This window comes from Olea europaea, chromosome 19 (genome assembly GCF_002742605.1).
Source record: "Olea europaea var. sylvestris chromosome 19, O_europaea_v1, whole genome shotgun sequence".
In the NCBI taxonomy this organism is placed as follows: domain Eukaryota; kingdom Viridiplantae; phylum Streptophyta; class Magnoliopsida; order Lamiales; family Oleaceae; genus Olea; species Olea europaea.
Genome location: NC_036255.1, coordinates 2,903,109 through 2,975,197, shown reverse-complemented (window position 1 = coordinate 2,975,197; position 72,089 = coordinate 2,903,109). Strand labels below are relative to the sequence as shown.

Below are 72,089 nucleotides of genomic sequence, written 5' to 3'. Positions count from 1 at the left end.
CGTTCCTCCACGTGTAAATACATAACCTGTTTGTGATTTAGCCTTATGTGGGTCAGATAAATAATCTACATTTGCATGTCCCATTAAAACAGGTCTCGACTTTTGAGAATAAAATAATCTCAAATCAATAGTACCTTTTAGGTAACGAAAAATATATTTAACATCATTTCAATGTCTTTGAGTTGGTTTAGAGTTATATTTTGTAAGGAGATTTATAGAAAAAGCTATTTCTGGTCGAGTGTAATTTGCAAAATAAGTTAATGCTCCAATTGTACTAAGATATGGTATTTCAGGATCAATAACTTTTTCTCCATTTTCAAGTGGACGAAATGGATCTTTTTTCACATCAAGTGATCGAACAACCATATGTGATGCTAATGGATGTGCATTATTCATATAAAAACGTTTTAAAACTATTTTTGTATACGTAGATTGGTGAACAAATAATTTATCTACGAAATGTTCAATCTGCAATCCAAGACAAAATTTGATTTTTTCCAAATCTTTCACTCAAATTTATTTTTCAAATAATCAACAATTTTGTTGAGTTCTTTAGGAGTTCCAATTAAATTTAAATCATCAACATAAATTGTCATAATTGTAAATTTACTATTTGTTTTCTTTATGAAAATACATAGGCAAACATCGTCATTTTTATATTCCACATTCAACAAATATTCACTAAGACGATTATACGGCATACGTCCGGATTGTTTTAATCCATATAATGATCATTGCAATTTAATTGAGAACATAATTTTCGGGCATGCATCGTTTGTTCCTAGTATCTTAAGTCCTTTCGGGACTTTCATATATATGTCACTATCAAGTGAACCATACAAATATGCAGTTATTACATCCATAAGGCGTATATCAAGTTTTTGTAATACGGTCAAACTAATTAAGAATCTAAAAGTGATGGTGTCCATTACAGGAGAATATGTTTTCTCGTAATCAATTCCTGGTCTTTGTGAAAAACCTTGAGCTACTAGTTGGGCTTTGTACCTTGTAATTTAATTATTTTTATTCCTCTTTCATACAAAAAATTCATTTATATCCAATAGGGATTACATTTTCAGATGTTCGAATTACAGGCCCAAACACTTTTCGTTTCTTCAAAGAATTCAATTCCTCCTGTATAACTTCTTTCTATTTTGACCAATCATTTCTATTTTGACAATCTTTAATCGACTGTGGTTTAGAATCCTCATTCTGTATAATATCAAGAACCACGTTAAAAGTGAAAATATTGTCTATAACAACATTATTTCGTTTTCATAATTTATGAGATAACATATAATTTATTGAAATATCATTATTTTTGGGCAATTGTGGTTCTTGTGGAACCGTATTTTCAATATCTGATTGATCAATCTTTTCTAATGTAACTTCTTCTGAAATTTTTGGTTGGTTTGCTTCATGTATTTTTCTTTTTCAAGGTACAGAGTCTTTTGAATTAATTGGTCGACCACGCTTTTGACGTATTTGAGATTCATTTGCTACAGCAGATTGTTCTATAAGGAGATCAATTTTTACTGGAATATTTTCTGCTGGAACATATGACTTTGTCACTTTTCTTGTGTTAACAAATACATAAGATAATTGATTTGCAACTCTTAGCAAATGAATGATTTTTTCAACCTCTTGCTCACATTGATTGCTACGGGAATCAAAATGAGATAGAGCTATTTCATTCCAAGAAATTTTACCTTAGTTTTCAGAATGTAGTTTTTCCCCTCTCAAAGTTGGGAAAGTCATTTTATTAAAATGACAATCTGCAAAACGTGCAATAAATAAATCACATGTTAAAGGTTCAAGATACCTAATAATTGATGGCGAATCAAAACCCACATAAATTCAAAGTTTTCGTTGGAGACCCATTTTAGTACGTTGTGGGGGTGAAATTGGGACTTGGACTGCGCAACCAAAAACCTGTAGGTGAAAAATATCAGATTCGTGATCAAATGCTAGTTGCAAAGGTAAATATTGATAATAGGCAGTTGGTCTTGACGAAATAATGATGCAGCATGTAATATGGCATGACCCAAAATAGAAGTTGGGAGTTTTGTTTTCATAAGTAATGGTCTAGCAATAAATTGTAGAAGCTTAATAAACGACTCTGCCAAACCATTTTGTGTGTTGACATTCGCTACTGAATGTTCAATTACTATCCCGATTGACATACAATAATCATTGAATGCTTGCGATCTAAATTTACCAGTATTGTCAAGACGAATAGTTTTAATTGAATAATCGGAAAATTGTGCTCATAATTTTATAATTTGAGCAAGCAATCTAGCAAATGCTACATTCCTAGTGGAAAGTATGCAAACATGTGACCATCCAGTGGAAGAATCAATTAATACTATAAAATAACTAAATAATCCACATGGTGGGTGTATTGGCCCACATATATTTCCATGAATTCTTTCCAAGAAAGTTGGAGATTCAATATTGATCTTTATAGTTGAATATCTAATGACTAACTTGCCTTGCGAACAAGCTACGCGTGGATAATCATTAGGTAAAAGAATCTTCTGGTTCTTTAAAGGATGTCCATGTAAGTTTTTTATTATTCGACGTATCATTATAGCTCTTGGATGTTCAAATCGATCATGCCAAAGTATAAAACTTTATGGGTCAACGAACTTCTGGTTCGTGATATTATTTTATTCAACCATTTTTATAAATATACAATACATGTCAGATGAGAGTGCATGAAAATTTTCTTTTATCTGCTTCTCACCAGATACAAAAGAAATTATACAAAGATATTCGATATTATTTTCTTGTGTCGTCTCAATATGATATCGATTGTAACGGATATCTTTAAAACTAAGCAAATTTCTTTTGAATTTGTTAGAATAAAGTGTATCGTTAATATATAATTTTGTATTATTTGATAAAATAATACAAGTTTTTTCGGAGCTTTCAACGATATTCGATGCACCTGATATTGTATTGACATTATTTTCTTTTAATGTTAAGTCCAAAAAATATTTTTTTTGTCTTGAAAAATAGTATGTGTAGTTGCACTATCAATCAAGCAAGTGTCTTGACAATTCGTCATGAATCTTTTGAAACAAGATGAATATTAGTATCAAATACACATGATAAATAATTTTTGCCAGAGATGTCAAGTGTAGCAAACTTAAATTTTGTGATGTTTGCCATTTGAGTAACTACATAATAAAGCAAGAGAAAATATAATTTTCGAAGAATATGATTAAACATCATACAATAATTAATCAAGTAGTCAACATGACATAAGTTACGTATTTTCTTTCAGGGATAAACACTAAAATAATATGTTTTTCGAAATATGTGCTACTTCAGAAGCATATTGTATTTTATTATTATTTGTTCAAGATCAATATGTCAATATTCTTTTGGAATATTGAAAAATATAATTTATGCTCTTCAGGAGCAAGATGTATTCTCCAAAAATATTAATTATAATATTGTGCTACTTCAGAAGCAACTCCAATTAATAATGAATATAATAATTGATGTTTTATTACTAAACAAAAAAAAAATTCAATTAAACACCATGTTGATAATATTAATTAGTCTGCAAAAACTCGTAAAATATTGGCATGAATTCATTAATGTGAATTGAGTGGAGATGAAGAAAAATATCAATGATTATGACATGTAGAAATCAATTAACAGATTACATGGTTATGTAAATTTGCTTTTCATCAAACTGAGTAGAAAGGAGCCATCAATTAATTCATGAATTAATTAGTTACGGATTGCATAATTATGCAGTAGGTATCATGATGGATTAATTAATTAGAAACATGAATTAATTTAAAGACATGTTTATGCAAACGGGGTTATGATAAAGTGGAAACTCATGCATTCGGCATCATATGATTAATTCAATGACATGATTTTATGTACAGATATGAATCATAAATATTGTATAGACATGAATTCAAAGACATAATTCATGCACATGTCCATACACGAATTGACTAAATATAAGTGAACTAAATTCTATATGGACATGCAAACAGACGTATGTATATATAGATGTGAATTGAAAAAAAAAAAAAGTTACAATTTGACTGTAAGTTTGCATCGTTATGATGTATTTGTATACATATAAAAAAATTCACCTATCACCAAATTAATTTTGGTACACGTGATAAAAAAAATTACTACATTCACTACTTCCAGAGCATCAACAACTATTTATAATAAATAGATATTCGATTCATATTCTTCAAAAATATTAATTATAATGTTGTGCTACTTCAGGAGCAACAACAAGATAAATTATCAATTTATAATATACAATAGAACATCTAAAATTATTTAATTAAAATAAAATATTAAAAACGGGACATGAAAAGAAAATAAAAGAAAGTAATTATATGGAATACTATTTTCGACCATAGTATATCTTAGAAAATTGTCAAAGTTCATGCAATAAAAAAACAAAAAAGGGAGTTTGAACAATAATAAGTACTAAAATCTAAAAAAGTTTTGTCAAAAAGTAGGATCCCACTTTATCTCTAAATTCAAGGAAGATAATCATTAATTACATGTCACCTCCTAGAAAGTTATGGATCTACTAAAAGATAAATATTTTATATAGGCAGAAACGAGTGGCAGCCTCTAATCTTTTTAGAGAAAGGAATTTATGGTCAAAAAAAGAGGTATGTTTATGGAGATGCAGAAAAACTGACAGTTATATAAATTCTTTAACCGTGAGAAGAAGTTATTGAATCTATATTGAGCTAAATATATATTACCTTTTTGGAAAAAAAAATCGTGTTGATAACGTGTTATAAAAATGAAGAAAAGAGAAGAGAATGGAGAGAAGTCAATAGACTTGTGTATTTTATTAAGAATCAAAACTCCGTATTTATAGGGTAGAATTATAGATATAATAGTAATTATTTCTAGAGCTGCAGGGATATAATTGTCATTCACTTTTAAACCCTAATAATCTTTCCTTTTACAACAGGTTGAAAATTGTGGTTTCAATGAAATATTTGATTAAAATTAATTGTTGATTTTAACTTATATTAAAATTTGAGTTTTAATTCTACCAAATGGGGACTATGTAGAAGAATATTATTAATCCAAATAAAACCCTACATATATTTGGTTAAAATTAATTTTGATTTTTAATTTATATTAAAATTTGAATTTTAATTATACCCAACTGGGGCTGTCAAGAAGAATATTATTAATCCAAATAAAACCCTGCATATATGGGTGGCTGTTGCAAAGAAACATACACTAAATTTTTACTATAATAATTTTCTTTTATTAAAACCATATATATATATATATATATATATATATATATATATAGAGAGAGAGAGAGAGAGAGAGAGAGAGATCATTGTTATTAAAAAAACTTACACATAAATTTTAACTTTATAAATTTATTTATTTTCCCTTTTCCTCATAAGTTTAACATTGAATTCCTCTTTTCCTTTTGAAAAGAATGATTCGACCTTGACAAACTAAGCCACCCTCCGTTAAAAATGGATACCCAATCAACAAGGAAATGGCCTGTTAATTGAACCTTATTTCCACATTAGCCCTTGATCAGTTTTAAAAAAAAAAAAAAGTGAAAAAGTATTTTAAATAAATAAAAGAAGAACTTCCACTTTGCCCTTTTTCTTCAACAAACAATAGTGGGAGAGAAAAATGAGGAAAAGAAAAAAAAATTGTTTGAGCTCCACAGTCAACTATTAAGTTCATCTCCCGTCGAGCTCCAACATTTTCACGGCCTACCTAACATTACCACCACCATATGTCTTAGAACAAGATTATGATTTTTTTTAGATTTTAAGATTTCATTTTTAATTTGAAATGTTTTGTGGATTTGTAGATTATTACGTTATTATTGATGTGAGTTTTTTTTAATGGTGAATACGGGTATTTTTTGATGTGAAGCTCGTCAGAAATGGCTGCGAGAAATCTGTGGAAATCGAGTGACAGTGATAGTTGACTAAGCCGACTTAGCAGACTTCGGACCTTTTTTTTCTCTTCTTTTTCCCTTTTTTTCTTTCTCTCTAATTTTTTCCATTTTTTTATTTAATTTGTTTTGTTTTTATTATAATTTTTTAAAATTGTTTTGAAATTTATTTTTTAATTTTTTTTAATTACTTTTTTTGAAATTATTTTTAAATTTCTATTGTAATATTGGTTTAAAATTATTTTTAATTCATTTCGTTTTATTATAAAACGTAATTATTTCAATTTTAACTATACATTATTTATTTTTAATTCTAATTATTTCAATTTTAATTTTAAATACTTTATAGTAGCTTTTTTTCCTTTCATTTATATTTTTCCTTTCTCTCTAATTTTTTTCCATTTTTTTATTTAATTTGTTTTGTTTTTATTATAATTTTTTTTTAAATTGTTTTAACCAAATAAGAAATTTTATTTTTTTCTTTTATGTTTTAACTAGTAGTAAACATGTGCGTTGCATGTCTTATGTGTGGAATGAATGATACACGTAATATTAAAATTATGTACATAAAGTGAAAATGTTAAAAAAATTGAAACGTAATGGTTTGTTTATGTTAGACTTTAGTTGGACCCCTATTTTCAACTATTACGGCAATATTCACCAATTCTATAGTATAGACATACATGAAGAAAAATCAAATTAAAAGATATACGTTTGATTAAATTTAAAAATGTTTACGTATAAGTAAGCCAAATGGACGTAAATAATTTTCAAAGTGAAAAATTACTCATTTTGTCTATACCGTAAATTTTTTTACCTGAAAAATGAAAACCAAAAAGTATCTTATCTAAACATATTTAGAAACAAAAAAATTACATATTAATCATGCTCGTCATATTAATCCATAGCATTTATTTTAAATTAGAAACCAAAGTTACATTCAAAATAGATATCAAAGTGAAAAATCTTAAACAAAAGTTTTCCTTTTCTTTTGAATGGGATTAATACAAATAGAGGGATAAAAGTTCTCCATTTAAATGTACCAAGATAAAAATCTTTTTACTTTCTTTTCTTTTCTTTATATATTTATATCTAATAAGTAACAGGATTACCATCATTTTTATGCTTATACAAAAATGAAGACGCAATAATATATACCCAATATTGTAATAATTATTTTTAGAACATTTAATATTAATTTTTATTAATGTTTGAAAAATTGGATTTAGTGAAATGTGTATTTGAGATGGAAAGTTTGTATTTAGTTTGTGGATATAAATATGGGAAGTGTAAGTAACTCCTAATTATCAAAAGTAATTAGTAAGGTTTTTAAGATTGATGGATTATTTCTCCCATCATCGATTCTTTCCCTCCTAATTGTTGGTCTCATTTAAGCAAACTCAATTAAATAATAACATAATGGATGGATTATAATGTAAATTATGAAGATTAATAAGGGTTTTGTTGATGAAAAATAAAAACTGCTTTGTTAATGAAAAATAAAAACTCAATGGATGAATTATAATGTAAATCGTGAAGATTAATAAGGGTTTTGTTGATGAAAATAAAAAAATTGCTTTGTTGATGGAAAATGAAAATTATAAGAATAAATATTCAATTGAATGATAAGTCACTAAATTTTCGTTGATTTTTTTTTTAATAATTGAATGTCAGTTTCACTGCTTATATCAACTCCAACCAAAATGATAAATATCAATTAAATATTTCACCACATGTATTAATTCTAAATCAAATGATAAATATTAAGTAAATTGGTAAAAGAGCTTTGTTGATGAAAATTAAAAATTGTAACGAAAAAAAAAATCAATTGAATTGAATTTCCGTGTGTAATTTTTTTTTATTCATTGAATGTCCTCATTAATATATTAATGCAACTTTTAAAATATTTGTAATCTCAATTAAATAATAACTTAATAGATGAATTATAATGTAAAACATGAAGATTAAAAATTGATCTGTTGATGAAAAATAAAAAACGCATTGCATGAATTATAATGTAAATCATAAAGATTAATAGAGGTTTTGTTGATGAAAAATTAAAATGGATTCGTTGGTGCAAAATAAAAATTGTAAAAACAAAATGGTAAGTCACTGATTTCTCCTCTTCTTCTTCATTTTTTTTGTGGGATATAATTGAATGTTAGTTTCACTCATTAATTTCAATCCAAAATGATAAATATCAATTAAATATTTCACTCCTTATATTATTATATTATATTAATTCTAAACCAAATGGTAAATACTAATTAAATCGGTATTCCAATTATGTGGATATAGTGGGCATATAATTAAATATGTAGGGGTAAATTTGGTATTTAAAAGTTTCTCCACCATCCCCACTTTTAATATATAGTAGATTTAAAATTTTTTAATTAAATATTCTTTGCAAACAAATCTTTAATTTTTTAAATTTTAATTAAATAATATTATATTTTTTATTTAATTTTAATATATATATTTTTTAAAATTTGTATTTATAATATTTATGTTGTAGAATAATATTTATTATAGAATAATCTTTATAATGAATTTTCGTCTTGTGTATAGTAGTTACGATTGAGTTCACTTAATTTTCTGCTATTATGCTTTATTTCATTATCTCTTGTACAATATTCTAACATTTTGAATTTTTGCAGGATGGATTATCATCTTGACACAGAGTTGAGACGGATACCACACAAAGTTACGTGGAACAGTAGCTTTGACAGTTTCACCACTCTGTTGGAGATGCTTGATGATCAGTATGCTGGTATGTTGCGCTAGTCCTTTTTGTGGCCCCTGTACCAGTTGAAAGATGTGCAGCATTCATGTCAGATTATTGATGCACTTCTATGTTGATTGCTGAGTCCAATCGACGATGATGCCTTCCACTTCGACCTGGGGGATAAAGTCATCAATTTCTCCATGTTCGAGTTTGCCCTGATCATTGGGCTAAATATTACAAGCGATGATGCAGCTGATGACGGGACTCAAAGAAGAAATAGGCTGTAGGACGGTTACTTTCAGGGATAGGGAACGGTGATCTGCCTCAGCTAATTGACACAATCAGGAGGTGTAACCAGATGTTAGACAGATTGAAGTTAGGTTTGGTTTACATCCTTGAGAGCGTGGTGTAGTGTCACCACAAGAAGACTGCAATTGGCTTCTTCCACCTCGAGATCGTCGACGACATCGATCCCTTCAACAACTATTCGTGGGGTAGGAGATATTTCGAGGACACTGTACACGTCTTCACAAGATCACACTCAATGCCCAAGGGGCCGTGCGTAAATTCGATACCTATGGATTGCCTCTGATGTTAAAATATATTTTTTGAATTTGTATTAATAATCTATCTGTTAGATCTGGGAGTGTGAGACCATCCTCCTATTGGGTACCCACTTTGCGAGACAAGGGAGACGCGTTGCCCACGGATGCACCATTAGCGAGCATCTCGAGCGGAAGGATGTCCCACTCAAAAACAATTATCGGCTCTCCTCGACGACCCTCATGTGATATTATACATTTGCGATTTATATTGTACGTAGTTTAAAATATCATTACATGATTGTTAATGATTTGAAATGTCAAAATGTCAGTTTGAAGTAATAACTGAGTTGACATCATCGATGGAAGAGGAGACTCAGGGTCTTGTGCGTGAATTAGCAGTTTCGCACACCCAAGACAACTAGATGTCTGATTCAATCCACGATCGAGACTAGGTAAGTGAATCAAATATAATTTATTGATTACTGTTTTGTATGAGTTAGCAATTATTGTTTAAATTAATAATTCGTAATGTTGTTTGTGGAGGATCGCGGTCCAGTTGATTGAGCATCATTTCCGTCGGGAGCATCACATAGTCCGAGTCATTATTTTGATGATGTATGCCTGCCTGATTGGATTTATAGAGCAGGAGATCAGCGTACTACATCGAGAGCTGATAAGAGTTATAGCAAAGGAGATCGGCATGCTGCGTCGAGAGATGATGAAGAAGGTCAACGATCTGGGACGACGGTTAGTAGGGAGGGTCGAAGATGTATCCAATGATGTTAGAGTGCTGCGTAGCCATTATGTGGACCTTCGGGATGAGATTGCAGCACTCCAAGGTAATATAGCTAGCGGACAATGGGGTAATGGAGATGGCGACCGAGAGGGTGATCGAGAGGGGGTCATCGATAGTCGTGGTCGGAGGATTCATTGGGATCATTTTTCTTATTCATAGAGCAGGAGCGGGTGACCCCGTCGGGGACGGGAGCAATGGCAGAGGAGGGGAGAACGATGGGGACGGAGGAGAAGAGGACGATCGCCTTGACTGAGGCTAAAAAGCGTGCTATTGACGTGCAGAAGCGGTGGTCAGCAAGAGGCCGAGAGTGCCATCACAGTACGTCATTTCTCCCTTCACGGCTAAGACGAAAAGGATGAGGTTCGTCGACGAGATGTACCCCAATCTATTTCGAGAGGTCGACCATGCCAAATAAAAAGCATTGAGACTAGGTGGCGAAAAATATTGCCCGGATAAGTATTGTATGATTTTAGTATACTACAATAACTCGTATATGCTTCGTTTAACATTTTCTCTGTTTTTTAGAGTCAATCACGAGATAGCCCAAAAGATGATATCTGACGCGTATAAGTGGTTCCATTATATTACCACTCAAGGGGCTTGACTCGCCGACGATGTAAGTGGAGTAGTAATATTGTTAACTTTTTTATATATTATGTTTGGTTTGGTTTATTAAATGAAATAACTCATTCTTTTTTGTTTTTCTTAATGTAGCACATTGATCTGGCCATGAACTTGTTGCGCGATCGAGCTGAGAGATATCTACGATCGTTCCACATTCCTAGGCGAATAATACTGAACACGAAATTCTTCCGTGTAGTTACCATTGAGTCGCTCCAACTTATGGGTAACGAGTACACGGTGCCCGAGTTTATACTTGAATGGGTCATCGGGCTGTCGTCGAGTGTCGGGAAAAAGTCATAGAGGGTTGTACGCATATGTATATTCCAGTGATCGTGAATCATCATTGCATTACTCTAGATATTGTATTCGCTAACTCGACGATATATGTGTACGATCGCGATCATTCATATCTGACACAAAGGCAATTCGAGTTGAACTTGGAGCCGGTGGCTGTGATCATTTTTCTGATGGCTAGATAGGCTTGCTTGACTGTGCAGGATACACTAGCCATCGTGCTGGATACGATGACGGCAAAACAATCCATATCATAAGTGTTTGTAAATTTATTTTTAAATTACTTTTTTCGTAATTGAAAATCGAACAAACACAATATTGTTCACTTATAGGGGCGATTATGCCATTTTCGCAATCAAGTACATTGAATTTTTTAGTATAGCATATAAGGTTGATGAAATCAACCAATTATGGGTACAGAATTGACGGAATAAATTAGTGTGCGACTTATACGAATTTAATGGTGATCCATAAATTAAAATAAATGCTACAATACCAGGGATAAAATTTAAAGAGGTTTTACAGGCTTCTCAGAATGAGGTGGGCCAGCATTTTTTTTGCATTTTTTATTACATGAGGGTCCCACGTGGTACCCATTCCATTGTAAATATCCCGTGTAAAGTCTGGTAAATTGTTCCTGGCAAACCAGTTTTTTTCATAAATTTAATATAATTATTTTTTGTTTGTAATTATTTTTTTGAATTTTTTATAATTTAAATTTTTTCTAATTATATTCTTTATAATGTATGTACAATTCTTTGTACATTGAATTTTGTTTATCATATAAATCAATTGCTTATTAAATTACGACGTAGTTTTAAATATCGTAAAATAAATGTAAATACTATTTATTTCAGATCGACAACATTACAAAATGGTCTAACTGTCATTTAGTCCCACCTGACTTGTAAAATATTGGTGGATATGCCTTACTGATTTGCACTTACGTGATCGAGAAAATTCTCCAATAGGTAGTATTCTAGACGTACTTGAATGTTTAGGACCATGCAGTTCAATGAGAGGTGGTGACAACGTATTGAGTGGGCGAATATGGTTGGAAACTTTCCAATCGGCTTCGTTTGGCAGGGAAAATATTGTCTCAGCATACGTGACTTTCCAATATTCAGTCATGTAACAATGAGAGTACAATGTTTTCGCTGCAAATCCTCAATATATAGCATCGCGACTGCATGCTCACATGGAAAGCTCTCTAACTGGAATTTTTTACAAGTGCATGTGTCATCAATCAAGTTCACCATGTATACCGTATTACATGTACATTCTCAATCAGAGCGATGATGAGTAATTCTTGATCCTTTTTGAATAATGCATTGAGAGATTCCGCGTTATTTGACGTCATCATGTTTTATCGACATCCTGAAAAATACGAGCATGCCCAATGTTCAATCCCTATTTTCGTTAGATAATTCCATGCATGGAATGATTTACTTCTTATTTCAATCATGAACTTATTACACTCTTCAACACTATAAGCTTCAGCCGCTTTCTAGAATAATGAAAAGATACCTCACCTCAATACTTGGTCTTCAGGTTGTCTTGTGTATGGTACATGCAATACCCATGATTGTGCATCGGGAAAAATTTCAGTGATACCATTTATTAAAGTACAAATGCTAGGTTCTTGGTTTCCCCTATTACTTCCCTCAACTTTGTGAAGAACCACTGAATCGAGAGATCAATCTCATTATCGACTATGCCGAATGCAAGAGGGTAGATTTAGATGTTGACATCTTGACATGTACCAATAATCAACTTGCCTCGATATTTAGATTTTAGTGTTGTACCATCAACTATAATTATGGGGCGTATAGCATTTTGAAGTCCCAAAATGCACTGTCCAAGAGTCATGAAAAAGAATTTGAAGCAATTATTGCTCTCCATCTCAATAAAAAATGTCGAGCCAGGATTAGTTTTCCTAAGTTATTGCAATACCTGACCAATTTAATATAACTTTCCTCGGCCGAGCCCATTAAATCCTCAAACGTGTATTCTTTGGCCTTTTAGGCCTTCTGGTAGCTCAACACTACTTTGTACTCTCGACGAATGTCTCCAATGATGTCCGATGGTCTGTAAATCGTCCATGGATCCTAATACTTTTGCATTATCTGTCGACCAATAAACCAAACTCGGGTTTGCCTGTGATCATTTCGACGTATTCCCACTTCATAAGTATGTTCCCGTGTATACTTGCGAACTACACAGCACTCATTCCTGTTCATCTTCGTAGCTCGCAAACGCTAACATCAACTGTCATCTACGTAGGCGATCGTCAACAACGACTTGTTCGATTTTTTCATTTTTGAACTCAAAGTTATATTTCAATGCAATTAGGTGCACAATTCCCTGCAAATCTTTTTTCGTTTCAAACAGTTGCTCGACATACAAATCATTACTATCGGAAACCACAGGCGAAAAGTTAGAGGACGGTTCACTTGATCCAGCTCCTAAGGTCTTACCCTGCTCATATCTCTGCCAGGATAAAACGATCAAATTCTCATTTGTAAAAGTGTTTGCATTTTCACACTCGTTGTCATGAACTATGGAGGGAATTCAGTGGGCAACTGTCTTTGGAATAATCACATCATCTTCACGAGCTATCTAGACCGTATTCCAAAAATCATTAGCATTGTAATCCCCTCCATTCGAGTCTACTAATTCACCTCTAACGACATCTTTCCTCTTAATGTCACGCAAAGAAAAGTCTTGTGCATATTATTCAATTCAAACAGATAATTCACTTCAGTATCAGAAGAAATCGTCATAGGTGTAATCAGAATCTCATGCTTGCTGAATTTAAATTTCAGTTCCATGTTATACTGAGAGTGATCAACATTCAGCTTGTTTTGTAAATCATTATAGAATTCTGCATATGATGTACTTGATGTTATGAAAATTGGGATACCACTACGTCTATCGCTTGTCCATTCCATACCCATCGATCTCTTTTGTAACGCCCCGAACTCTTTTCCATTATTATTGTTATTTTTAAATAAAAATGAGCTCGATGTGCTACCAGAACTTTTTTTTTTATCTAATTTAAGCGGAAATATAACTTTTTATTTTAGTGATCAAAATGTGTTCGACAATTCAATAATGACAAAATAATGATTTGAAATAAAATCTTGAAATATCCCATCTCAAACTGTAAATTAAAATTCAACATAAAATGTCGAATGCTCGTACTCTAAGAAAAATATTAAATACCATGCATAAAAGTTAAAATAATGATATTCTTTTAAATAGAATTTGACGATTATTTTTCTAGAAACTTTACTTAATGACCCCATAAGTATCGTCGGTCAATCTTCCACTCATCCACACGACCCGTTCTAATCTGAAAAGTATTGTAAGAGTGAGTATTTTGAAAATACTCAGTAAAAATACGTGCATATTTTTATAACATGATATAAATATAATATGGCATAACATACCGACATGTCTTAAATTTAGAGCAAACTAGTCGCGATTCCAATAGTTCAAGGAATTTCTTAAGAATCCCCATATCTAACAGGATTTAATCATATTGACCCAAAAGTCCATCCTGGAGGATTTGACTTCTTTTCTTTGACCTGACGGTCAATCCTGAAGGATTTAACATATAATTTGACCCGAAGGCCTTATAGTATTTCATGCCAAATTTACATAAATATCAAATATAAGAATTTATCACTTGCACCATGTATTCTTACCTCAAAAGAAATTTCTGAAATATGGCTTTGCAAAATAAAATGATAGTCTTTTTTCAGAATACGTGTGTTAGTGTGTATAAACGTGAGATTAGTAGTTTCTGTGAGGTAATATGAAATTTTTTTCTTTCATATGATATATAAAGGTATCCACTTGTATTCTTATCTATCACTGAAACATTAAAAGTCAAGTTTGAATATTCAACTTGTAAGTTGATATAATATTTATTTTCATCAGCCACGTCTCATCACTCTGACGGTTGGTCGTCAAACTCAAAACAAAATTTATTAATTATTCATTATCTAAATTAAATGAATGATTTATGTTTAATGTATATATATTAAATTATAAAACCATTTCAAATTCCTAAGTGCAAGTACTGAAGTGAGGATATTTAGGTTTAGTTAAACATACACGTTTCCGTCACAATCATATATCACATATTTCTAGAAAAATCATTATATCTATATTGAAATATAACACTTTTCTTTTTAATGGAATTAATCGGATATACCTAGTTTAAAATAAATTTTTCTTGATCCCAATTTATTCTATTTAGCACCAACTACATAACAAGTATAATATTAATATATTTTATAAATTTTCTATAATCTTTAAATAATCGACCCTAGATAAAAGTTACGATAAATTTATATAACTAAGATAATAAATAGTTTTTTTTTGCAACTAGATGGGTTAACTTATCATATTAACCTTTATACCTTAATGTGACAACAATGCTAGACATGGGCTATCTCATTTGTAAAATGATCAATATTGATTTTTCTCCATATGAAAATATAATTAAAAGTTGGGGCGTCACATCCTTTCCCCCTAAAAATAATTTCGTCCTCGAAATTACTTTATTTAGCTGAAAAGTCCAAGATACTTGACTTTCATTTCTTCTTCGAACCTTAACCAATGCGACTTCTTTATTTCTTAATGCATGTACTTTCCTTTCGATAATCTCCAAAGGGGCCTCTTCGTAAGTTAAATCCTTCTGTACTTCCAAAGATTCACAGCTTATCACATGCTCGGGATCGTGTACATATTTCCTAAGCATTGATACATGGAATACATTATGCATTGTCGATAGTCTGGGCGGCAACGCTAGGTAGTATGCTACATTTCCAATTCTGTCTAGAATTTCAAAAGGACCTATAAATCGAGGTCTCAACTTTTCCTACTTGCCAAATCTAGGAACTCCTTTTAGTGGTGCCACTTTTAGAAAGATTTTCTCGCTGACTTCAAATTCTATTGACTTCCTTCGTTGGTCCGCATAACTTTTCTATCTATCTTGAGCAGATTTTATTCTATCTCTAATTTTGTCAATTGCTTGCACTGTCTTTGAAATAATTTATGGGCCCAAGATTCATTTTTCTCCAACTTCATCCTAATGAACTGGTGATCTACATCTTCTGTCATAGAGGGCTTCATAAGGAGCCATGCCAATAGTAGCTTGGAAACTGTTATTTTATGCAAATTCTACTAATAATAGATGAGACTCCCAACTATCTCCGAAATCTAAGACACATGCTCGGAGCATATCTTCTAAAATTTGAATTGTCCTTTCTGATTGTCCATCAGATTGGGGGTGATATGTAGTGCTGAAATTTAACTTTGTCCCCATAGCTTTTTGCATGATTTTCCAAAATTTAGAATTAAACCTTGGATCTTGATCTAAGATGATGGAGGTTGGAATTCCATGCAACCTAACAATTTCCTTAACATATAAATGAGCAAATTGATCCATACTGTATTTCATTCTTATTCGAAGAAAATGAGCTGATTTTGTCAACCGATCCACAATTACCCAGATGGCATCATGTCCTTTCATTGACTTTGGAAGACCAACGACAAAATCCATGGCTATCTGCTCTCATTTCCACTTTGGAATTTCTAATGGGTTCAATGGTCTTGATGGCTTTTGATGTTCTGCTTTAACTTGCTGACATACAATACACTTCTCAACAAAGAGACCAATCCCCCTTTTCATATTCCTCCACCAGAATATGTCACGAAGGTCCCGATACATTTTGGTACCGCTGGGATGTGCAGCATATGGGGCACAGTGTGTTTCCTCTAATATTTTCTTTTCTTATCCCTTCATCTTTTGGTATACATAACCTTCCTTCAAACATCAAAGCATTGTCTTCTGCTATTGCAAAGCCTTTTCTTTTACTCGTACCAACTTCCGATTTGATTTTTCTCAGAAAGGGATCATTGTCTTGAGCATCCGTGATTCGATCCCTAAGAGTGGGTTGAATCTTTAATGTTGCAATCTTTGTAGTAATCTGAGCTGGCGGAATGATAACCTCCATCTTCAATTTATCAAACTCCTTTATCAACTGTAGCTGAGCTGTGGGTAAAACTGGTAATTGTCCCATTGTCTTCCTACTAAGAGCATCTGCGACTACGTTAGCTTTTCCCGAATAGTAATAGATAGTGCAATCATAATTCTTAACTAACTCCAACCACCTTCGTTGCCTCATATTCGAATCCTTTTGAGTGAAGAAGTATTTCAAACTTTTATGATCCGTATAAATATCGCACATTCTCCTGTAAAGATAGTGACGCCATATATTTTAGGGCATGTACTAGCGCCGCCAATTCTAGATCATGTGTAGGGTAATTTTGCTCATGTTATTTCAATTGTCTTGAGGCATATGCGATCACCTTTCCATGCCGCATCATACACTTCCCAATCCCTATTTAGATGCATCGCTGTATATAACGAACCCATCTGAACCCTCTGGTATAGTTAAAACTGGAGCTGTAACTAATTTCTGTTTCAGTTCTTGGAAGCTCTCCTCACACTTCTCAGTCCATTGAAATTTTACACCCTTTCTAGTTAGTTGGGTCATTGGCCCGACTATTTTAGAAAATCATTTGATGAATCTTCGATAATAACCGGCTAGTCCCAAAAAACTACGAACTTCACCTACATTTGTTGGTCTAGGCCAATTGGTTACTGCTTCAATTTTAGTAGGATCTACTTCTATCCCTTGTGCTGTAACCACATGACCAAGGAAAGCTATACGTTCAAGCCAAAATTCACATTTCTTGAATTTGACATTCAATTTCTCCCTCCGTAGTGTCTCCAACGTTATCTTGAGTTGTTCTTCATGTTGTACCTTATTCCTTAAATACGCCAAAATGTCATCGATGAATACAATGATAAATTGATCTAAATACTGATGGGATACTCTATTCATCAAATCCATAAATACTGCAGGAGCATTTGTTAATCCAAATGGCATTACGGTGAACTCGTAATGACCATAGCGAGTTCTAAATGCGGTCTTTGAAATGTCATCTGCTTTCAGCTTCAACTAATGATAACCTGACCTCAAATCAATCTTGGAAATACTGTTGCGCCTTTTAACTGAATAAAAAGGTCTTCAATCCGAGGAAAGGGATATTTGTTCTTGATCGTCAATCGGTTCAGTTCCCTATAATCAATGCATAATCTCATCAATCCATCTTTTTTCTTTACAAACAAAATCAGTGCACCCCAAGGAGATGTACTTGGTCGGATGTAACCTTTATCCAACATTTCTTGTAGCTGTATCTTTAATTCTTGAAGTTCTTTTGGTGCCATCCTGTATGGAGCTTTAGATACTGGAGATGCTCTAGGTACGAGGTCAATTGTAACTCCAATTGCCTATCAGGTGGTACGCTAAGTAAGTCATCAGGGAATACATCAATGAAATCTCGTACAATCGGCACATTACCAATAGTAAGTTTCGAATGCTGAGTTCCATGTATACTCATCAGAAATCCTTGGCAAGATCTTTTCTGCCTTCATGAATGATACGAGTCGAGGTGAACATTTAACTCGTACAACACAAAATCGAAACCCTTCTTCCCCAGGCTTTTGAAAAATAACTTCTTTTTCAAAATATCGAATGGTTGCATGGTTGCTTCCCAACCAATCCATTCCTAGAATGATGTCGAAATCTTTCATGTCTAGGAGGTATAGATCAACCTTTAATTCTTTTCCATTCATTTCTAACTTCACTGCCCTAGCGATCTGATTAGTGTTCATAATTTTACCTGATGGGATGAAAATTTCTAGAACACTATCAATTTTCTCATATGCAGCACATGATTTAGCAATAAAAGTGGTAGAAACAAATGAATGAGTAGCTCCTAAATCTATAAGAACATATGCAGGTAATTCAGATATTAATAGAATACTTGCCATTACGTTCGAATCCTCCTTTGCTTCTTCCTGAGTTAAAGCAAAAACTTTGGCTCTCACTTTCTTCCCTTGCTCAAGATCTTTTATAGGTGGATATACCTTGCAATCTGGGCCAAAATGTCATTCTTGGCCACATCGATAGCACACATTTTTCCCAAATAAGCACTCTCCTCTATGCGCCTTGTTGCATTTAAGGCATTGAGGAATAACTTTATTTGGTTTTCTGGATCCTGATCCTATATTGGCTTTCTTAAATTGTCCAAATCATTTCCCTTTATTTGGTCCATTCCACTTTCTTTTACCATAAAATTCATTACTTTTCTTAGTCATCCGATCCATTTCTAGACGATTAGAAATTGATTGAGCTCGCTGAAGCACTTCACTATAGGTAGTAGTATGGTGAGATGCCATGATTCCTCAAATTTCTGGACGTAGCCTTAGTTCGAAACTCCTAGCTTTCTTTGGTTCGGTATCCACAAGGTGTGTGGCATAGCTAGAAAGTTGTTCAAACTTTCTTGCATATTCATCAAGCGACATATTTCCTTGTTTCAGCTATAGGAACTCCGCCTCTCTCCGATCCCTCAGTGATTGGAGAAAGTATTTTATCACTACATCTTCTTTGAACTGTGCCCAAATCATAGCACGTTGTTCTAGTGCGTGAAGCAGACTCCCACCAATGGCCTGTTGTTCCAACCAGCATAAATTCGGCACATGATACCTTCTGTGCATCAGTGCATGCCATGTGTTTGTAGATTCGTTCCAGCCCTCTTAACCACTCTTTGACTGCCAAAGAATCTGCCTTTCCATCAAAAGAAGGAGGTTTGAATCGACGAAACTGCTCCACAATTGATCATGTGTTGTTGGCGTTGATCAGTCCATTCTGAGGTGGTTCTGGTGCTTGATTCCTACCAAGGTCGTGCACCGCCCTCATTAGGTCCCTGAACATAGCTACTTGGTCTTGTTGTCTTTCCATTTCCTTTAAATCAACAAAATAAATGTTGTTTTAGAAATATTGGACAACAAAGTAGCTCAATATGTTTACACGAAACTAACTATTTTATTAATAATACTCCTTGAAAATAGGATATATAATAGTTCGACAATTTTTTTATTTATTTCCAGTTACGTAAAGGAAGAAATATCACAATACAAGGAAATAGAATCTAAGTTTTCTAATCCTTATGAATCCTGCGAATCTTCATTGGTGGAGTTTCATCTTCAGAGGAGTCTTCTGCCTCAGGACTGGACTCTATGTCCATCTCAACCAGTGGCTCAGGTTCATGATCATTCTCTAATTCCAACTCAATGTCATCTTCATGCTCCCATTCAGGATCTTCGTCTGGGTCCGATTCAAACTAAGGTTTTGGCATTGGCTCGAGCTCAAACTCAGGCTCAACCTCGTCATCAAACTCATTTGTCACCCCAGGTTGGGGTTCTAAGATCTCACTCCACCTATCTAGAAGTGTCTGACAATATATGTTGAAGTTGATCGTATTTTGGTGCTCTGGAGGGTTACCTTCTAGCATCTCATCTCTAACTATAATTCCCATATTTCCCCATTGAGGTGAAAATGAATGTATGAGGTTATTTATAGCCTCGATATGTGTGATCTCCAGTCCTACATCCACAGCTGTCATACATCTTTCATAGACTTCGTGGACGTGTTCGACAAGGGAATGAGTTGGGTCGGTCACGAAATTCTCATAGGAATGAATGACGGACCTACGGTTTAATGCTGCTCTACAAGTTGTGACCTTTCTAGAGATTTGATAAGTTCTAGCCATGTCTGTTACATAAATGTCCAATTATGCTTTATCTTTGTTAGTCAAATTATACATTATGGTTTCTACTTTGAATGAAATGACTAATCATCATACTTCATATACGCTAAGCAAAATAACAATTTACACAGCATATTTCATTCTAAACTTCGTGAGCATTTCTTGAAATCGAGCTTAAATAATTCATAAATCATGCTTGACAGTATGATTAAACATAATATTTCGTTCATACCTTGGGTTTGTCGGACGGTAGCTGATTGACGAGCGCTAAATGCCATGGGTCTTATGTTAAATACTCGTTTAGTGAAAATCTCATACTGAAGTAAAAATACATAAACAAGTAGACACGTACTCACCATAAGTAGAGATCATTTTCTTAACAAGTTATATTGAAACCACTAGAGTAAAATTGTTTCATCTACTTTAGAAATTAATTACCATGTTTTTTACCGAAAAACTATAATAATTAAACAATGAGCACATATTTTATCCACTTCCTAAATCTGAAGTAGAAGAAAAATCAAAATTTTGTGTCTATCTAATTCGAGAATTAGAAGCAATATTAATCAATCTAAAATTTTTTTGCAACACAGAGATCCAAGTATCATCAGTGGTAATTTCTAAGCACTTTATTTGAAAAGGTGATAAGACATTATAGTCCAAACTTCAAACCAGTTTCCCTAGGTCCAATTAAAACACAAGACAATCCAAATGGAAAAAGTCCAACCTATTTGGATACACGATAGATTGCAAAGACACATTTTTCATGTCTTGCACAATTGCAATAACAAACTTATGCTCACTTCTCTTTAACAAATTCTATGGTAGTTAAAATAGTTTACAAATGCAAGTAAAATGCAGCTATGATTATTAAAAATTTCGACATTTGAAGCTGCTAATCCATTGAATCAGATTTTTTTTTTCGTTTTCTCGACTAACGAAAGTGAGGTGTTAAGCAAGAAAAACAACAAAACAACTATGTTATATGATAAAATCATTTCATAAATACGTAACCAATAAAGCAAGGAACATATTGTCAGACAGAATTGAGCTCTGGATAAAAGTATGAAGCAATTTCCCACACATCCTTTATAATAAGAAGCTTATAAATTGTACTAAGGAAAGCATTTGCCATGGCATAACAGAAATTATATATATATATTTTAAATGACAAGTCTACAGAATCGACTAAACTCGTGTTCTGATATTATTCTGTAATGCCCCGAGCTCTTTTTCATTATTATTGTTATTTTTAAATAAAAATGAGCTTGAGGTGCTATCAAAACTTTTTTTGTTTTATCTTATTTTAGCGGAAATATAACTTTTTATTTTAGTGATCAAAATTTGGTCGACAATTCAATAACGACAAAATAATGATTTAAAATAAAATCTTGAAATATCCCATCTCAAACTGTAAATTAAAATTCAACATAAAGTGTCGAATGCTCGTACTCTAAGAAAAATATTAAATACCATGCATAAAAGTTAAAATAATGGTACTCTTTTAAATAGAATTTGACGATTATTTTTCTAGAAACTTTACTTGATGACCCCATAAGCATCACTGATCAATCTTCCACTCGTCCACACGATCCGTTCTGATCTGAAAAGTATTGTAAGAGTGAGTATTTTGAAAACACTCAGTAAAAATACGTGCATGTTCTTATAACATGATATAAACATAATATGGCATAACATACCGACATATCTTAAATTTAGAGCAAACTGATCGCGATTCCAACAGTTTAAGGAATTTCTTAAGAATCCCCATATCCCATAGGATTTAATTATATTGACCCAAAGGTCCATCCCGTAGGATTTAACTTCTTTTCTTTAACCTGACGGTTCATCCCGAAGGATTTAACATATAATTCAACCCGAAGGCCTTATAGTATTTCATGCCAAATTTACATAAATATCAACGATAAGAATTTACCACTTATACCATGTATTCTTACCTCAAAAGAAACTTATGAAATATGTATTTGCAAAATAAAATGATACTCTTTTTTCAGAATACGTGTGTTTAAACGTGAGAGTAGTAGTTTCTGTGAGGTAAAATGAGAATTTTTTCTTTCATATGATATATAAAGGTATTCACTTGTATTCTTATCTATCATTGAAACGTCAAAAGTCATGTTTGAATATTCAACTTGTAAGTTAATATAATATTTATTTTCATCAGCCACGTCTCATCACTTTGACGGTTGGTCGTCAAATTCAAAATAAAATTTATTAATTATTCATTATCTAAATTAAATGAATGATTTATGTTTAATGAATATATATTAAATTATAAAATCATTTCAAATTCCAAAGTGCATGTACTGAAGTGAGGATATTTAAGTTTAGTTAAACATACACGTTTCCCTCACAATCATATATCACATATTTCTAGAAAAATCATTATATATATATATATTGAAATATAACACTTTTCTTTTTACTGGAATTAATCGGATATACCTAGTTTAAAATCAATATTTCTTGAGCTCAATTTATTCTATTTAGTACCAGCTACATAACAAGTATTATATTGATATATTTTATAAATCTTCTATAATCTTTAAATAATCGACCCTAGATGAAGGTTACGATAAATTTATATAACTAAGACAATAAATCGTTTTTTTGGCAACTGGATGGGTCAACTTATCATATTAACTTTTAGATCTTAATGTGACAACAATGCTAGACATGACTATCTCATTCGTAAAACGATATTGATTTTTCTCCATATGAAAATATAAATAAAAGTTGGGGCGTCACATCTTTCGTCCAATTCGAAATCACCAAAGTAACAAATTAAGATTACAACTCTGTATGACGAAACAGAATTTTTAATTTCAAGAAAAATATCAACGACAATAAAAATAGCAAAAAAGCTAGAAAATAGTCGAAAAACAACTGGCAATCCACTGTTTAACAAAACAGTGGACTGGACCGCTGGCTGTTAACAGTCAATAGTTGATTGTTCTCACTTATCAATCGTGTCCGACTGCATTTTCGTATATGCAACTTAATTTTTTTCTTGGTAAATGCTTAAAAAAATTATAGATCTATTAAAAAAAGTTATCTACATTAACATTATATGTTGAAATAAAATTTATCAATTAAAACGTACAATAATTTAACAAAAATAAAATTAAATGTGCTTATTTATACTTATCGATCTGACGAGATTGATATAAAAATTTTTCGACTATCGTGTTCAATAATTTTTTTAATTTTCGAGGTTGAAACAGATGATAAATGAGAGTATTTTTATCTGTATTGGAGTAGACAGATAAAAAAAGATGACTGATTTTGATGTTTTAAGTGGATAGTGTTTGATTTTTAATCGTTTACTAAAAAGATAGTAATGTCTTTTACACAAAAATATCTTTTATAATTGTATAATATACTTAAAAGTATTTTTGTCTTTTATCACTCAATAAGTACTCGTGATAATATTAACAAATAAAGAAGTCAAATTAAAATTTTGCCCTTGTTTAAGTCTCATTCTTTTGAAAAAATACATTTTTCAATAATGTTTTGATATTATTTCAATTACACATTTTTTAATAAAATAATATTATATATAAATTTAAAATTTATTTTTTTATTTTTTAACCATACATTTTCAATCAATATACTAGTTAAAAATTCTTTCTATCCCAAAAAATGGGAGTCTTGTTAATTCCAGCCCATTTATAAAAGTATCCCGCGAGCAACCCTGTTAAACCCTAAGAATATACTCTTTTTCCTCTCCGATTTCACTAAACCTAGGTATACACAATTTTTCCTCTCCAATTTCACACCAATGGGGAAGGTAAAGGGAAAACATCGTTTGGACAAGTACTACCACTTGGCCAAAGAGCATGGCTACAGATCTAGAGCCGCATGGAAGCTGGTTCAACTTGATTCCAAGTTCGGCTTTCTCCGCTCGGCTAATTCCGTGCTCGACCTCTGCGCCGCGCCGGGTGGATGGATGCAAGTGGCCGTCGAGAAGATGCCTGTCGGAAGTTTAGTAATCGGTGTCGACCTCGACCCGATTCGACCCATTCGCGGCGCTCTCTCCGTACAGGAGGATATTACCCAGCCTAAGTGTAGGGCGGTGGTTAAGAAACTCATGGCAGAGAATGGATGCAGGGCTTTCGACTTGGTGCTACACGACGGCTCGCCTAATGTTGGGGGTGCGTGGGCTAGGGAGGCTACCAGTCAGAATGCTCTGGTGATTGACTCGGTTAAGCTTGCTACGGAGCTTCTGGCTCCCAAAGGAACTTTTATCACCAAGGTACACGTTATATCTATATTTTTAAATATCTATTAACTGTATATAATTACTTGACTTGATTTTTTATTAGCAAAATTAACATGCTCTGATGCGGCATAATGTCGAATTCTAACATAACTAAGAAAATTTAATTATGCATATGACACAATAACAGTCACAAGTATTCTGTACTAGAAATGTGATACTTGGAAATAGGTTGATATTATTCAAGCAATTTGCAAATGCTGAAGTTGAAGAAATTTGATTTTAGTGGCTTTTAAACTTTATCCTGTGCACCAAAAATGGGGATGGTACTCTAATCACTAATAAACAAGTGGCTTTCATTGCATTATATGTACATAATTGTTAATATTTTTAGGTTCAGCGCCCTTTTTCTTCTAATAAATTTTGGGTGCCTACGCAGAACTTCATATGATTCCATTTCATTCTATTTACATAATTGCTTATAATTTTGGGTTCAGTGTCATTTTCCACGAGTAAATTTTGTGTGCCTAGGCAGAACTACACATGAATTTATTTTTCATGATCATTTAGTACCATTTTGGTTCCTTGAATGGTTTCAAGACAAAAAGTTCTGATGTTATGGTATACTATAATGTATTGGTAACTTGATGCTTTATTGCTATTCACAGTTTGTAATGGTATACTATAATGCATCTTGCCTGATATGTTTTGTACTCCATTTAGCATCAGTCAGTAGTGTATTAACCTTATATTGGGGATATAATGATTGAATGATGTTATGTCTATTGTTGTCCTGTAGGTCTTCAGATCCCAAGATTATACCGCTGTCCTTTTCTGTCTTAGACAGGTAATATTCTTTCCAATGAAAGTGACCAAGAATTTCTGTCTAATGTAAGTCCTTTTCTCACCTGTGAATGTTCTGTACAGTTCTTCGAGAAGGTTGAAGTGGATAAACCACAAGCTAGTCGTTCAGCATCAGCTGAAATTTATATTGTGGGTTTCAAGTATAAGGCACCGGCTAAAATCGATCCGCAACTTCTTGATATAAAGCATCTCTTCCTAGGAGGTAAAGAGCCTCCAAAGGTAATCCAATCACTCCCACCTTATCTGCATTTTATCTTTCTACTTCGTGTTGTAATTGAGATAATTATCTGTATGGATTTGACATATTCAGGTGGTGGATGTACTAAGAGGAACAAAGCAAAAGCGACACCGTGATGGGTATAATTTCTTCTCACTAATACATGGAATGTGCGACTCTCATCCAAAATCATTTGTGGAAAAGCAATGTTGTGTGATTGCCATATAAGTGAATGGCTGGGAGCCAGTTTTATATTTATGCTTGAGTATGCACGTTCTTTTTTCACACATTGAAGAACTGGCAAGGTGATCATGACCTGTAATGTTAGGACTGCAGAGACAATTTTACTATTGTTGTCTTTTCCAATTTCATCCCCTTCCTAGTTTTATCGACGTCATAATCGAATACCTAGCACCAATAATTCTAATCTTGGATGTGTTTGTTAAGCTTATCTGCTGCTAAATCAAACAGATAATACCCAGTACAGATCCGTCATTAAAGCCTTCCACTTTCACTACATCTCAAGACTGCGCCATTGCATGTCCTTAATGATATGGATAATTCCTTTTGTCTAAAGCACCCACCATTATACTTCCCTGGCACTCTATGGTCTCTCTAAATCAATAAAACCCATGCGCAATCTTTTTCCTCTTCATTGTACTTTTTCACATAACTCTGAAGTAGGTTCATATATAATACACACCTAGGTTTAATTATTGTATTGATTAGGTTCCCTTTGCAGGTACGAAGATGGAGACACAACATTGCGGAAGGTCTGCTCTGCAGCAGACTTTGTTTGGTCTGGGTCTCCTCTTGAGATCCTTGGTTCAGTTACTTCTATAACATTTGAAGATCCTGCATGTTTGCTAATCAAGGATCATACCTTGACAACTGAAGAGGTGTGGTTATACTCTTTTCTTTTTCATTTTTTAGTTCATACGCGAGCGAAGTCATAATCATCGTTGTTGTTAGTAAACATAGATGATTTGCCAGCTTCACTATCTTGTTCTCTGACCAATTAAACCGTGTTTTCCTTCAATTGTGGGACAGGTTATATCTCTATGTGACGATCTTCGTGTTTTGGGGAAGCAAGACTTCAAGCATCTCTTGAAGTAAGCTTGTGCCTATTGTAACATACAATGAACCATGCACGGATAACTGTTTCCCATATTTGGTGATTCCGTGTTTCTCTCGATTGATTTCGTGCCTTCGATGTTTGTGTTGTGGTAGATGGCGTATGCAAATAAGGAAGGTGCTGTCTCCTACAGAGAAGGCTACTTCTGCTACGACGGCTGTGAAACGGGAGGGCAAGGAAGATGAAGATGAAAGGATACTTAATGAAATGGAGGAGCTGACGAATGCCATGGAGCAGAAGAAGAAAAGGGCAAAAAAACTTCTGGCAAAGAGACAAGCCAAGGTAATTGCCCATGTTCATGAATCCCATTCTGCTTTATTGGGTTCTTTTCTTAAGATACATATTCAACAGATAAGATTAAGCTAACATGGATTAGTTTGAGCTATTGTCTCCATTCTTGAAGTTATTGTCAGTTAACATTTAATTAAGAAGGCAGGTAAATCAGTTGATGATACTACAATGCTTTTTTTTTTTTATCTGATTTTGTATCGAGTGATGGGGAATGGCCATCATACTTGTTTTATCACTGTAGGCTTTCCACCATGCTAGATTCTTTGCAGGTTAAGAGGGCATAGCATAGTGAAAGCTGGGTGCTACTGAAATATAGTCAATGTTGTGTGGAACAAAGCTTCTAAACTTTAGATGTAATAGCTGATCTAGTATAATTTTGCAACTAATAATATGAGACTTGGAAATGTGTACTAAGGCTGGGATTTTAACCAACATGTTGGATAAGAATCACGGGGTTTTTGAGACTTGGGGTCTCTTCCTAGATTAGCTTTATTGTAAAACTTTTACCTATAAAAAAAAAAGAAAAGAAGCTTTATTGTAAAACTTTACATTCTCAATGCATTATTTAATACTTTTTAAGTCTGAGTTGGTTGTTGGATGATATCGGATGGTTACATTGTCTCCTAGCATTTTACCCATCAGGCTTTGATGAATTTTTCTATGGTTCAATTCCCATCTCCTTTGAACATTTCTTCCTATGCTATATACCAAACTTGTTCCTAATTCTTGTTAGGTTGTCCTGTCTATCATCGCCCCATCTTTTCCTCGGGGGTGGTTGTTGCACTTGCATGTAATCTCAGTTTTTGCTTTCGATACTCTTTCAAGACGTGACTAATCCTCATTTTACTTGTATAAGTGCAATATATCCTGCTTTGTCTAAAAAATCCTTTCATATTTTCTACAGGAGAAAGCTAGGAAAGCATTAGGCAAGCAAATAGACGCAACAGAGGATGGCTATACTGATCATGAATTGTTCTCTCTAACTTCTATCAAGGTATATTTCTCCTTCATTTATTATCACATTACCATTTTGAAAGATCAGTCATTTCTAGCCTATATTTATTGGCCTGTGTTTCTGTTCTGGTATGAAGTCTTGTGGTTTTCTTCTTACTCTTGGGACATTTTATAACTGTTACCTTTCATGTAAGAAATCAAATGGAAACCCTGGTTTTATTTTCTTAATTTATGTTTACGTTTTACTAAATTTTGCTTAAGTAGTGATGTTGAGAGTTCTCCCCTTTTCAATAACTTTGCCTTGTCACTTATATAGAGTGATGGAAATTCTTCTAATCCATATTGGATTTGGTTCTCTTTTAAATATAGGAATGTCATTTTGTATATTGTGTGGGCACCGAATTATGTACTTTTTGTCAGTTTTACACGAAACCTAGTATTTGCTTGGTCTACTCTTGTTATATTATTATCTCTGGAATGCTTTCATTCAGGGGAAGAAAGAACTTGTGGCTGTCGATAATCATGAATATGATGGTGAAAATGATGAAATTGGAAGTAGTGACAGCGAAGGAGGCCACGAGGAAGCACAAGGGGACGCATCTAGTGATGCAGACACTGATGAAGAACACCAGAGGTAGTTGTTTCCTCATAACTTGGATGTAAGCTTTTAAAGTGTGGTCTCTGTTCTGGATGCTTTTATAAGCTAACAGTATTCTGCTTTCAGGTATGGCGAGCAACTGCAGGAGTTACTTGACGAAGCCTACGAAAGATTTGTGGCTAAAAAGGAAGGAAATACGAAGCAGAGAAAGCGTACAAAGCAATCCTACTCAGAGGGCGATCAACTCTTGGAGGAGGTAAGCTACGGCTTTCTCCTCTCCCATCAAATATTCACTAAAAAAGAATGGATGAGCTCATTTTTGTTTTCAGAAAATGCACTTCCTGGCTAAATAGGTATATTTCTCTATGACTTGGACAGGGCAACGATGACAATAACATGGTTCATTCTGATCGAGACTCTGATAATGATGGAGATCGTGAGGTGAATCCGCTTGTGGTACCACTCTTAGAGAATACACCGAGTCAGGAGGAGATTGCAGCGAAATGGTTTAGTCAAGATGTCTTCATGGATGCCGATGAAAGAGAGGAGTTGGAGAATGATGATAGCGAAGATGAAATGCAGATGGATATGCCTGTTGAACATCCCACAATTCAGGAGAAGACAATTGAAGATTCACCAGCAAAACTCAAGGGTTCAAGAAAGACGAGTAAATTACCGACAGTAAAAGTTTCCAAGGTGGATGATGATTTTGAGATAGTTCCTGCTCCGCATACAGATTCTAGTGATTCTTCATCAGACGACTCAGATGAAGATGACATTGGTTCAAAAGCAGAGATATTGGCTTGTGCAAAAAAGATGCTGACGAAAAAGCAGAGGGAACAGATTCTTGATGATGCGTACAACAAATATATGTTCCATGATGAGGGATTACCGAAGTGGTTTGTGGATGAGGAGAAGAAGCATTACCAGCCAATCAAGCCTGTGACGAAAGAGGAGATTGCTGCAATGAGAGCACAATTCAAAGAAATTGATGCTCGGCCTGCTAAGAAGGTTGCACAAGCCAAAGCTAGAAAGAAACGAGCTGCACATAGGCAGCTAGAAAAGGTACGCAAGAAGGCGAACTCTATATCAGATCAGACAGAAATATCCGATCGTTCGAAGAGGAAAATGATCGAACAGCTTTATCAGAAGGCAACACCTAAGAAACCTAAGAAGGAATATGTGGTAGCAAAGAAGGGTGTCCAAGTCAAGGCTGGCAAGGGGAAAGTTCTTGTTGATAGACGAATGAAAAAAGATGCCAGGAAGCAGGGAATGAACAAGCGGAGGAAAGAAACAAAGGGAAAGCAGAAAGGTAAAGGATCGGCAAAGGGACCTGGAAAGGGGAAGGAAAAGGAAAAGGGTAAGGGGAAAGGGGGAAGTAAAATGAAGTAGAGGGAAATGCATGTTTGAATGTGATGGAGGGTTGTTCAGTAGCCAAAGGGTTGGAGAGACTTATAACAGGGCCTCCCGCGAAGGCTGTGTAGGAAGGAGACGACGACCAGAACTGATTTGAGTTAAGACTACGCTTGCCTTTGCTATTATTTATTTTTAATAATTCTGTTGGTGGAGAGGTTTTGCTTTTATTACTATACTTTTGTTTTCTCGCCAAGGTATTGATGTTGCAACAGTTTTGCTCGACTGATATCCATTCTGTACAATAAGTTGTGTTTTTCAATAATCCATGAAAACCAACCTTAGAGACGTACAAAATGTAGGCTCGATGCTACCCTCTTTTAGCATGCTGGTTCACAATATGACCTATTTCAAGTAATGGATAAATGAATTTGATTTATGGTGGAAGAATTTATTAACGATTTAATTTATAAATAGATAAAAATAATTAATAGATAAATGAATAATACTTGTGAGTATATTGGAATGTGTGCTTAAAAATAAATTTTGATAATTTATAAATTATTTATAAAAATTTTCCCATGAAGGCTTACGAATGGCATAGACATGAGAATTTTTTGCATACAAAAATTAATGGTTTAATATTATATCTAAGGTACAAACTTAGTAATGGCGCATCCTTGAAGGGTAATTGTATTCATATCGCAGTTTTTGTTAATTATACTACAAATTAATTACAATGAGGGTAATTAAGTTTTATTCATTTTTGCGCTTATTTCCCCAACGTATTTATTTACCATATTTTTATCTTCAATCTTCTATTAATTAGCATATATTGTCCCAGTGATGCTAAAAAACTGTAAGGATTGAGTAAAAAGATTTATATCTCTCATATTTTTAAATAAACAAAATAAACAATAAATATAAAAGTCCGACAAAGGATTTTTTTTTCCATGCTAACAGAATATTTAGACAGAAAGCATTATTAAAGTCAAGATGTGCTAATTAATTGAAAGTTAAATATAAATTTTGTTGGAAAAAGTTGAGAAAACGTGCGAGAATGAGCTAAAATTAGAATTTGAAATTATAACATGTTGCAGTTAATAAAAATCGTGATGGTAATGTACTATCCAAAATGAAAACAAGACTTTTGCGCATACTTGAATTTATATCTAGGCCTCTAATTTGAGTAATAAACCGTGAATGTTCATGCCAAAAATAAAATAAAATAAATAGATAAATAGAGAAGAAGAAGTGTTAAACATGAAAAAGAAAGGACAAATATCACTCATAAAACCTGTATTTTGGAAGCTTAATACATAAAATATATATTTTGTAACAATACCTTCTATCAAAATTGGGTGAAATTTCTCCGTGCACCATTCGTGACAAGGCACAGGTAATTCGAGACATAAAAATTAACAAATATTGTAAGACGACATACTTCTTCTGGTGTATCTTTGACGCACAGAATTCGAAAGTTGATAAAAGTCCCAATGACGGAATTTTGATCTCCAAAGAAAAACGCTCTGATCTCCTACAAAATAAGAAATTAGAAACTAATGATAGAAAAGTGAAATAACTCACATGGGCATACAAACGAAATGACGTAATTAGAACTCTCAACTGGGCCAGGTCGATTCTTAGCCCACCCACTTCACATGACCTGTCTTTAGTACAATATACATATATAACGTTGGATAATAAAAACAACAAAAGACACTTAATTTATACATGAAGTTATATTCAATTTGACGTACTAATATAAGTCAAGATTAAAGACGAACGTGATACACCATTAGATAGATCAAGCACAGTTTAATTTCGAATGAGTCCAGATCTACGGTTCCAGTATCGTTGTCTCATTGATAGCTAACTTAAAATATTTTTACGTTGAAGTTACTCATTTCATATACATTAGTTTGGAGAAGTAACAATCCAGTTATTTGCAAACTGTGCTTCCAATCCATCATTAGTCAAACTAAAAAAGAAGCAAAAAATGAGAATGTGAGCTGAGCAAATGGATGTACCTTTTCACCGGGGAATATATTGTAATGGCAGAGGCGAAATCCATAGCTTAATTAAATTAGAAAAATCCATAGCTTAATTAAATTAGAAGTCCTTTGTCATAAGTGGTTCATAGTCATAAGCTTCTTCAGCCTTCACAAATCTACCTTTCACACGCTTTCTTGTATCAGCTCTGGCTTTACGAGATGCATATCTTATTTGTTTGCCAAACCTACATAATTACAAAAAAAATGTTCAATAATAATTAGAAGTGGAGTTAGGACTCGAATCCAATAAGAGCATGAGAGTCATGTCATATTCGTACATTGGACCATATAAAAATTAGTCTTGGTATCACGTCTATATTCTATTTTCATGTTCAAACTTCATTAATTATATTTTTTAAACGAGTCATAAAAGAGTTAGATGTTAAAAGTTATAAAAAATATCATTATATTCCTCATAATATTGCCATAAATTCTCTTCAAGAATGATACAATTGAATCTTCTAAACTGATATGTACAATATCAAGGGCTCTCCATCCCTTGGTGGCATCAAAACTACCTTGGTGGTCTGGTATTTCTTAGTTTCATCGAAATGATTTTCATAAAACTACTATTGTTTAAGGTTTATTACTTGTATTTCTGTAGCATTTTTATTTCAATTATGATAAGTTCATAGTTCTTACTGCTGGGTTGTATACCCATATAGTATAATTTTGCTAATGTAAAAATAACAATAATAATTTTTTAATATTGAATAAAATTATGTTTACTTTATTTATTGCATTTATTTTTTAATGAGCGTGCGAAATTAAAGTGTCTGTGATCATTTATGATAATATGAGTTGGGTACTTGTGTTGAAAAGTACAGTAAGACACAACAATATTTTGATCATAAATAATTTGTTTACAGCCAATATATAAGGGCTGACACCTTATATTGGAAGGTTGTAGTGTTGGCCAATTCACTATTCAGGTTTGTGATTTATTCTTATCACAGAAATAGTTAAAGGTAACACTATTACACTTAGAGTATATTGAACGGACAATGTGTTGAATTTAATTCTGTAGCATGATCGTGCAGAGAATTAAATTCTACTTGACTGCCGTGTATTTCATTGAAATCCTTGGACAGGATTATGTATATCTTTTTCGCGATTTTAATTGTTCTTTTATTCATCAATCGGTGAGGTCAATTTGATTGGTCAAATATCTCGATGAGTTGGAAACTTGGGAATGAGCGGAGCAGGGAATATGAATTCATGTCGGGAATCGTCATCCTGAAAAATGGGTAGAGTGACTATTTAAGTATTTTCTGTTGAACGGTTAAAATCTGAGTTCAGTGTTTAGCGACGGCTAAACTTCGACATCTGGGATTTGTTCACAGGATCGTTGAAGAAAATGAAACTTAAGTTAGTGAGAATAATTAGAGGGGCAAAACGGTCATTTATGCTCATACCTAATTATCAGATCTCGAATGGGGATAAAATACATATACGATAGGTTAGAGGAAAGTATTATAAATTTATTGGCTTCTGTGATCTTATATATTTCAAGAGTTCGATCATTTGCCTTTAGTGAAAAAAGCAAAGACTAATGATTAGATTGGATGGTTTAGGGTCGACTTGATAGGATCTAATTATTGTAGCTTGGAAAATATATATCCGATCAGGTCTCTGTGGTATCTCCATAAAGTATTGAAACTTAATTACGGTAATTATAATAGTTTTGGCCCTAATTCTAATTACAATAAAATTTTGTATTTGGTTGTAATTACTATGAAAGTTATAAACTTAATTGTAATTGTAATTGAAGCTCTCAGACTACACATGTAATTATATGTAAACTAATTAGAATTGGACTTAAATTAGAACTCCTACTTAAGTTTTAATTAGAACTCTTATTTGAATGTGGAATTATAATTGTACTAGAATTATATCATCTTTTTCTCTATAAATAGAGACTAGATGCATAAAAAAATACTAAAACATTCATAATTTCATAAAATTCAAATTTGTAAAGAGAAAAATAGAGAGAAATATATTATTTTCTTGTAGTCCAAAATTCAAGAATTAGTTTCTAGATTAATTGAAAGAAGGTGCCTACATATCGGTGTAGTCTTTTCGTTGGAAAATACCATAAAGGCTTGAAGCACCAAGATTTCTACAATTAAAGGAGACGGAAGTTCGCGGATAAGAGTTATTTCAAGGTTGATCATTGAATTTAGATAAAAAATTCGAATTCTTTAATTTTGTTATAATATATATGTGAACATCTAGACGATCTTGCCTTTTGAATTAAAGAAACTTTTAATTTCTGATTAATTCCGCTTCCACATTCCAATACTTACACGGTATCAAAGCCGGAACATTTATAGTCATATACAAGAAAATATTATTGCATTACTAGGCAAAAGGAAAAACTAGAAATTAACGCATGAATTCATCAAAGGAAAGAGCAGAAGAAATACATACATTCGCGTCTTCTTCTTTTCGTTGTATCTCATCTTAGCTTTATCCCTCGCCCGTGGACAACTCGCTTCTAAATTCGAATCCCACCGGGAATTATCGCCCGTGAGGAACATCGGTGACAGTCCACAATCCTGATAATCAGCAGCACTGCTTTCTCCAGTGATATTGGAGAGTGATAGGGATATGGTTGAAGGAAGTTGGCAATTTGGAAACCCTAATCCAATACTTGATCTGTTGCATGCAGCTGCTGGGTTCATAACCATGCAATTAGTCTGCATTAAATTTCTGGAACCAGCAGCTACATGTGATGAAGGCTGATGGAAAACCCTGCAATCTTTCTGTCCTGATGAGGATGCCTAAAAAACGTTGAAGAAATATTAATTTTCAAAGCAAACACAAGTACATTAAGCTCAATTAATTAAATGCATTTAGGGTGCTGACAAAAGAACAGAAAGAAAGTTTTATGGAGGCATAATAGTAATGGGACAAGAAAATCTATAGAAACTCGAGTTGTGTAAGTGAACCTCGAAAGCACTTTCAAAATGAGTGCTATTTGATTGAGTGATCGATAAGTTTTTTTCCATTAGTAGGCTACCAATTCCTCCATCTTCGTAGTTATATCTTGGCTGATTGCCAAGCATTTCATAACTACTCTCGAAGCTCAAACCGATATCATCAATGTCAAGACTATCACAAAGTTCATCAGTTTCAGGAAGCTTGAGATCCTTTATATTAGCACAATCCTGGTGAAACAAACACAATTTGGCACAAAAAGGTGAGCAAGTGTTTTTACATTTAAGGGTATATATGTCTATAGAAGATAATCTCTCATGTCCTATTATGTGAAGTACGTGAGAATAAAAAATAAAATGAGTAAAAAAACATTTAATCACCTTTAGCAGGCCCGATCCTTCAGAGAAAAATTCTTTTTGATCTCTATTATATAAGGATTTCTGATCTCTATTGCATGCTGTTAAATAGTCGGAATTATTGGTAGATGGAAGAGGAGGTGGTGGAACAGCCCATGGTCCAAACTTGACACATGGTGCTAAGTCATTTAGGCAGGGAGCAGTCACATTAGAATTCTCATTTGTAGCCATTGCACTCTGGAAACTATTTGTAGTTTGCTGGGGTGCTTCAAGAACTGAAGACCAGATTTTGGAGAATTCAGCCAGAGAAGGACATCCGGTGTAGAAATTCAACTTTAAGCGACGATGGTCGACGCCCGAACAACTGTTTCCATTCCAATCACAATCTTCGCAAAGCGATAACTGATCCTCAATACACCTCACCGTGGCCGCCTGTGAACTACATTTGTCACAAATTAGAGAACGAGGGTGGCGACATGACAGAGAATTCGCTGAGTGAACACGGCCATCGCATTGCAAACAAAGCTTAGCAGAATCTGATTTACAGTAAACCACTGCACTCACCTCCCCGCAAAACTCACATAGAGGCTCCATTTCTTGCCTCCTTAAACTTTCTCTAAGCTAAAACACCTTTTTTCTTTATTATTTTTCGTGTTTTTTTTTTTTTAAGTTTTCGATCAAGAATCTGTAAATTCTGTGGCGGGATTTTGAATTTTATTGGATAAAACAAAAGTGATGGATCCAATGAATAGCAAACTGATCATTGTAATTGATAATAATAGCCAAGAAAAATGAAAATAGTCGATTAATCCCGCCACCGTTTATTTCAAAGCAAAATGTAAAGCAACAGCATTAAGAACTGATATACCATTAATGGAAGAAAAATCACAGAATTTGAATAATTTACAATTTACGGTAGAGGAAGAAATAACAAGAGATTGCTTCATATTTATCTGATGTGATTTTGAGGGCTTGGGTGAGTGCCACGTGGCACATTGTGGTCTACAAAAAAGTTAATATTCTTGCTGATGTGGAAAATGTTTCTACGGTTTTAAAGATCTGCTTTGCTTAACCTTGGGACTCGCTCTCTACTTCCCTCAATGGCTGGACGGTTTTGAGGATCTGCATTTATTAAATAATATATATTTTTTAAATGAAATAATTTATTTTGGAAAAATAATTAGTTCTTTGAAAATGTAGATTCATGTCATATCTAGTTTGAATGAAAAAAAAAAATAAAAAAAATACGAGTTCGTTTGTAAAACGAATGTTTAAATTTGCTTAATTGCAACAAAAAGAATATTACTGATACAATATTTTGGCTAAATAAGATTTATTTTCATACTTAATAATTTATTAATTTATCAATAAATTAATATTCACGTAGCTAACAATTTTTTCTTGGCCCCAGTGCCATTAATATTTTGGTTTCCGAATTTGCATTGAAGTCTTGGAGTGCTATATTGCTTTAGTTATCAATTCAATTACTGCTTTCAAGATTCAAGTGTCTCCTTCATTCAAGAACAGTAGTAGGCAATATTCATTTCTGGACTTCACTATAAAATAAAATTGAATACAATAGTGTCATTAATTAAGAGATCAATCTACGATCTGTGGAGGTGAAGAAGTTTGTGTATCTTCGACAGATATTTCAGTAACATCATCAACAGAATTGGAAATTGCTATCCTCTCAATCATCCGCGTCGCGTCGTTACACAGCATTTCTTTCTCCAAGTGTTGGCAATAGCTTTCAAATACTCGAGATGTTACTGTTACTCCGAAATCTAAAAGGAAAAGCATCTCGATTTCGAGCTTGTTTAGTTCTGTATTGGTCACTCCGCCAACACGGGCATAAAATGCATTGTTATAGTGCCTGATAAGACATACACGACAATAGGTCATGGAACACATCGTTATAGCGCATGATATTTCTATATATCGCCATCATTATGGACATACTGGACAAGTTTAGTACACTAAAATGAACAAGATTACGGAATAAAATTTTGTTAATAAAATTTGTCAGTTGTTTTATGCATTCTTCTATCAAGAATAACAAATCCATGAAGTAAAAATTAGAGGAAAATATTACTCGTACACAACTATTTACATAATGATGAGGTGTCAAAATGTAAGTTAAGAAGATATTTGATTGATGAGATTTTGATTCAATTGAATCTCGCCACCCCATCCGTTAGTAAATCATTATGTAAATTATTATGTACACGTTAGCACAACCCAAAAATAAATTTTGATTCCTTTCCTTTTTACTAAGTTTCAGGTATAAAATTAAGTTGGGGAGAATCCCCTACCTAAATACTAATAAAATAATTCTTCAAATTTATGTAGAAAGCTTCTAATTAGAAAGGATGAATCCATGAATTCAATAATCAAAAATGCCGAAAGCATAGACATAAGATGGATTCAACACTACTGATCATCTTGTGCATCCAGGTTCATTTCTTTGTTAAATCTCTAATTCAACTGATTATATATATATAGGACTAGAGAGAGAGAGAGAACTCACACATCATCGAGAATCTTGGAAGCCACCATAACACTTGTAACCAGCAATCTATGAACATTGAGAGACACCACGAGCGAGTCGGGATACTTATGCACCAACCTGTCTATATACACATAGCCTACCACAAAACACGACGGGCTACAATTCGTGTAATTGTATATTCTCTCTATATAATTTGGAATCGTAATGCTTGGGGCTCTCACGCCATGGAAGGCATTCAAGCTCTTCCCAAGCCGAGCCGAGCCGAGAACTAGCTGGTCATTACGTGCCACTAGCTTCTCTAGAACACAAGATAAGATGGTAAGAACTCTAGGTGTTGTTGGTTCGGCCCGCTGGTGGTGGTGGTGGTTGTCGCCGCCGGATGACATCTACGCCATTGTTTTCTGGTGGATGAGAACAGTTTGGACAAATTCTTTGTCACCTCAGACATTCTGCTAACTGGTAATGTAAGGGCACGTTCACGTTATCTTCTATAGTCTAATGAGCGCTTGACACCTGGCTTAACAAATCTATTTGGAACTATTGGTTATAAAATTTCACCTAATTTTTCTTTTGGTGGGATGCGGAAAGATCATTTGCTACGTAGCAGTAGATTGATATTAGTTTAGGGCTTGACAAGAGGCTTAATCTACGGACATCATATGGGGGAGTTTAAATATGTTTATGTTGTACTCGTACGTTGAGGCAATGTTTTGCTTTTGAGTTGAAAATTTTTAGAATCCATAAAAACTGAAAATTTTGTAAAAAATACTGCTACTTGCAGTTACTACCACAGTCACCCTACGTGTCACAACTTTTTATCTCGTCAGCTCTCCGTACCTAAGGCTATCTTCACATCACTTCCTTGAACTCGCTTGGTGGAGCGTGTGGTTTAATTCGATACAATGCACAAAACCTTATTAGCCCTTGACACATGGGCCAATGAACAACATAAAGAGGCAAACCCAGAAATTAATCATGTGGCGGTTAGTGATTTAATATATGTGGCAAGAAAAAACTACCAAACTAATACATCAAATCATAAACCGTCATGGGTTGACTATCGTAGTGATTGACTATAAATAACATTGTAAAATTTCAAACATGTTGTTTATCTAGTTTTAATTCCTGATTCATAAAATATTGTTATAAATTGTTTGTTTATGTAACATCTCATCTCGTGTTGGACTCTATACTTTTGAGCATATAGTCATGACAGATTTATTGCTTTTGAGCGATCCAATCATTCCAAAATTCAACTTCTTGATCTAGTCTAAGTCTAGAATAAGTTTGGGTTGCTTGAATTGTGATTAGAAATTAGAAGTGTTCTAGACGGTTGAAAGTTCTTAGTTTGGTTGAAGGGTTTGAATTGAGCATTGATTATAAATTAGGGTTCGGTTCACAACTATTCATTTCAATAAAAGATAATGTACTAGTAAAGGCTAGCCTTTAAGAAAATGTTTACAAAACTAACCTTCAATAAGCTGGCCCTATATATCACCAATATGTAGGAGACAATCTAACAGGAACGAGGGATGCTTATGATAGTAAAAAAACTACCTATTGAGATATATAAAAAAAATCGAAAAAGGGAAAAATATCATATAGAGTTAAGCACTGGTACGAAACAAAAATAAGTATTGCAAGCCTGCCCAAGTATTAGAGACTGGACGATTAGTTCATTTGACTTGTACAAAGACCCTATGACCATAATTTTCGAATTCTCGGTTATCTAATGATTGTTTTGGTTGGTTCAAAAGAGAGGTTGGGACAATAATCTTCACTTGAGATAACCTCTGGGGTTGAGGGTAGAGATTTTAGATGTGATCTATACGAGTGAAGAAGGGTAAATATGAGTCCAACAGAGACCACTTGATTACATTATTTAGGTGATAAGTAATGATTGTAATTAGCTATTCAAACACACATGGAGTGTCGAACATGGAATGATTTAAATTTTTGTGATTGCAATATTTAACTGCAGTTCTTGAGATAAATACTTGAATACTATTTTGAAGCATACATGGTAGAAAGTCAAATCAGATTGCAGACTATTTTTTCCGTTGCTTTAATCATATTAAGTTTTGTTTTGATCAAGGAAGGGAGAAAGGATAAATTTGAGGGAATTTAATAAGTGTATTTCTTACATTTATCTCACCTTTTAAGCGAGGTATTTTTGTGTAATATTTCAGGTGTTTTGGATCTAATTATTATTTATTTTAGTTCATTTTCAAGATTGTAGGAAAAAAATTCCCAAACTTGAGTATATTGATTAAATCGGCAAGAAAATGAGAAGAAGTTGAAATTTTGAAATGAAGATCGAGAACTGAGCATAGGATAGTGTTTGTGTGGTGGTAGCCAGCTTTTGATGGTTGTGATGGTGCAGATGTTCCACTAATTTTGATGATGAAATCAGAGAAGAGACGGAGGTTGAAATGGCGAATTTAGTGGCAAGTGGGTGGGGATTCTAGTACTGGTGGCAATATAAAATAGCAATGGTAGTGCGTATAGCTTTTTTTGGTGGAATGGAGTGGAAGATGGTGGTGGTAGAGATTTAGGGTTGGTAAGAAATAGGGTTGTGGTTTGTCGATGACACTGATGATGTCAATGATAATGGTGGTGGTGGCAGCGGATAATATTATATTACATGTTTAACAAAAGTATAAAAGAAAATGCTACTTGTACATATTTTTTTAACATGTTGGTTTATAGGTACTGAGCTAACAAGATTTCATAAGCTTTTTTTTTTTTTTTTGGTTCCATAAATGATGTGAAATCTTACCGGTTTGCAGCTAATTTTGTTAGTAGATGACGATGGATTTCAATACTAATAATGATAAAAGGAAGAAAAGATTAAGATCTAATATGTAATTTTTCTTAAAAGGTTTCTATATGAACTTGATTTTTCAAATCCTCAAACTAATTTTACGTTCTTTGATTCACAAAATTAATTTTATCCCTATTTTGACAAGAATTATTTTTTTATAGCCTTAAAAAAAGGAAACATTAAAAATACTTCAGTAAAATAAATTTGTAATCAATAAAAGGGAAAATTTTCAAACTAGTCTTTTTTATTCAAAACGAAGTTGTTTTTGCCATTTTTATGCCCCTATTTGATTTGAATAAAAAATAGAATTTTAGTATATTTTGATAAAAGCTGACGAAATGTATGATTAAAAAATTGATAAAAATTGTATGTCTAATGAAATGCATGGTCAAAATTGAGTTTCAATTTAGGCCTAAAGTTACTTGTCTAAAATGAATATTAATCTAAGTGGTGTAGTATAAAAATCCATAGAAATGAATTTTAAGAAATGAGAGATAAAAGGGGCTAAATGTCAATCCAATCATGTGAAATGATTGTAGTGCTTCTTCTATTAATAATAAGTCCCATAAGCAAATCTAAACAAAGTTGACCATGACAACTAGAGTATCTAAATGGACCGGAAATAATAGTCGACTTTCAATTTTGCCTACTTTGACAGATGTCTGGATTATTCGAGATTAGTGCCAAAAGAAAGAGACATAGCCCCTATTTGATATAAATTAAAATTAGATTTTTAGCAGATTTTAATAAAAGTTGATGAAATGTGTGGTTGAAAAGTTGCGAATCCTATAAAATGTGTAGTTAAAATTAATTGTTGACTTTAATCAATTTTTTAACGGTAACAAACAGGGTCCGTGTCTAAATGATATAGAAACTCTCATCGTATTTGTCTTATTTAACAAGTATTCCTAAATAGTTCTCAAAAAGTGCAAAAAGGATAATAGAAAATTTGACTAGTTATAAAACAAAAGTTGAAAAACATTTGGCGTTGTCTTCAAGTGACCTTCCCGTCTTAATAAAGCATTAAAAATGGCAACAAATACTCTTACATAAACCACAACTCAAACAAGAATTCCCCTCTCCAAGCACTTGCAGTGAGATTTTAATATGGCTTTATTTGCAATGACGTCAGTTAATTGAGGTCGTAGTCGATTTGTTCTTTGAATAAGAATAACGTGTTACGCCTCATCCTGTAGGCTCCATTTCGTCGACCCACTGAAACCTTTACGATGAAGCCACATGGATCATTGGCGTCTGTAGATCCGAAGTACCGAAGCCACACTCACCGAGGTGTCAAAACCATACTCACTGAAGCAATCCCATGTTAAAGACGAAGGGTCGAAGCTTGTCTGCCGAAGTAACGAAGTTCAATACAAGTCAAAGCCGAAGCCCAAATACAACTGACAACCCACACATGAGGATTCTAAATTTATGTATGGAATCCATTTGAAATGATTGATGTGATTTTTGTAATTAGTAAAATGTCTTGTCAGTTTAGATAATAAAGTGATTGCTCTTTGTAAGAGCATTAAAAGTGCCACAGGTTAGGTAGTTTAAATTGATGCTTAGGATTATATGCCTCGGTTAAGGAGATGAGATCACATGAATTTTCATTCAATGGACATAATTTTATTTGTAATATTATAAATACTCCTTCTATGTATTATTTGGATACTAATGCAAATCAATACACTTGAAGAAACTACTATTTATGTTCTTTCTTGCTGATAGGGTTGAACAACGAAACCGTCAAACCACCAAATCGAATTGAAACCGTTGGTTTGGATCCACGTGGATCCGTCAACACTTTGGTTTTGAGCCGAACCAAACCGCTTTGAAGTGATTTGATTTAGGTTTGAATTTTTGCAAACCGTTTCAAACCGCCATACCACTAAAAAAAAAAAAAAAAAAAAATCAGTTTTAATTTAAATTTTATTCAACCCAAGTAAAACCAAATACATCCCAATTGAAAGAAGACCTTCATATTAGGCCCAATCCAATTAAATTCAATACCCAACTTAACAAAATACCCAATTAGATAATTACCCAACTCCAAGACTCCAGCCCTCAAACGTGAAACGTGGTTCTTCAACTCTTCAATTTTTCGACTTTGTAACTTCTAGGTTATTTCTCCCTCTTTCAAGTTCTAACAACAAAGGTATGTGACTTTCTACTATCTATATTTTTATATATTGATTCTTTATTTTAATTCATGTTCATGTAGGGAGTGTTGTTTGTTAATTTTCTACTTATTCTCTTAATTTCCTTTTATATTGATTTGAATAATGGAAAAAAGGTTTTGCTACATTAATATGAATGTTGTTCCACCTGGCCTAATATTTATGAGCATACTGTAATCAAATGTTATTTGGATGATAAAGAGACATTAAACAGATTTTAGGTCTTTCATTTCTGGTTAGTTTTTCATAATTATCTTGGTAAAATAATTTCTTTATTTTATATATGAATGAGGTTTCTGTTATTACAATAATAATTCTAATGATTTATTGTTTTATTGAGACATGTTATGATGTTGTATGGAAGATTAATGGGTTTGCAGTTTTCATTTGAATTTTGTTAGGTAATTCCCAATAATAAAATAGAGATTATTATAGAAGACGGTCAAGGTATTGAAAATGATTTTACACTTGAATTCGAGGAGGTGCAAATAGAAGTATTCAGTTGGCTCCCTGCAGCTATTCCTCGTGTCCTTAGTACCCGTTTGTCTCAGCAGGGGTTTGGTTAAAAGAACACCTTGTTGGTCTACTATACTGCTTAATATTATATATAACTGAAATGTGTGTATTAAAGAATCTTCTCCGCCAAATGGTTATTGGAACCATGAGATCTTTGCTTAGAGAGGCAAGACTCTGGCCCAAAATAAGTTTAGCCAAAACATGCAAAATGTCTAGTTGAACTTGAATTCTAGCTCATTGTGTTTATCTTTTTTTGTTTATTCAGTTATTCTTGTGGTAAAAAAAAATTAAAAAAACACACTATATTCAAGCCTTTTTGGTATTTCATAATTGATTAGGAGTTTCTTTACAAACTGTTGCAAGTGGGGGGTCTGCCTTGAAATCTTTTGCTGTTCATATTCTTTTGTATATTAAGTTTGACGTCATGTTGAATAATATGATTTTTTCGTATGTAGACAATCGAATATGGATTCAACTTTAGAAGAGCAAAGTAATCATGGGACCGATGATAAAATTCCAGTAAATAGTGAAAATATGAATTTGCAACAAAGTGTGAAGGGTAAGAAGGGACATAAAAGGTCCGATGTGAGGGCTCATTTTGATATAAAGAATGATGGAACTGTAGAATGCATTTATTGTAGACAAGTGTATGAGCATCAATCTAAAGGTGGGACTTGTACATTGTGAAATCATATCGAGGATTTATGCAAAAAATATCCATATAGGTTTCAAGTCAAAAGGCAAAAGACATTAAATTTCTATGGTAACTCTAGAAATGATGAGGTTTTAGAGAGTGTTAGTAGTGGTGGACAACTTGTGAAGTTTACTCAAAAAGGGGTGAGAGAACAGATTACTAAGTACCTTATATTATCTGAGTTACCTTTTTGACACATTGAAGATGAAGGTTTTCAGTGTTATACAAGGTATTTTTTCTGACTTTTGATTTTCCTTCAAGAATGACAGTTGCTAGGGATATATATTGTTTGTTTCTCGATGAGAAGAAGAAATTGAGGAAAGAATTGAGTAAACACCGGGTTTGTTTGACTACTGATTGTTGGACATCTACACAAAATGTAAGTTACATGTGTTTGACTGCTCATTGGGTTGAAGATCATTGGAGACTTAAAAACGAATCAAAAGTTTTATCCAAGTCCCCAGCCATAAGGGTGATATGGTAGGAAAAGAATTGATATCTTGCCTTCAGGATTGGGAAATTAATAAGATTTTCTGTGTGACGGTTGATAATGCCTCATCTAATGACGTAACAATAATGAAATTGAAGAGTTGTTTTCTAGAGAAGAAGAATGGTCTAGTTCTTGGGGGAGAAATGCTTCATATGAGGTGTTGTGCTCACATTCTCAATCTTATAGTCTGTGATGGTTTAAAAGAAATTAGCAAGGCTATTTCATTTATTCGCAATGCTGTACGGTATGCTAGATCTCCCCCAGCACGACTAAAAAGATTTCGAGAGAGGTGCAAGGATGCAAATATTGAGTCTCGAGATTTATTGTGTTTGGATGTATCAACTAGATGGAATTCCACCTACATGATGTTGCAGGCTGCAATAAAGTTTAAAAAGCATTTGATGTTTTGGAAAGTGATGCAAACTATACAACGTATTTTGATGAAGAAAGGTCTAATGGGAAAAATATAGATGGACCACCAACACATGTCGATTGGGACCAAGCAGAAGCATTTGTTGGATTCTTGAAGACTTTTTATGATATGACATTGAAAATTAGTGACTCTTTATATTTAACGTCAAACACTTTCTTTCAAGAAATATGTGAAATTCATGCGGAGTTGAATGAATTAGCTAAAGAGTCAAATAGTATGATAGGATCCATGACAGTTAGCATGAGAAGAAAATATGATAAGTATTGGGGGTAATCTTGAAAAGTTTAATCAATTGTTGTTCATAGCAATAGTTCTTGACCCTAGATGCAAGTTGGAATTGCTTAAAGTTGGGTTTGAACTTATTTATGATGTACAAATTGCAAACATGTTGTTAAAAAAAGTTGAAAACACGCTTCACAGGTTATATGAATGCTATAAGGAAATAATGGCTCCACCATTAGTCCCACCTAAGGATGCTACTCAACCTAGAAGCCAAAGTGCTTTACAAACTACTTTGGGAACTTCTAAACATGTTCCCTCAATTTTTAGAGCTAGGTTTATGCAAGAAACTCAAGCAGAGAAGAATGATTTGGTGGACCATTTAAATGATCATTGTGAAGATTTGACCAAAGATGATTTCAACATATTAAATTGGTGGAAATTGAATGAAAATAAGTACAAGATGTGTTAGCCATTCAAATATCTACGGTTGCTTCTGAGTCTGCATTCTCTACCAGTGGTTGGATTCTCGATCCCTTTAGGAGTTCATTGAGTGCAAAAATGGTTGAGGTAGTGATTTGCACTAAGAATTGGTTACATAGTAACAAGGAACCTATTGTAATTCATCAATATTTGGATGAAGTAGAAGTATTGGATGATTCAGAAAAAGCTATAGAAGGTATTATCGTATTTTATCTTTCTATTCACTTTATTTTATAGTTTTTTACACCATATAATTTTAATAAATGCATATATTTGTTATATGCAGATAACGAATCATGTGTTACTATTGGAGATGTTTTGCCAATTAGTATTGATTAAGAGGTTAGAACAAATTGTTTCACTCCATTGAATTATTAGAACTGAAAAATATTTGTTCATAAAATACTAATATTTATATTTTAACGTGATATTTAAGATTAAAATTTATGATTTAACTTGTTCGATGTATATTTTTTTCGTTAAACCGAACCAAACTGAAAAAGGTGGTTTGGTTTGAAAAAATTTCAAACCGCTTTAAGTGGTTTTGTTTGAAAATTTGTCACAAACTGTCCAAACCGAACCATGTGCACCCCTACTTGCTGATCATACACTTGTATCTGCTTGAGTTAAGATTATCCAGCTTTAATTAAGTTGTTGGCGATTGGTTAGTATCGCACAATCGTTCTTAAAATATAGTATCAGAACCCGAACATATTTGTCTCGTGTTATAGAGTATTTTCACGTTCAAATCTTAAGTACTATTGACTAGCATCATATTCCTACATGTTGAAATTTTCTTAGGTGTACACGAGAAAGTCTGATATTTATTGTCCACATCACCTTAAAAAAAAATGAGGTCTGACGTAAGGTAATCTATAAATTTACGTACTTTGCCACTTACGTTGAAGTGAATCAATTCAAATTCAATAGATTTATTTCTCACAAGACTAGGAGGGTTAACTGCACGGCAAACAAGCCAATCGACCCGACTCGTCCCTTTAACGCCCAAAATGCATTCGTGCTGAGCAGGTGATATCATATATGTCGTCTTAGAGGGCACATTGTCCAAAAAGAAAAAGTGAAATTCTTCTAATCCCTCTCCGCCTCTCTCACCCCATCCCTCGTCCAGACTACTTTACAAAAACAAAATCTGATTTCACGACAACAAAAGCCTTAAAATCTTCGACAGTTTGGGCAACTGCGAAAACCCGAGTTTGAAAATCTCATTTCAAAATCACCAATTCAATCATCGTTAACTATTTAATTATTGTAAAATTCGAGGGGGGCTATGGCTGATTATTCCAAGGAAGATTTCCTGCAGCTGATCAAGCGTCTTGGCACTTTTTTCACCATCAAGACTTCCAATCTTTTCCGTAATTTGGTTCAACTTCTGTCTCTACCTGTTCAATTTCTTTTCTATTTGTGATTATTCGCATATGATGATTTTTCCCCATTTTTATGTGAATTTAGTGATTATAGGATTCTCTCATTTTATTAACTAATGTTTTGAACTTTAATGAGTTCTTTTACCTTTAATGGCGGATGAAATTTTGGTTTGTTAATCGGTAATAAAATAATTGGCTTACAAGTTACTGAAAATTGGTTATCAAATTTTTTTCTTGGTAATGGATTAAAGTAGAAGGAGAAAAAAATGTACTTACGAGTGTGTTAGATGGCCAACACTTAGCTGTTGCCTGTTGGTATTAAGAAATGGCCATATTTTTTTCCAAGAAATGAGCTAATTCATGCTGGGCTGTCTTTAATTGTTGGTAGTTTAAGAGAGAAACTAGTTTGTGATGCAAATGATTACTGGTTTCAAGTGTGTTTAGAAATATAGAACTGAAAATATGCCAATATCTTAAAGTTTGAAATGTTGCTGAGAATGTGCAGTTGATTGGATTAGTCTGATATCCACATTATTTGTCCTTGCAGAGTGTCACTTCATTACTTAAATGTCAAGACTCCTTATTTTAATGACAACTGCATTGCATTGAATTGAATATCTAGAACTTTTTTGTATTTCGGTGAGTGTGAGTTAGCAATTGACATAATTTTGAGTAATTATTTCGCTGACCTGTTTCCGGTTTTTAATACGTTCCGGAAATGGTTGGGGGAGTATTTATTATGTGATTTTGTGTAATGGTTTATGGAATGTTAACCTACACCTATGAGCACTTAAGTAGTTATGTTATGTATAGTTATTTGAAATTGACTGGTTATTACTTAAAAGTAACTTGTCTTTAAACTTTGCATTCTTGGCAAAATCATCCGCCGTTTGTTTATTTGATAAAGCAGTTACATGTTCAATGAAAAGACAGCTTAGCATGTATAAAATATAATGATACCCCCTTTTTGTAACAAGTGGTCGATTCTGTCAACGGATTTGGACATTATTGGTGCAATGAATTTGGATTGTATTATTTCCTGGGAGTTTGCTTGTTGATGAGGTTTTGGAATTTGTGAAAAAGGAATTGGTAGCAGATAATTCGCAGCACAGAGAAGCTCATGACATGTTGGAAGGACTAAGACATGTATACCAATGTCTGAAAAGGCTCTATTGCGTCACAACAGCTTCTGTCTCCATCAGGCGAGGTGCAAGTCTTGAGGCCCTTTAAGAAATAAGCCTCTACACAAACCCATTGAATACTTCAATAAGTTACATAATACACTCCAAAGTACAAAAGTAGAAAAAGTAAAGTAGGTCTAAAATGTACAATTCAGCAATATAATGTTAACATATTAGTTTTGGGTGAATGATAATTAACCCTGCAGTCATCAAGTAAAAGAAAACACTGAAGGAAATAATTAACCTGGCACAAGTAGAAGAAAATGTAAGATATTGAAACAGATGATATCCTGAAGTTCACAACTAACCACTAACTAGCAAGTGCAACTAAAGGAAAAAAAACACAAGAAAATATCAGTAAGTGGCAAGTAACAATAAGTCTGAAACTAATTCTCTAATTAACCATTCTTTGCAAGAATCTTAAATATTGTGGCTTTTGAAGAAAAGAAAAAGAGACACTGAGACAACAAAAAATAGTGTACAAGAAAGAAAAGAATGTCTCCTAACACTGGTAGTCATTCCTCGGTCTTTAGCTGCTGAAAAGATATAATGTCATTGATGGAGGGTTGTCAAACTGCAGTTGTAGGAATATAAGGCTAGGGCATTAAAGACTTTTTAACTTATTCTCTTCTCAATATGCAATTTTTCTTCTTAGTTTTAGAGTTGGAATCTGTTGCCAGTCTTCAAGGGGCAAGACTTGATAACATGCACCCAAGGCATACCTTTGAGACTCCTTATGAGCTCCTCACATTGTGGGCCTCAAGACGTGCCTAGGGTACTCTTGCGAACACCTAAGCGTGTAAAAGAAGTATCATTCTTCTTAGGCTAAAGAACTTGTAAATTGCGGATAAAGAATTTCCATCCTATGATTATAAGGAAGAGTTGAGATTTGAGAGCTTATGCTGAAGTTGTGTGGAGCAATTCTAGCTATATGTATAACTGTAAACCAGAACATAAATGCTCAAGTTCTAATAAATATTTAGTAATTTGACCATTCACACACGGCCGATCTTAGGGCAATGAGAGTGCACTAAATGTATTGCTGCCAACAAAAAAATATTGCTATGGCAAATAATAGAGCTTGCAATCCCCAAAAATGTATCTAATGTGAGTTGTACTTTCTCTATCAGCTTATCAAATCTGTACTTTTTCTCCTTTTTTTAGATATTGGCTTCTCTAATTATGTATTATTCTCTGGTGTAAGATTTCCAGACTGTCTAAAGAAACTCATTCCTCAGTTTGAACATCAGGTGACGTATGAGGTTTGGCAGATAATTACGAAAAAAGTGAAGCAGGAAATAACTCTAAAATGGAAATAGGAAATATCTTTCCAAATGTTCTATGGCAGATTGTACAGCTGTTAAAAAAGTTTGTAGACATCTTTTGAGGAAGAATTAATAGAACTTGACTATTCGATCGGTGGTTCTTAAACTCAACTCGACGAAGCCTTATGTCATCCCCTAATTATGTAGGATCGGTCCACTAGCCTCATTAACCAATTGATAAACTCCCGATCACAAATCCAAATAGGTTTTCTGAATATATGTATACGCGTGTGCACACAGATTTATGTTTGTATATTTTGTCTTTCACTGTAGATTTCTTTCTCTCTCCTAGAATTGTATGATTTGAATATCATTGTGTCATCTGACACTGTGTTTGCCTTGCTTCTTAAGTCATATGCCACAGGAAATATGCCTTTCCTTAAAAGAATTCGACAACCTTAGACTTCCTACACTCGGGGCGAGCACCAGATTTTGAATGAACATATTCTTAGTGTACTAAGCATGTTCGTAACATGTGATGAACATGTTTGAAATTAAGGGAAAAATAGTGACAAAATTCTGGACAATTGTGATTGATTGGTGTTTGACGTGTATTGGAATTACGCCAGAATTATTAATTCACCGTTCATGTCCCAGCCTACAGAATGACCTAATGGAAGGAAAATGATATATTAACTACAAGTTATTGAGGTAGAATCACTAGCATTATTTTTAATCTCTTGTAGGAAACATAATGATACATATTTATAAAGTTGAGGTGCAGAATTAGCAATTAATTAATTTCTGTTTAATAGTGCAATGATCGTAACATGCATATATATTTTTTTAATACCAATTGATTTATAAATTTGGGGATCAATTGTAGGATTCACGATCTGTTGGGGCTATAGCTGGGCTAGCATTTGCTGTAGTTTTTACTTGGAGATTATTGAGAACACCTAGTGGATCGGAAAGAAGGCAACCGAAATGGCAGGCTTCTACAACTGGGAGTTCTGGCTCTAGTAATCATGCAAATGCCACTTTAAATGTGACATCTTCAGGCATTAGCAATTCTTCAGAATATTCAAGAACTCAGAATGTGATAGATGAGTTCTTTCAGCCTGTAAAGGTATGTGGGAATTGTTTTTCATGTTTCTCTGCAAAATTATATGGTGCTTTAACTGATTCATGGTTCACTTGATATTCTTTTCTCCAAATGCAGCCAACTCTTGGTCAAATAGTTCGTCAGAAGTTGAGTGAAGGGAGGAAGGTACTTCCTTGAATACTTAGTTACCTGATATTCATTTTCATTGTTTGTATGCACGTGTTTTTTCAGTAAGTTGGAATTATTTCATAGACATGAATTCTTGCAACTTCTCATAGCTGGTTTGGGTGATGTATAAGCTAACTAGGCAGATGATGATGATCATTAAATTAATCCATGGAAGCTATCATTACTTTTATTACTATAGAAGTGACTTTGTGAATTTGCTGGGTTGGGGCAATTTAAATGTAGTGGTCTGTGGTGGTTGTGTACAAGCTCTGTTTGTGGAAAGCTGTTCCTTCGAAAAATTCTTTTTGATGTTCAAGAGGTTCAGCTGTTACATTGCAACTACCTCAACGATGATTTTTGTTGAAGTGCATCTGGCCCTAGTTGAAGAAGAATAGAGAGATGGCCAATGAAATCAACGAAAAAGATTATTACTTGCATGGGCAAGCTATTGGTGTTGAACAAAAAAAAGTATATATTTCTTTTAAAATTTTGATCGGGCAAAGAAAATATTACTTTGTATTTATGATAGAAACATGGTCATATATAGCAGTTATGATGACAGTGGACGATCATAGTTTTACATATATCCAAAACATCACTTCCGATTAATCAAGTGTAATGTAGTTGAAGTTAACTACTTGTGGGTACATTTAAGATGAATATATCACATTATTCAATGAAAAGGTATGAGATATTTATCGATGCAAGCTACCTTGAGCGAATCCCACGTTAGTTCCAAGACGTTGGTCTCTAACTCTTTAACTACTTGTGGGTACATTTAAGATGAATATATCACATTACTTGGTGGAATAGATGAGCGCGGAGGTATTTGGTCAAGAGTTCGATTCTCCCTACTAACATTTTTTCGGTTGAACCTGTCGCATCGGGGGTTTGTCTATTGCGATTTACTTGGCTGGCGTGGTTTGCAGGCGATTGCATTAGTCTGAGGATTTACCCAGTGCGCACCAACGGCTGCGGGTTCTCCTGTGATAAAAAAAAAAAAACATACATATGATAAATTATGCAGGCGATAAAAATGAAAATATGTGTAATATGCCCAACTAATGGAACAGTTCAGAGTTCAAAAGTAATTTGTCCTACATGCTATTCTTTTAAAAAGCCTTGCAATTATGATTTTTAAATTATTTGATCTAGTTTTAGCGTATTGTAATGAATAGGCACCTAAAATGTCGATTAAGAAGTGGATAAAATTCACAATTTCCCATTTAGTTCTCATTTTAGCATTGGAAATGGATAGACTAAAATACATTATTAATCCATTAGTTTAGTCATTACCTGTATCTTCTTGTTAATGAGAAGTAGCTCAATAGCAATTTGAAATGGGGTAATAAAAAATTAAAAAAATTAAAATAAAAACGTAAAAAATTAGAGAGAACATTGACGTGAAAATTGACTAGACCCCACAGTTTTAGATACAGCACAATTAGTTTTCAAAACAATTTCTCTTTTAAGAATTAAATGATCACAACCATGTAACTTTCAGTCATTTTAAGCTATGTGAGGGGCTTTTAAAAAAATAATAATAATAATAAATAAATAAAAATTTTCAATAGTTTTAGAATTTTGGGCAAAATTTTAGGGAATAATTTTAGGATTTAGTTTCTGATCGAATAAATCCACGTGTCTCCAATAGAATGTGTGAATGTATCTATTAATCGAGGTAAACATAGAAAAGGAAGTATGACTAAGAAAATGTCAACTTTACCTTGACTCAAGCTTCTAAAATTGCTTGGGGCACTTTAGACTAGACTTGGTGATTGTTCTATAACTAGAACAAAAAATATATATTTTAATTCATTGTCCTCATTATATTTATCTGGGATTAACATAGATATCATAGTAAGATCTATATCAAACATAGAGATTCAAAAGTCTGAATGCAATCTTGTCTTTGTAGTCTTATCATTTTCTTTATTATCATTTACATGACAATTTCTTTTGATACTTTCACAAATTATGTTGTGCAGGTAACATGCAGGTTACTTGGTATAATTCTTGTAGAAAGCAGCCCAGAGGAGCTGCAGGTTATTACTCTCTTCCGTTCCTTTCATGTTTTTGGAAACATCATTCAAGGAACCATTTGATCTCATGTTTATCTATTTATTTGCAGAAACAAGCAACTGTGAGATCGTCTGTAGTAGAGGTGTTGCTTGAGATCACAAAATTTTGTGATCTTTATCTCATGGAAAGGGTTCTGGATGATGAAAGTGAGGTATGCTCAACATGGCACGTGTTAATCGTTATTAGTTGCTATCATCGTTTTTCTTTTCTTCTTTCTCTGTTACACAGACATCGCATGTCGTTTAGAAATAACTGTGCAGAGTAATGCAAGTAAAAATGATTGTTCTTTTCCTGGTGGTATTTTTAGTGTTTCTTTTACTTTCAACTACCACTAGATTGTTGGGTTTCAGCTTTTATTTTGTCTTCTATTTGTTATCCGTTGCCATAGTCTCTCTTTCCCACACAATGTCATCGCATCTTTTCAGCCACTAAAAAAGTCTGCAGAGTTCTTTAAGCTTATCTGCAAATTAGTTGTGTATTAATAAAGCAATACATGTATTTTGGTAAATAGTAATCATACATATTAGACCAAACATACATGCATATGCATCTTCAAAAATGCATTTGCTTTGTTTATGTGTCATAAATGTGCTTTATCAGTTTTTGCTTAAGTGCTTGCATTATCGAGGCCTTGCCAAAACATTCAATCTATTCAATTAGAGTGCTGGTAGCTATCGGTTTCAGAATTTTTATTTATTTATTTTTTATTGTCATGGATATTTGTCAAAATAAATGTAGTGTCTTGTAGCTTTGTCCCCAGATTTTATTATTATTGATCCACATGCCACAAAATTTTAGTTATTTAAAATTCTAGCCTCAGATGTGAAAATATTGATAGAAAGTTCTGGTTTAAGTTGTTGTTGGATGTATTCAATTCTAGTGCTAAAGTAACGGTAACAGAGTACAGATGTTTTTCACAGGTTTAATGTAACGACTTGGCCTCTATGTTGAAATCGTATGTTGAAATCGTTAACTTACGTACTGTCCGCTATGGGAGATTTAAGCTCATCTTACTTCTCACGACTTTCTGTCACTGCCTTATCAGATACTTAAATTGAATCCTGGTACCAATTGAGGTCTTGGGTTCGAATTTCAGGGGACGTGCCAAAAATCCGTAATGGGGTAAGAGGGTAGATGCTCTCCCAAAATGGATAGTACATATGCTATAACGGCTTGAGCACAAGGCTATGGTCATTACATTTAGTTCAAAATATATATATGAGTTTAAATTCAGAATAATGAAGTTTATACCTTCTTGGAAGGTGATGAAATAACCTATGAACTCTTCCATTTTTCCTTTTAGAAATAGTAATTATACATACAAGTCAGTTGCATCTCGACCAGCATGAAATAGTTAGTATCAGCGAGTTTGACACCTTGTAGCGTATTAACTTCTTTCAGAAGATTATATACATGCAGGTCATGTGTTCTTTAACCCAAAAACTCTGGGGATTAATTTTGAAAACTAGTAGGGATATGCAAGGACAAACCATTTTATTATCATTATAATGACATGATTTTTGTACATATTTAAATTTGCATGTGTGCTGAACTTGTATAATATATTTTAAAGTTTACATATAGGTTAAAAAAAAAAAAGAAAAACCTACGAGGTGGTTGAATAGGTTGTTTAGGTCTGTTTCAATCTGTTCAAACTTTTATGCGAGTGCTTCTCACAGTTTTTACATTTTACGATCAGGCTGAATATCACTCAGAATGTAAATAAAACGTATAATAAAAAATTGATTAAGTTTTCAGAATTTTTAATGCACCAAAGAGTTTCTTTAACAAAAAAATAAAAATAAAAAATCACTAAATCATTAAGTGTGTACAGCTTTCTCTTGAAGTCAATTATGCTTATGCATTTGTTTTCATAACTTGCAGTGCCTGATGCATTTGATTCATCTTGAACCATATGGGACAATTTTTTGGCTTGTTTGCTTTACATAAAATTGCTTTCCAAGCAAAGTGCTTATGGGACTTGTCACTCCACACCTTGAGATGGGAATGAAGTCGCCTATAAACTCACATCTTTTGCTACGATGAGTAGAAACGATAGGTTGTGGGTTGATTGTATTCTATTGTCAATGTCGGCATAGTTTGCAGCAAAATATATCATAAAGTGGTTATTGGGTGTTTTAAAAAAAAAAAAAAAAAAAAAAAATTTGCTTTCCAAGCAAGTGCTCTGTACTTTTCTAATAATGAGTATATATATAAATTATTTTTTGCTATCAACACCTCATATGTTCTGTCGTGATGAACTCTGTTATTGCTTTACATGTACTCCAGATTTCATCGTCACTAATAGGTTTATAAACTTTTGCAGAAGAAAGTTCTCATAGCCTTGGAAGATGCTGGGGTCTTTACATCTGGTGGCTTAGTCAAAGACAAGGTAATGACTGAAAAAAATTATTCCTATATGATAATTTAATAATAATGCCTCTCTTTTCATGAAACGTATTCAGATTTCTGCTATTTTTTCCTTGAATGTTGTTACTTCGGTAAAGTCAATGAGAACCCCTTGCTTATCAACTAGCTTTCCATAAAAATGGAATGTATAAATATTTTTATCATTTTGCTATAAAATTGAAAGATTTACAGAATAAACGGGTCAAATTTTTCCCCCCCTTACATGTCAAGGCCTGTCTTTGTTTTTAACTATCAAATTTGAATAGAAATTTGAACAACTTGAACAAAAAGGTGTGCAATGCGATGACTATCGAGGGGTTCGCTCATTTTGTACTAATCTTGCTTAAGAACACTTTAACTTTTGGGTTTGGTTGCACCCACGCCGAGATAAAGGAGGGTGGTGGCATGTTAACAATAAATGCAAAATTTTATCACATTTTATGACGTGAACTTTCTATAAATTTCTGTACGGCATGCCTTACGCTCTGCATTTGATATCAGGTGTAGTGTAAAGTTGTCTAGGGTTAGCTAGGCTGTAACCCATAAGCGACACTCTAGTGGACGGGTGATGAAGAATTTATCTAGGACGGTATAATTAGGATACAAACTCATAATACTGGGAAAGTTACAGGAAATTAGAACTAATAGATGTGATGCCTAAGAGGAAAGTCAACATGGCTTGCATGCAAGTGGTTAAATAATTGGAGGAAAGGTGAAAGAACTAGGAAAAATAATGATGTAAACTTTGGTATACAAACAGAAAATAAACTAAAATGGTGCTTATAAGAGCATCTTCAATAGCCTCTTTTCAAGGCAGAACCTCTTTATTTTAGAGAGTCAAACCCTCTTTTTAGGAGTCCAATAAACACTATATATATAATTTAAAATAAAGATTGGAAATGACTTCAATTTTAAAAAGCCAAACCCTCTCCCTATATACTAATTTAGTGATTTCATGATTTCCATCCACCATTTTCAAAATAGAGGGAAATGATCAAATAAATAGAGGGTAGCTAGGTAAAAATTGATAAAAGAAGTCATAATTGCTTATGGTTCTATAGTTATCTTTGAAATCAGGATAGATAATAAGGTATTAAGAAATTCTTGGCAAAAGAGATGCAAATCCATAGAGGGAATATAATAGATCTTGATGCCCACTATCTTCCGGGGTGAATTCCCTATTTGATTGAAGTTATCCTCTAATATATATCCCAAATTCCATTTTTTTTAATGACCATGGGTGTCCAAGCCAGTTTATGTGCAACTCGACTAATCCCACGGGACCCTGAAATTTACAGTCAGGTACTCACCTCTGTGGTTCTGAGCGAACTCGAACTGATGACTATTGGGGAGCAAACTCAAGACCTGATAACTGAATTACCCCTCAGGGTTATTTCCTAAATTCCATTAAGGGACATAAATTAGTGCTAAATAAATGGCCTGGCTCCCGTGTTGTTATGGCATTGGAGCATGAAAGAGCGATATGAGTTAATGAGAGCACTATTTCAAGGCATTCTTAAATTTAATAACTTGGACTTGAACAATAGGAAATTACCCATTCTAAATGTTGAAAGTTCACACCAAAAATAGTGGTTAGTGCAGCAAAATTAGGTGGAAATAGAGAGACATGTGAAGGGTGCAATGGTTGTGGAGAAGTTCAATTAAATGCAATAATAATAATAATAATCAAAAAGGACAATACAGTGAATAGAGGAGGACTAGTATGGTTTGACTAATTAGGTATTATTGTGATCTCTAGAGTATTTCACGCCTTTTCTTTATATAAATTGAAGGACGTCAAACAAATTTTTTAAGGTTTACAAAGCTTACTATTTATGCTGCCACGCCACATTATCCTATCTTATGGACAAATATTTATATATGACCTAATAATTATTATTATTATTATTATTTTTTGATACATGCTCAAAGGCCCTCTCAGGCGTTGGTAGAATATAACTGATGCTGCAGTGCCTTTGCCTTTTCTCTTTCTATTGCTCCTACTTCCGCTTATGTGACTTAGGGCCCCATTTGGCATAGCTTTTGAAAAGTTAAAAGGAGCTTTTGATTTTGAATTCGTTTAGTTAATCTTATGAAAGTGCTTTTTCTAGTTAGAAGAGTTTGTAAGCACTTCCCGGAGAGGAAGCTATTTTAAAAATTTGTTTTCAAAAAAATTATGGTAGTTTCCTCCAAAAGTTCTTTTACAGGAAGCAAAAGCTAAAGCAATGTCAAACAGGTCCTTTGTAATGCTTAATATGGGATGGAGGAGCATCCTTTGAAGCCTAGCCTGCCCGTTTACTTCCACGCAGAAAGAAAAGAAATGAAAAGCCCCTTTTGGTTATGGTTGAAAGGGTCTTGAGTAGTAATATGATGTGACAAAGAGTGCTTAATTCTTGTTACATAACCTATTGCAGGCCTCATTTTTTGGGAAAACTTTTATTTCTCCTTAATAATGATAGATCTATACCCCTGTATGTATGATTTCTAGCAAACTTGGTCTTTAACAGTTGAAGCGTGGATTTATGTACATCCACAAGTTCGTCTGAGATATTTATTTTGCACCGGGTAAAACTCCCAGAGAAAATGTGGCTAATTTTAATTTCTGGTTCAAGATTATGTAGTCTCTGACTTGTTTCAAATTCATCTATGAGACAATCTTTTGTTCAACTATCTATTTAAAATTTTTTTTCCAACATACTTCAAGTTGCTTATTGTTCGTATTTTATTCTCTAACAAATGAACTTGCAGGTTCTTTTCTGTAGCACAGAGATTGGACGGACATCTTTTGTGAGACAACTTGAACCGGATTGGCATGTAGACACAAATCCTGAAATTGTTACGCAATTAGCGGTATATTTCAAATTTCTTAATTAAATATTTTTTATTCCATTTTATTTTATTTACTCTTCTATTTTCCATTAGATCAATGATTAAATATGGATGTAGGGCTATATGATAAATTTAAAATGCTCTGAGTCAGAAACATTTGGCCAGGAATTTATGTTTACACGGTTATCTTTTAGTTGATGAAGACTATCTCAAATGTAGGATATTTCCCTCTACCAAATCGTTAATTTGCAGTGTTTTAGAAAATCACCTTTATTTTTTACACGATGCCACCGCAATTTTAAATTGCACTTTTTTCTCCACTTTCTACTTCATGTTTCTGAATAATTTTATATGTGGATACCATTTTTTTTCCCGACTTTGATGAAAAAATTTTGAGTCTTAAAAATAAATAAGTTCATTTATGGACAACTCAAATGAGTATACTTTTAGGGGGATCACCGAGGCCAAGCGAACTAAGGTGTTTCATTGTGCAGATTCTCAAACTAAGAAATATTTTTTTTCTCTCTCTCTCTTTTTTATTTTTTTATTTTTTTGTGTGCCAAGGTCATACTAGCAAAATATTTTTCTTCAAGCCTCGTGACTGGTTGAGGAACTAATATGAGTACGAGCTGAGCTGGATTGAGATAACACCTTTTGTTTTACGTTGAATGGCAACAAATTCAAGTCTACAACAATCAAAACAAGTTCCAACTACTAAAAGCTGTCATTGAAGTGATATCAAATAATAGTTACCCAGGTGAAAAACAGTGGTGCCTTCCATAAGAATCGAATCAACAACACTCCCCACTACTACAATTAGATCCTTCAGTTCTATGGTGAAGCATAAAACAGAGGAATGTTCACTATAATTGGGCAGGGGTAATCTACATTCCTCTTTTTCTGATTTGAATTTCAGGAACTGGTGTTTGGGTTTTGTAAATAATTTCTTTCAATGTCCAAACTTATAATCCTTAATTTAATATAATTTAAGCTGAGCCACGTTGTTTGTGTCCTGTTTTTGACTAAGAGGTTCCATTTCTAATTATTGTTTGAGAAGATACTAGGTTTTGCAAAGGGAAGAGGGTTCCAATTTGTCACCATCCCCAAAATTGTGCCCACTTTCAGAAATGGATAAATCTATTGGTACATAATTTTGGATGGATCCAAGTACTACATTGATTATTATCAGCTGTTGATGTTCATAAATTATGTAGTCATTGTATTCTAAAATGTACATTTGATCTTGCAAGAAACTTTTTTAGGTGCTTCATGGAATTTTGATATTCATAATCAGCCATTACCATTTTGAGATTTTACCGGATGTAACTCAAAAGTAGTCGTTTCGTTGTGAAAATCATGTGTCAAATCTTCGATTGGAAATTAGTCAACGAGGGAGTGTGGTGAATGCTTATTTTAAATATATAAAACTATCTCAATCTATTAGATATGAAGTCTCTGAAGTATACTTTGTGGTTGCATGAGCCATTTGAATTATTTCAGGATATGCCTCTGTACCTTAATCAATGGGACCCAGTGAAGTGCCATCTCACATTGCCTTATGTTATGGTTAAACATACAATGACTGGCAATGGAGTCTTGAAAGGCCTCAGCAGTCCGGCTGTGAATCATAGTCTATTGGCGTAGAGAAGTCACTAGTCCACGAAAAGGGGGTCTTCTTGTGTCTCACTCTCCTTGCTCAGGTTGTGGGGAAGAGCTTTTTTAGCTTTTCAAACTCTACTTGTTCAAAAGCCAATGAGAGTGTAAGTTTTGTTCCATGCTCTAAGTAGCTTCAACCTGCTCTTACGAGATATGCCTTGCCTGCATTAAGATAAGGAGGTGGCCCTTGGTCTTGTCTTTTTATGACAGTCATTTCGATTCGTAATATTAAAGTTATCCTTTACGAATCCAAGACGATTCTGAGCATCACGAAGAGAGGTTTATAAAATCCTTCTTTTTCAGTCTAAGTGGATCATCATATTGGCCAGTAGATTCGATCTTTACTTGAAGGCCGAGTTCTTCCAATAGAGCATATCCAACTTTCTTGTTGAAGATTACTTCATTATTACCTCTAGTAAAAATATAGACTTCATGAAGGAATCTCACAAATGCAATCCTAGGAAACCTTTTGGGAAACTCACGATCGAAGATGTCCATTAAGACAATATTGAATAAGACCCTGGTGATTTCAAGAACGAAAATAGAGAATCCTACGTGTGGTTCTTTGTGCATTTTTTAAAATAGAGAAATGGAAGAGAGAACCATACGTGCGGTTTTCTTTGATATATTTAAAATTTTCAATTTTATTTAATTAAAAATTAAAAATATATTTAACCACCGTTTGTTTTCCATTCTTTGACCATAAAAATGAAAAAATATAACCGTTATATGTTACATTAAGACATCATATTCTTTTGAAATAAATTTTTGGACATTTATTTGCAGAAAAATGAATATGGGTTAACCGTACGTGCGATTCAATTGATTGAGTTCCCAGACTATTTAAATAAACAATTCTTATTTCCATGACCGCAAGTCGAAAAATATTTAAATGTTAAAATTTTAATAAATACTTAAATAAATAAATTAGTTTGCAATGAAAATGAATTATTAGAAATTTATCAGCGAAAAATCTATTTAAAAAAAAAAGGAAAAAAGAGAACCATACGTGTGGTTCTCGTCAACATTTTAAAATAAAGAAAAATGGAAAATAAAGAACCCTACGTGCGATTCTCTTTGATATTTTTGAAAATTTCAATTTTATTTAATCAAAAATGAAAAATTACAAATATATTTAATCACCGTTTGTTTTCCATTCTTTGACCATAAAAATGAAAAAATATAACCGTTATATGTTACATCAAGACATCATATTCTCTTGAAATAAATTTTTGGATATTTATTTGTGGAAAAATGAATATGGGTTAACCGTACGTGCGATTCAATTGATTAAGTTCCCAGACTATCTAAATAAACAATTCTTATTTCTATGACCGCAAGTTGAAAAATACTTAAATGTTAAAATTTTAATAAATACTTAATAAATAAATTAGTTTGCATTGAAAATGAATTATTAGAAATTTATCAACGGAAAAATGTGTTTTAAAAAAAAAAAGGAAAAAAGAGAACCCTACGTGCGGTTATCATCAACATTTTAAAATACAGAAAAACGGAAAATAGAGAACCCTACGTGCAGTTCTCTTTGATATTTTTGAAAATTTCAATTTTATTTAATCAAAAATGAAAAATTACAAATATATTTAACCACCGTTTGTTTTCCATTCTTCTACCATAAAAATGAAAAAAAAATATAATCGTTATATGTTACATCAAGACATCATATTCTCTTAAAATAAATTTTTGGACATTTATTTGTGGAAAAATGAATATGGGTTAATTGTACGTGCGATTCAATTGATTGAGTTTCTAGACTATCTAAATAAACAATTCTTATTTCCATAACCGCAAGTCGAAATATACTTAAATGTTAAAATTTTAATAAATACTTAATAAATAAATTAGTTTGCATTGGAAATGAATTATTAGAAATTTATCAACGGAAAATTGTGTTTAAAAAAATAGAAAAAAGAGAACCCTACGTGCGAATCTCGTCAACATTTTAAAATAAATAAAAATGGAAAATAGAGAACCCTACGTGTGGTTCTTTATGATATTTTTGAAAATTTTAATTTTATTTAATCAAAAATATAAAATTACAAATATATTTAACCACCATTTGTTTTCTATTCTTTGACCATAAAAATGAAAAAATATAACCGTTATATGTTACATCAAGACGTCATATTCTCTTGAGATAAATTTTTGGACATTTATTTGTGGAAAAATGAATATGGGTTAACCGTACGTGCGATTCAATAGATTGAGTTCCCAGACATCTATATAGACAATTCTTATTTCCATGATCGCAAGTCGAAAAATACTTAAATGTTCAAATTTTAATAAATACTTAATGAATAAATTAGTTTGCACTGAAAATGAATTATTAAAAATTTATCAGGAAAAAGATGTGTTTAAAAAAGAAAGGAAAAAAGCGAATCCTACGTGCAGTTCTCGTCGACATTTTAAAATGAAGAAAAATGAAAAATAGAGAACCCTACGTGCGGTTCTCTTTGATATTTTTGAAAATTTCAATTTTATTTAATCAAAAATGAAAAATTACAAATATATTTAACCACCATTTGTCTTCTATTCTTTGACAATAAAAATGAAAAAATATAACCGTTATATGTTACATCAAGACATCATATTCTCTTGAAATAATTTTTTGGAAATTTATTTGTCGAAAAATGAATATGGGTTAACCGTACGTGAGATTCAATCAATTGAGTTCCCAGACTATTTAAATAAACAATTCTTATTTCCATAACCGCAAGTTGAAAAATACTTAAATGTTAAAATTTTAATAAACACTTAATAAATTAGATTGCATTGGAAATGAATTATTAGAAATTTATCATGGGAAAAATGTGTTTAAAAGAATCGGAAAAAAGAGGAACCTACGTGCAGTTCTCGTCAACATTTTAAAATAAAGAAAAATAGAAAATAGAGAACCCTAAGTGCGGTTCTCTTTGATATTTTTGCAAATTTTGATTTTATTTAATCAAAACTGGAAAATTACAAATATATTTAACCACTGTTTATTTTCCATTCTTTGATCATAAAAATGAAAAAAATATAACCGTTATATGTCACACCAAGACATCATACTCTCTTGAAATAAATTTTTTGACATTTATTAGTGGAAAATTGAATATGGGTTAATCGTACGTGCGATTTAATTGATTGAATTTCTAGACTATTTAAATAAACAATTCTTATTTCCATGACCACAAGTCGAAAAATACTTAAATGTTAAAATTTTAATAAATACTTAATAAATAAATTAGTTTGCATTGGAAATGAATTATTAGAAATTTATCAGTTGAAAATTGTGTTTAAAAAAATGAAAAAAGAGAACCCTAGGTGCGAATCTCGTCAACATTTTAAAATAAAGGAAAATGAAAAATAGAGAACCCTACGTGCTGTTCTCTTTGACATTTTTGAAAATTTCAATTTTATTTAATCAAAAATCAAAAATTACAAATATATTTAACCACCGTTTATTTTCCGTTCCTTGACCATAAAAATGAAAAAATATAACCGTTATATGTTACGTCAAGACATCATATTCTCTTGAAATAAAATTTTTGGACATTTATTAGTGGAAAATTGAATATGGGTTAATCATACGTGCGATTCAATTGATTGAGTTTTCAGACTATCTAAATAAACAATTCTTATTTCCATGACCGCAAGTTGAAAAATAATTAAATGTTAAAATTTTAATAAATACTTAATAAATAAATTAGTTTGCATTTGAAATGAATTATTAGAAATTTATCAACGGAAAATTGTATTTAAAAAAATGGAAAAAAGAGAGCCCTAGGTGCGAATCTCGTCAACATTTTAAAATAAAGAAAAATGGAAAATAGAGAACCCTACGTGCGGTTCTCTTTGACATTTTTGAAAATTTCAATTTTATTTAATCAAAAATGAAAAATTACAAATATATTTAACCACCGTTTGTTTTCAATTCTTCGACCATAAAAATTAAAAAATATAACTGTTACATGTTACATCAAGACATCATATTCTTTTGAAATAAATTTTAGGACATTTATTTGTGAAAAAATGAATATGGGTTAACCGTACATTCGATTCAATTGATTGAGTTCCCAGACAATCTAAATAAACAATTCTTATTTCCATGACCGCAAATCGAAAAATACTTAAATGTTAAAATTTTAATAAATACTTAATAAATAAATTAGCTTGCATTGGAAATGAATTATTAGAAAATTTTCAGCGGAAAAATGTGTTTAAAAAAAGTGGAAAAAAGAGAACCCTACGTGCGGTTCTCTTTGATATTTTTGAAAATTTCAGTTTTATTTAATCAAAAATGGAAAATTACAAATATATTTAACCACCGTTTGTTTTCCATTCTTTGATCATAAAAATGAAAAAATATAACCGTTATGTGTTACATCAAGACATCATATTCTCTTGAAATAAATTTTTGGACATGTATTTGTGAAAAAATGAATATGGGTTAATCGTACGTGCGATTCAATAGATTGAGTTCCCAGACATCTAAATAGACAATTCTTATTTTCATAATCGCAAGTCGAAAAATACTTAAATGTTCAAATTTTAATAAATACTTAATGAATGAATTAGTTTGCAGTGGAAATGAATTACTAGAAATTTATCGGCGAAAAAATGTGTGTAAAAAAAATGGAAAAAAGCGAACCCTACGTGCTGTTCTCACCGACATTTTAAAATGAAGAAAAATAGAAAATAGAGAACCCTACGTGCTATTCTCATTGATATTTTTGAAAATTCCAATTTTATTTAATCAAAAATGAAAATTAGAAATATATTCAACAACCATTTGTTTTGCAAATTTTGATTTTATTTAATCAAAAATGAAAATTAGAAATATATTCAACAACCATTTGTTTTGCAAATTTTGATTTTATTTAATCAAAAATGAAAATTAGAAATATATTCAACAACCATTTGTTTTGCAAATTTTGATTTTATTTAATCAAAAATGAAAATTAGAAATATATTCAACAACCATTTGTTTTGCAAATTTTGATTTTATTTAATCAAAAATGAAAATTAGAAATATATTCAACAACCATTTGTTTTGCAAATTTTGATTTTATTTAATCAAAAATGAAAATTAGAAATATATTCAACAACCATTTGTTTTGCAAATTTTGATTTTATTTAATCAAAAATGAAAATTAGAAATATATTCAACAACCATTTGTTTTGCAAATTTTGATTTTATTTAATCAAAAATGAAAATTAGAAATATATTCAACAACCATTTGTTTTGCAAATTTTGATTTTATTTAATCAAAAATGAAAATTAGAAATATATTCAACAACCATTTGTTTTGCAAATTTTGATTTTATTTAATCAAAAATGAAAATTAGAAATATATTCAACAACCATTTGTTTTGCAAATTTTGATTTTATTTAATCAAAAATGAAAATTAGAAATATATTCAACAACCATTTGTTTTGCAAATTTTGATTTTATTTAATCAAAAATGGAAAATTACAAATATATTTAACCACCGTTTGTTTTCCATTCTTAGACCATGAAAATGAAAAAATATAACCGTTATATGTTACATCAAAACATCATATTCCCCTGAAATAAATTTTTGGATATTTATTTGTGGAAAAATGAATATGGGTTAACCGTACGTGCGATTCAATTGATTGAGCTCCAAGACTATCTAAATAAACAATTCTTATTTCCATTACCGTAAGTCAAAAAATACTTAAATATTAAAATTTTAATAAACACTTAATGAATAAATTAGTTTGCATTGGAAATGAATTATTAGAAATTTATCAGCGGATCAATGTGTTTAAAAAATGGAAAAAAGAGAACACAATATGTGGTTCTCGTCAACATTTTAAAATAAAGAAAAAATGGAAAATAGAGAACGCTACGTGCGGTTCTCTTTGATAATTTTGAAAATTTCGATTTTATTTAATCAAAAATGAAAAATTACAAATATATTTAACCACCGTTTGTTTTCCATTCTTCAAGCATAAAAATGAAAAAATATAACCGTTACATGTTAAATCAAGACATCATATTCTCTTAAAATAAATTTTTGGACATTTATTTGTAGAAAAATGAATATGGGTTAACCGTACGCGCGATTCAATTGATTGAGTTCCCAGACTATGTAAATAAACAATTCTTATTTCCATGATTGCAAGTCGAAAAATACTTAAATGTTAAAATTTTAATAAATACTTAATAAATAAATTAGTTTGCATTGAAAATGAATTATTAGAAATTTATAAGCAGAAAAATGTGTTTAAAAAATGGAAAAAAGGGAACCCTACGTGCGGTTCTTGTCGACATTTTAAAATAAAGAAAAATGGCAAATAGAGAACCCTACGCGCGGTTCTCTTTGATATTTTTAAAATTTTCAATTTTATTTAATTAAAAATGGAAAATTACAAATATATTTAACAACCGTTTATTTTCCATTCTTTGAGCATAAAAATGAAAAAAATATAACCATTACATGTTACATCAAAACATCATATTCTCTTGAAATAAATTTTTGGACATTTATTTGTGAAAAAATGAATATGAGTTAACCGTATGTGCGATTAAATTGATTGAGTTCCCAGACTATCTAAATAAACAATTTTTATTTCCATGACTGCAAGTCGAAAAATACTTAAATGTTAAAATTTTAATAAATACTTAATAAATTAGTTTGCATTGGAAATGAATTATTAGAAATTTACCAGTGAAAAATGTGTTTAAAAATGGAAAAAAGAGAACCCTATGTGTGGTTCTCGTCGATATTTTAAATTAACGAAAAATGGAAAATAGATAACCCTACGTGCGGTTCTCTTTGATATTTTTGAAAATTTCAATTTTATTTAATCAAAAATGGAAAATTACAAATATATTTTACAACCATTTGTTTTCAATTCTTTTATCATAAAAATGAAATAATAAATGTTATATGTTACATCAAGACATCATATTCTCTTGAAATAAATTTTTGGACATTTGTTTGTGGAAAATGAATATGGGCTAACCGTACGTGCGATTCAATTGATTGAGTTCCCAAACTATCTAAATAGACAATTCTTATTTCCATGACCGCAAATCGAAAAATACTTAAATGTTAAAATTTTGATAAATACTTAATAAATAAATTAGTTTGCATTGGAAATGAATTATTAAAAATTTATCAGCGAAAAAATGTGTTTAATAAATATGGAAAAAAGAGAACCCTATGTGCGGTTCTCTGTACATTTTTCAAAATATAGAAATGGAAAAGAGAGAAAAAATGAAAAAAATATAACCGTTGTATGTTATATCAAGACATCATATTCTCTTGAAATAAATTTTTGGACATTTATTTGTGGAAAAATGAATATGGGTTAACCGTACGTGCAATTCAATTGACTGAGTTCCCAAACTATCTAAATAAACAATTCTTATTTCCATGACCGCAAGTTGAAAAATACTTCAATGTTAAAATTTTAATAAATAAATTAGTTTGCATTGGAAATGAATTATTAGAAATTTATCAGCGGAAAAATGTGTTTAAAAAATGGAAAAAAGAGAACCCTATATGCGGTTCTCGTCAACATTTTAAAATAAAGAAAAAATGGAAAATAGAGAACCCTACGTGCAGTTCTATGTGATAATTTTGAAAATTTCAATTTTATTTAATCAAAAATGGAAAATTACAAATATATTTAACCAGCGTTTGTTTTCCATTCTTCTAGCATAAAAATGAAAAAATATAACCGTTACATGTTACATCAAGACATCATATTCTCTTGAAATAAATTTTTGGACATTTATTTGTGAAAAAAATGAATATGGGTTAATTGTACGTGCGATTCAATTGATTGAGTTCCCAGACTATCTAAATAAACAATTCTTATTTCCATGATCGCAAATCGAAAAATACTTAAATGTTAAAATTTTAATAAATACTTAATAAATAAATTAGTTTGCATTGGAAATGAATTATTAGAAATTTATCAGTGGAAAAATGTGTTTAAAAAAAATTGAAAAAAGAGAACTCTACGTGCGGTTCTCTTTGATATTTTTAAAATTTTCAATTTTATTTAATCAAAAATAGAAAATCACAAATATATTTAACCACTGTTTGTTTTCCATTCTTCGAGCATAAAAATGAAAAAATATAACCGTTACATGTTACATCAAAACATCATATTCTCTTGAAATAAATTTTTGGACATTTATTTGTGAAAAAATGAATATGGGTTAACCGTACGTGCGATTAAATTGATTGAGTTCCCAAACAATCTAAATAAACAATTCTTATTTCCATGATCGCAAGTCGAAAAATGCTTAAATGTTAAAATTTTAATAAATACTTAATAAATAAATTAGTTTGTATTGGAAATGAATTATTACAAATTCATTAGGGAAAAATGTGTTTAGAATAAATTGAAAAAAGAGAACCCTAGTGCGGTTCTCGTCGACATTTTAAAATAAAGAAAAATGGAAAATAGAGAACCCTACGTGCGATTTTCTTTGATATTTTTAAAATTTTCAATTTTATTTAATCAAAAATGAAAAATTACAAATATATTTAACCACCATTTGTTTTTCATTCTTTGACAATAAAAATGAAAAAATATAATCTTTATATGTTACATCAAGACATCATATTCTCTTGAAATAAATTTTTGGACATTTATTTGTGGAAAAATGAATATGGGTTAATCGTACGTGCGATTCAATTGATTGAGTTCCCAGACTATCTAAATAAACAATTTTTATTTCCATGACCGCAAGTCGAAAAATACTTAAATTTTAAAATTTTAATAAATACTTAATAAATAAATTAGTTTGCATCGGAAATGAATTATTAGAAATTTATTAGTGGAAAATGTGTTTAAAAAAATGGAAAAAAGAGAACCCTATGTGCAAATCTCGTCAAAATTTTAAAATAAAGAAAAATGGAAAATAGAGAACCCTACGTACGGTTCTCTATGATATTTTTGAAAAATTCAATTTTATTTAATCAAAAATGGAAAATTAGAAATATATCTAACCACCGTTTGTTTTCCATTCTTTGACCATAAAAATGAAAAAATATAACCGTTATATGTTATATCAAGACATCATATTCTCTTGAGATAAATTTTTGGACATTTATTCGTGGAAAAATGAATATGGATTACCCGTAGGTGCGATTCAATAGATTGAGTTCCTAGCCATCTATATAGACAATTCTTATTTCCATGATCGCAAGTCGAAAAATACTTAAATGTTCAAATTTTAATAAATACTTAATGAATAAATTAGTTTGCACTGAAAAATAATTATTAGAAATTTATCAGGAAAAAAATGTGTTTAAAAGAAAAGGAAAAAAGTGAACCCTACGTGCGGTTCTCGTCGACATTTTAAAATGAAGAAAAATGGAAAATAGAGAACCCTACGTGCGGTTCTCTTTGATATTTTTGAAAACCTCAATTTTATTTAATCAAAAATGGAAAATTACAAATATATTTAACCACCGTTTGTTTTCCATTCTTTCACAATAAAAATGAAAAAATATAACCGTTATATGTTACATCAAGACATCATATTCTCTTCAAATAAGAAATCTATTTGTGGAAAAATGAATATGGGTTAACCGTACATGTGATTCAATTAATTGAGTTTCTAGACTATCTAAATAAACGATTCTTATTTCCATGACTGCAAGTTGAAAAATACTTAAATGTTAAAATTTTAATAAATACTTAATAAATAAATTAGATTGCATTGAAAATGAATTATTAGAAATTTATCATGGGAAAAATGTGTTTAAAAGAAACGGAAAAAAGAGAATCCTACGTGCAGTTCTCGTCAACATTTTAAAATAAAGAAAAATAGAAAATAGAGAACCCTAAGTGCGATTTTCTTTGATATTTTTGAAAATTTTGATTTTATTTAATCAAAAATGGAAAATTACAAATATATTTAACCACCGTTTGTTTTCCATTCTTTGATCATAAAAATGAAAAAAATATAACCGTTATATGTGACATCAAGACATCATATTCTCTTGAAATAAATTTTTGGACATTTATTAGTGGAAAATTGAATATGGGTTAATCGTACATGCGATTTAATAGATTGAGTTTCTAGACTATTTAAATAAACAATTCTTATTTCCATGACCACAAGTCGAAAAATACTTAAATGTTAAAATTTTAATAAATACTTAATAAATAAATTAGTTTGCATTGGAAATGAATTATTAGAAATTTATCAGTTGAAAATTGTATTTTAAAAAAAAGAAAAAAAGAGAACCCTAGGTGCGAATCTCGTCAACATTTTAAAATAAAGGAAAATGAAAAGTAGAGAACCCTACGTGCAGTTCTCTTTGATATTTTTGAAAATTCCAATTTTATTTAATCAAAAATGGAAAATTACAAATATATTTAACCACCGTTTATCATATTCTCTTGAAATAAATTTTTGGGCATTTATTTGTAGAAAAATGGATATGGGTAAACCGTGCGTGCGATACGATTGATTGGTCTGAGTTTATCGACATGAAAGATTTGTGTGAGCCACTTCGCTTAGAAATGAAATGCACAGAAATTTATATTTTTAAAAATATATAAAAAATGGAAATTTGCTATTTTTTATTTCGAAGAAAACGAAAAAGTGCTACATAAATAGTGGAATAACGGTCAAAAATCAATTTTTTAGTGTGTAAAATCACTCTTAATAAAAATAGAGAACCCTACGTGCGGTTCTCCTCAACATTTCAATTTTTTTTTCCTTTTCAAAAATTCTTTTTCGAAAATGGGAAAAAGAATGCGTTTTCAGCGTTTTGAAAAACTAGAAACGGAAAACGGCCCGAAAATAATAAAGAGAACACACCCTCATATTTTTAAAAATAAATAAAAAATGGAAATTTGCTAATTCTCTATTGAAAGAAAATGAAAAAGAGCGATTATATTGAGTTCCTTGACTATCTAAATAAATAATTCTTATTTTCATAACCGCAATTCGAAGAATAGTTAAATTTTAAAATTTTAATAAATTAATTAAACGCATTGGAAATAAATTATTAGAAATTTCAATTTTATTTAATCAAAAATGGAAAATTACAATTTTATTTAAGCACCATTTGATTTTCATTCTTTGACTACAAAAATGAAAACTATAACCGTTATGTGTCATGTCAAGACATCATATTTTCTTGAAATAAACTTTTGAACATTTATTTGTACAAAAACGGATATGGGTGAACCATACATGCGATTTGATTGATTGGTCTAAGGTTATCGACAAGAAAAAATTACGTAAGCCACGTCGCTTAGAAATGAAAAACACAGAAATTTAGATTTTTAAAAATAAATAAAAAATGGAAATTTGCCATTTTTCAATTGAAAGAATGAAAAGTGAAAGTGAAAAAGATTGACCATATTCGGTTCCGTGGCTATCTAAATAAACAATTCTTATTTTCATAATTGCAAATCAAAAAATAGTTAAATGTTAAAATTTTATTAAATTAGTTAAACGCATTGGAAATAAATTATAAGAATTTTATTGGCGGAAAAATATGTTTGAAAAAAAATGGAAAAGCGAGAACCCTAATGCGTGCATTCCATTATGGCACACCCAGAATATGGGGCCAAAGATTGCAAAGGAGCAGGATCCAAAGCGGTGGCTGCTAGACCCTACGTGCGGTTCTTAGGAGAGAACCATATGTGCGATGCTCTCTGATATTTTTTATGGAAAATTTCAACGATTTTTGTAAGATCGGCTACCCGCTATCGGTTCAATGGGTTAGAACCTTTTCATTGAACAAAAAAAACCCTACTTTCCCTTTCATTTTCAACTTCGAGATTTCAGTCTTCCATACTCTCTTCCATACGCCTCCCCTTTTCAGCCACAAAAGAGAAATCTCTTTCTTTGTCGAGTAAGCTTTTCAATTTCTCTTTTTTTTTTTTTCCTTTTGTCGGTTGATCTCTTCGTATTTCTATTTTATTGATGAATATGTTACTACTTCATTATATTAGTCTAGCCTAATCTCGCCCCCCTCAAATTGCAGCTGCTTCAAGCATTATGACTGTTTGGGTGGTGTTT

The 72,089-nt window shown here is 32.1% G+C and overlaps 4 protein-coding genes across 6 annotated transcripts; 2 read left to right on the top strand and 2 right to left on the bottom strand.

Moving 5' to 3' along the window:
• The first annotated feature begins 24,335 nt into the window (after positions 1–24,335).
• Positions 24,336–30,598, top strand: LOC111368504 (adoMet-dependent rRNA methyltransferase spb1-like). Its single transcript, XM_022989771.1, has 11 exons — positions 24,336–24,897; positions 25,661–25,708; positions 25,789–25,944; positions 26,036–26,082; positions 26,685–26,841; positions 26,993–27,054; positions 27,173–27,359; positions 28,273–28,362; positions 28,814–28,956; positions 29,047–29,176; positions 29,299–30,598. The coding sequence occupies exons 1-11, from the start codon at positions 24,424–24,426 to the stop codon at positions 30,310–30,312; spliced, it is 2,508 nt and encodes an 835-aa protein (XP_022845539.1). The 5' UTR covers positions 24,336–24,423; the 3' UTR covers positions 30,313–30,598.
• Positions 30,599–31,530: 932 nt separating this feature from the next.
• On the bottom strand, positions 31,531–36,530 carry LOC111368389 (zinc finger protein CONSTANS-LIKE 12-like). 2 transcript variants are annotated; one of them, XM_022989614.1, is made up of 5 exons: positions 35,648–36,530; positions 35,279–35,497; positions 34,758–35,110; positions 32,304–32,512; positions 31,531–31,810 (listed from the first exon to the last, which is right to left on the bottom strand). In XM_022989614.1, the coding sequence occupies exons 1-4, from the start codon at positions 36,215–36,217 to the stop codon at positions 32,386–32,388; spliced, it is 1,269 nt and encodes a 422-aa protein (XP_022845382.1). In that variant the 5' UTR covers positions 36,218–36,530; the 3' UTR covers positions 31,531–31,810; positions 32,304–32,385. The 2 variants fall into 2 exon arrangements, with proteins under 2 accessions (XP_022845382.1, XP_022845380.1); XM_022989612.1 differs by having other exon boundaries at positions 31,591–31,939.
• A 581-nt stretch (positions 36,531–37,111) lies between these two features.
• Positions 37,112–38,591, bottom strand: LOC111368503 (cyclin-U1-1-like). Its single transcript, XM_022989770.1, has 2 exons — positions 38,151–38,591; positions 37,112–37,496 (listed from the first exon to the last, which is right to left on the bottom strand). Exons 1-2 carry the CDS (start codon positions 38,516–38,518, stop codon positions 37,223–37,225), a joined length of 642 nt encoding a protein of 213 aa, XP_022845538.1. The 5' UTR covers positions 38,519–38,591; the 3' UTR covers positions 37,112–37,222.
• An 8,361-nt stretch (positions 38,592–46,952) lies between these two features.
• LOC111368500 (peroxisome biogenesis protein 22-like) lies at positions 46,953–60,064 on the top strand. Of its 2 annotated transcripts, none has more exons than XM_022989768.1 (8): positions 46,953–47,352; positions 50,689–50,931; positions 51,025–51,072; positions 53,064–53,120; positions 53,207–53,308; positions 55,484–55,549; positions 58,315–58,416; positions 59,896–60,064. In XM_022989768.1, the coding sequence occupies exons 1-8, from the start codon at positions 47,260–47,262 to the stop codon at positions 60,037–60,039; spliced, it is 855 nt and encodes a 284-aa protein (XP_022845536.1). In that variant the 5' UTR covers positions 46,953–47,259; the 3' UTR covers positions 60,040–60,064. The 2 variants fall into 2 exon arrangements, with proteins under 2 accessions (XP_022845536.1, XP_022845537.1); XM_022989769.1 differs by lacking the exon at positions 59,896–60,064 and adding an exon at positions 58,960–59,551 and having other exon boundaries at positions 46,957–47,352.
• Positions 60,065–72,089: the final 12,025 nt, after the last annotated feature.

Excerpts from the sequence above, each read along its gene's own strand:
- LOC111368504 (XM_022989771.1), top strand. The coding sequence starts at position 24,424 with ATGGGGAAGGTAAAGGGAAAACATCGTTTGGACAAGTACTACCACTTG. Across the intron at positions 28,363-28,813 it reads TCTCTCTAACTTCTATCAAG|GGGAAGAAAGAACTTGTGGC; the intron begins GTATATTTCTCC and ends GCTTTCATTCAG. Across the intron at positions 29,177-29,298 it reads GCGATCAACTCTTGGAGGAG|GGCAACGATGACAATAACAT; the intron begins GTAAGCTACGGC and ends TGACTTGGACAG.
- LOC111368389 (XM_022989614.1), bottom strand. The coding sequence starts at position 36,217 with ATGGAGCCTCTATGTGAGTTTTGCGGGGAGGTGAGTGCAGTGGTTTAC. Across the intron at positions 35,498-35,647 it reads AAGGATCGGGCCTGCTAAAG|GATTGTGCTAATATAAAGGA; the intron begins GTGATTAAATGT and ends TTGTTTCACCAG. Across the intron at positions 32,513-34,757 it reads GAAAAGAAGAAGACGCGAAT|GTTTGGCAAACAAATAAGAT; the intron begins GTATGTATTTCT and ends GTAATTATGTAG.
- LOC111368503 (XM_022989770.1), bottom strand. The coding sequence starts at position 38,518 with ATGTCATCCGGCGGCGACAACCACCACCACCACCAGCGGGCCGAACCA. Across the intron at positions 37,497-38,150 it reads TCCAAGATTCTCGATGATGT|GCACTATAACAATGCATTTT; the intron begins GTGAGTTCTCTC and ends ATGTCTTATCAG.
- LOC111368500 (XM_022989768.1), top strand. The coding sequence starts at position 47,260 with ATGGCTGATTATTCCAAGGAAGATTTCCTGCAGCTGATCAAGCGTCTT. Across the intron at positions 50,932-51,024 it reads AGTTCTTTCAGCCTGTAAAG|CCAACTCTTGGTCAAATAGT; the intron begins GTATGTGGGAAT and ends CTCCAAATGCAG. Across the intron at positions 58,417-59,895 it reads AAATTGTTACGCAATTAGCG|GATATGCCTCTGTACCTTAA; the intron begins GTATATTTCAAA and ends GAATTATTTCAG.